This window comes from Lycium ferocissimum, chromosome 2 (assembly GCF_029784015.1).
Source record: "Lycium ferocissimum isolate CSIRO_LF1 chromosome 2, AGI_CSIRO_Lferr_CH_V1, whole genome shotgun sequence".
NCBI lineage: Eukaryota > Viridiplantae > Streptophyta > Magnoliopsida > Solanales > Solanaceae > Lycium > Lycium ferocissimum.
Window position 1 is genome coordinate 44,003,935 of NC_081343.1, and position 70,306 is coordinate 44,074,240.

The 70,306-nt window shown below is 35.0% G+C and overlaps 6 protein-coding genes and 2 long non-coding RNA genes across 18 annotated transcripts in view; 3 read left to right on the top strand and 5 right to left on the bottom strand.

The window, feature by feature from the left end:
* LOC132039089 (uncharacterized) overlaps positions 1-817 on the top strand; it is a 2,250-nt gene extending 1,433 nt beyond the window's left edge. The window contains exons 2-3 of the long non-coding RNA XR_009410346.1: positions 1-161; positions 624-817. The exon at positions 1-161 is cut by the window's left edge and continues 182 nt beyond it. This is a non-coding gene — a long non-coding RNA (uncharacterized LOC132039089). The remainder of the gene's footprint in view (positions 162-623) is intronic.
* A 4,325-nt stretch (positions 818-5,142) lies between these two features.
* On the top strand, positions 5,143-9,156 carry LOC132039093 (sucrose synthase 7-like). The gene is made up of 13 exons (XM_059429639.1): positions 5,143-5,493; positions 5,602-5,756; positions 5,863-6,055; positions 6,163-6,281; positions 6,361-6,577; positions 6,847-6,942; positions 7,024-7,197; positions 7,273-7,389; positions 7,475-7,641; positions 7,781-8,005; positions 8,094-8,660; positions 8,750-8,888; positions 8,990-9,156. The coding sequence occupies exons 1-13, from the start codon at positions 5,260-5,262 to the stop codon at positions 9,128-9,130; spliced, it is 2,544 nt and encodes an 847-aa protein (XP_059285622.1). The 5' UTR covers positions 5,143-5,259; the 3' UTR covers positions 9,131-9,156.
* A 65-nt stretch (positions 9,157-9,221) lies between these two features.
* On the top strand, positions 9,222-9,679 carry LOC132039107 (uncharacterized). Its single transcript, XR_009410347.1, has 2 exons — positions 9,222-9,389; positions 9,494-9,679. It is a non-coding gene; the product is annotated as an uncharacterized LOC132039107 (long non-coding RNA).
* A 766-nt stretch (positions 9,680-10,445) lies between these two features.
* LOC132039100 (DEAD-box ATP-dependent RNA helicase 21) lies at positions 10,446-14,970 on the bottom strand. Of its 2 annotated transcripts, none has more exons than XM_059429646.1 (2): positions 14,682-14,970; positions 10,446-12,651 (listed from the first exon to the last, which is right to left on the bottom strand). In XM_059429646.1, exons 1-2 carry the CDS (start codon positions 14,932-14,934, stop codon positions 10,733-10,735), a joined length of 2,172 nt encoding a protein of 723 aa, XP_059285629.1. In that variant the 5' UTR covers positions 14,935-14,970; the 3' UTR covers positions 10,446-10,732. The 2 variants fall into 2 exon arrangements, with proteins under 2 accessions (XP_059285629.1, XP_059285626.1); XM_059429643.1 differs by having other exon boundaries at positions 10,446-12,625; positions 14,677-14,970.
* A 6,812-nt stretch (positions 14,971-21,782) lies between these two features.
* Positions 21,783-25,908, bottom strand: LOC132039112 (uncharacterized). 2 transcript variants are annotated; one of them, XM_059429656.1, is made up of 11 exons: positions 25,687-25,908; positions 24,072-24,177; positions 23,917-23,930; positions 23,613-23,831; positions 23,310-23,381; positions 23,126-23,212; positions 22,988-23,026; positions 22,792-22,896; positions 22,529-22,694; positions 22,245-22,354; positions 21,783-22,009 (listed from the first exon to the last, which is right to left on the bottom strand). In XM_059429656.1, the coding sequence occupies exons 1-11, from the start codon at positions 25,906-25,908 to the stop codon at positions 21,923-21,925; spliced, it is 1,227 nt and encodes a 408-aa protein (XP_059285639.1). In that variant the 3' UTR covers positions 21,783-21,922. The 2 variants fall into 2 exon arrangements, with proteins under 2 accessions (XP_059285639.1, XP_059285642.1); XM_059429659.1 differs by lacking the exon at positions 25,687-25,908 and adding an exon at positions 24,719-25,533.
* Positions 25,909-33,329: 7,421 nt separating this feature from the next.
* Positions 33,330-38,162, bottom strand: LOC132039165 (NAC domain-containing protein 54-like). 2 transcript variants are annotated; one of them, XM_059429716.1, is made up of 7 exons: positions 37,978-38,162; positions 36,560-36,837; positions 35,577-35,927; positions 34,830-35,237; positions 34,602-34,677; positions 34,116-34,193; positions 33,330-34,085 (listed from the first exon to the last, which is right to left on the bottom strand). In XM_059429716.1, exons 1-7 carry the CDS (start codon positions 38,132-38,134, stop codon positions 33,499-33,501), a joined length of 1,935 nt encoding a protein of 644 aa, XP_059285699.1. In that variant the 5' UTR covers positions 38,135-38,162; the 3' UTR covers positions 33,330-33,498. The 2 variants fall into 2 exon arrangements, with proteins under 2 accessions (XP_059285699.1, XP_059285693.1); XM_059429710.1 differs by having other exon boundaries at positions 33,330-34,193.
* Positions 38,163-43,415: 5,253 nt separating this feature from the next.
* On the bottom strand, positions 43,416-49,684 carry LOC132039147 (pentatricopeptide repeat-containing protein At1g06710, mitochondrial). 4 transcript variants are annotated; one of them, XM_059429697.1, is made up of 7 exons: positions 46,297-49,684; positions 45,526-45,768; positions 45,245-45,426; positions 45,034-45,165; positions 44,825-44,923; positions 43,757-44,005; positions 43,416-43,609 (listed from the first exon to the last, which is right to left on the bottom strand). In XM_059429697.1, exon 1 carries the CDS (start codon positions 49,577-49,579, stop codon positions 46,601-46,603), a length of 2,979 nt encoding a protein of 992 aa, XP_059285680.1. In that variant the 5' UTR covers positions 49,580-49,684; the 3' UTR covers positions 43,416-43,609; positions 43,757-44,005; positions 44,825-44,923; positions 45,034-45,165; positions 45,245-45,426; positions 45,526-45,768; positions 46,297-46,600. The 4 variants fall into 4 exon arrangements, with proteins under 4 accessions (XP_059285680.1, XP_059285675.1, XP_059285688.1 ...); XM_059429692.1 differs by having other exon boundaries at positions 43,757-44,075; XM_059429705.1 differs by lacking the exons at positions 44,825-44,923; positions 45,034-45,165.
* Positions 49,685-52,022: 2,338 nt separating this feature from the next.
* LOC132039122 (PH, RCC1 and FYVE domains-containing protein 1) lies at positions 52,023-61,706 on the bottom strand. Of its 5 annotated transcripts, XM_059429666.1 has the most exons (9): positions 61,396-61,702; positions 60,043-60,129; positions 58,752-58,841; positions 58,570-58,644; positions 58,246-58,440; positions 55,401-57,482; positions 53,509-53,655; positions 52,981-53,363; positions 52,023-52,332 (listed from the first exon to the last, which is right to left on the bottom strand). In XM_059429666.1, the coding sequence occupies exons 1-9, from the start codon at positions 61,444-61,446 to the stop codon at positions 52,212-52,214; spliced, it is 3,231 nt and encodes a 1,076-aa protein (XP_059285649.1). In that variant the 5' UTR covers positions 61,447-61,702; the 3' UTR covers positions 52,023-52,211. The 5 variants fall into 5 exon arrangements, with proteins under 5 accessions (XP_059285649.1, XP_059285659.1, XP_059285655.1 ...); XM_059429676.1 differs by lacking the exon at positions 61,396-61,702 and having other exon boundaries at positions 58,745-58,841; positions 60,043-60,060; XM_059429672.1 differs by lacking the exons at positions 60,043-60,129; positions 61,396-61,702 and adding an exon at positions 59,696-59,993.
* Positions 61,707-70,306: the final 8,600 nt, after the last annotated feature.

Sequence of the window (70,306 nt, forward strand, 5' to 3'; positions counted from 1 at the left end):
CCATGGCATACAGCTGCGGAATCTTATAAAGGAGCTGATCATGGCCAAGCTGGGCAAATAACATCAAAAGTTGAATGGGTGGAACAGTATCAGCTCGGTGTCTACGTTACATTGACAGTGCTGCCAAGTGGAAAGAATGAACTCAAGCGAGTCTCGTTAAGGTATATTTCCTTTCTTAAGTTGTATGATACAGATTTTTTTTTGGTTTGAACTAAGATCATAGCTAACAAAAGGAAGGGCTCCCTCAAGATAATGCAGTTAGAATATTACCTGTTATGATATCCTTTTCCTTATTGTTCATATTATAGTAATTGAAATTGAACTCCAAACTCCGAGCATTCGTTAATCTGATTTAATTGGGTTTTGCAAGTTGAGGGAACAAATACTTACGCAAGCTTGATCCAATAGTATTTTGGTGGTGAGTGCAGCTGCTCCTACTGTCCTAAGCTTGAACTATATGCATATAATATATATGTGGTTATTATACACCTTTGCTTGTGCAATGGAAATCTATTGAGTCAATTCTTGATCCACCTCTGCTTATGCTATAATTATGCCATTGATCAGCATCATTTGTTAATACGTAAACTGCTTACCAAATGCCTTTTGGTTGAATTTCGCAGTACCAAAAAGTTTACTGAGAAGGAAGCAGAGAAGTGGTGGGAAGAAAACCGGCCTTTTGTCTACATGGTTTATGATATTGAAGAATATGACAATCTGAAGAAGTAGCAGTTTCCTTTGTCTTTCCAATGTGAACATGATTACACTATTGGTTCATGTTAATCATGTTAGAGAAGGTATTTAATCACTCAATATTGCGAAATTTTCGGTACATTATTTTATGGGAATTTTACAACGTATGCCAATTAGGGCAAAATATTTACTGTTTTAGCCCGTCTTTTTTTAAATTTTCGCCATAGCCATTTTTTTCCTCTTCGATTTTTTTACTGTCTTATACATTATAATACGGCACACTTTTATACGAAGTTTCATTTATGCTAGATGTATAAAGTTATATATTGTTGTATAATATTGTATCTTGATCTTATATATTATTATCTGTTGTTATCACGAAGGTGAATTATTATGTATTGTGCTACGATGGGTGTATAAAATTGTATTGTTGTATAGAGGTGAATATTCAAGTTGTGCCATGAAATGTTGGCTGTAGGTTTGTAATTTAAAATATGGGCTATGAATATGTAATTTTGACCCATAAATTGTTTATGACTGAAATTTTCCTATTGCCAATGGAATATGAAAGAACTATCTTAGATAATTATTACATTCATTTTATATAAGGTTATTGTCATTGGACAAGTCAAACGGTTATTTTTCCTAAATTATGATTTGTGTCAAACAATTTCTAAAATATTTCAATTCAAATTCTTCTGATTTAAACTATTTTTGTATCATTTTTAAATATGCCAAAATTAAGAAATTGATGGCCAATTTAAGAAAATTAGATGTTTTGATTCTTGTGCTCCGAACTTGCTTCTTTTTCCCGGTGTCATGGAATGATTAGTGTTCTAAATAATTCTATTTCTTGTTTTATTTTCATATGTTAATAGGAAATCTCTTGATAAAATGACAGATATTATCATATTGTTATAATGGACTTAGGCATTAAGGTTTTGGACTGAATGCTCGAATTTCTTTTATATGGCATTAGAGTCATACTCTTATAATTATTTATTCTATTGCTTTGGTTTTTTCTTCTCTCAATTCATTGTCTTGAGTGAGGTTTAAGGTTTACATTCGCAACTTAGGCTATTGAGCCACTAACCGATTCGCTCCATACCAGCTCCTTAGCCAGTCGAGCATAATTTCTCCATTTAATTTCTCAAGGCCCATTCTTCAATTTGTTGAGCATATTCTCTCCGTCACTCTCTCTCACATATGTCCGTGCACATGCGTGGGGCTAAGGGTTGCACCGTTGGTAAATTGGCTCAATTGAATCAACTTCATCAAATAATTATAAGGTGCAAATTTTGGCTATAAAAGAATATTCTAGAATCCTCTTGAATTACATTCGTTGACCCATCCCTACTAGACTCGTCTTGATCTTTTACTTACTGTGGTGCGCGTAACGAAGTATTTAATCTACGAATAGAAACATGGGTTCGTCTGCTTTGCCCAGGACAAAGTTTGTGCCATAGTGGGCTGAACTCCAGGAGTCTGCTCCTAATTGAGATTTGGGCGGCTCTCACTTTCTGCATAAATGGACACCCTGAGGTTTATATCAAGTGAAATTTGAGCTCCCCAAGTTTGTAATGTAGAAGATACCCTTAAGTTCTATAAATTGATAATTATACCCCTCTTTGACAAACGTCAAGACTCGAGAGGAATAGGTGGAGAAATTTTGTGTTATATCTGATAATCCTTTATAATATTCAAATTGAACATGAGGGTTATGTAATAAATATGTACAATTAGGGAGCTTCAAGTTAGCACAAACGTGTGATGCCAGGGTGAGGGTTGTTCACGGATAATTGAAGAATCGAATCAAATCATGAAATCAAATTTTAAAAAATCAATATGTAGTTGGTTTAGCTTAATTTAATATTGAACGAGAAAAATAGAACCAAACTTACATAAAAGTATTTTCATTTTTATAACACATTTTTTATATAAAAAATAGTTTAAATATACATGATTCTTGCTTGGGATGTTACATTCTACTACATGAAATAACAATATAATTCGAATGTTGAATTAGGATTGACTAGGACAAAAATAAAGGGTCGAACTCTTCTTGATTCAAGATAATAGCTATGAATAGTCACTGTTTTTCGGAGATAGAGCAGTAAAATAGGTCCTATTAGAAGATACACAATATAGAGTAGAAAATAGTAGAGGTGAATATTCGGTTCTTGGGTTCGGTTTTTTTAATTTCGGTTCGGTTCTTCGATTTTCAGTGAAGGGAAAGTGTGTCGGTTCGGTTCGTTTTTTTTTCAAGTTCGATTTGGTTCGGTTTTTCTAATGCATTTTTTTTTATGGGCCTAATTAATGGGCTATTTTTCTGCTTATAAAATGAGCTACTTTTTAATTAAAAATGAGCTATTTTATGGTTTTTTAATTCAAATGGGCTGTTTTAAGGTTCAGAGCTCTAAGTTTGGTGTTCCAAACTAAACTGTTCTTGAAGTTTTGAGAAGGATTCACCATAACAATGGTCTAATCTCACGGAGGAAAAGCCAAAAGTAGTTCATTCCTTTGACATACCCCTTCTACCTTACGTCCCTACTAAAAAGAGGCACTTGGCCTGACCTGCTAGATTGGCCTCTGGAGACAACAGATCCATAATTTTCATTGGAATTCAATCACTCGAAGGATTCACAATTCATAATACACATTACACCATACAGTCATGAGAACCAGCAGTAGCCAACAACAATGTGCAGGCGTGTCATTAGAAACACTCATTGAGTGGCAGTGGCTGTCTGAGTATTTTATATATATATATATTTTTTTTAACTCATGTATACAAGTTCGATTCTTCGGTTAACCGAAGAATCGGGATTTCATTACCGAAAACAGAACCGAACACCGACTTTTTGAAGAAAATAAAACCGTAACCGAAATGAAAAATCGAAACCGAAGTACCGAATTAATTCGGTTAGGTCCGATTTTTTGGTTTTCGATATTTATGCCCACCCCTAGAAAATAAACCTATTATGCTAGAGATATATGATCATTACAATTCAACCACAACCACCATAGAGGATCTTTGTTTGTTTATTTAAATGTTGAATTTTAACGTGTAAGGTCATATTAAGTGTTGCGTAAACAATTAGGTTATTTCATTTTCTCAAGCTAGGGATATTTATTAAGCTCATATATATATTTGTTAGATATGAAATATTGTTTTATCAAAAATTCGTAAAACTAACTGAGATAAATCATTGTTTGGGCTTCATATTGAATTTTGCCGTCTTCAAAAACTTTTAGTAGCCATCTCTTCATTATTTCCAGTTACGTATTAAAATCTCGTTAAGCATAAAAGTAACTGTGGATATAAGAACACTAGCACACTACGAGTTCAAGCCGAAAAATAACGAATTGATTCTTGCTGGCACCATTAAGTTTAAGGAAAAGGTCCACAATTTCCCATATAGTATTTGGTTCATCATATATAATCAGTAATCACCGTTAATAAATCATCTCATATAAGTTGTCGTCATCAATGGAGCCCCTGTAAAATGGGTAAACTCCACATGTCAAAAGGATTTCGATAAAAAAAAAAAAATTAAATTTATCCCTCAAGTTTTGACTATAATTTAGATTACCGCTCAAATTAGAGATCCATCAGGGATCAAAGGTAAAAACGACACTTTTCCCTAGTGAAGGGGCAAGATTATACCAAAAGCTAACAAAGTGCAAAATTACTCAATTTCAGGTAATATCGGGCAAATTTAACCCCTTTCCCCTTAAATATAAGTTAATAATACTCAATACAAGAAGCTTTGCTTCGTACTTGAAACAAATTGTACTAGGATTGTCTAATATTTGACAAGTGACATTTCTGAGACCCAAAATCTCCTAGCCAGGAGAAAAATCTTTTAAAAAGCACGTAGACTCTAATGTAGAAGGTGTCATGGTCAATCTCAAAATACTCATAAAAATTTAGGCCCTTTAAAGCACTCACTGCATACCTGAGGGTCGATTCAGAATGAACAAGACGTCCTAATTATAGTAACTTCATGGTTATTGATGTCTAGTTGGACTAGTAGTTTTTAGGCTGACGATGCAAAATATTTTTACAATCAGGTTACATAAAAAACAGTTATAGGTAACCCTTTATAATTATATTGAGTGGTTACTTCGAAAAAAAGTAAGTTGCCTGCTATAACAAGTTAAGCAAAAACTTTAAACGGGGATATAAAGCTTCTTGCCAGTCCTGATAAGCTATTTCTCTGTTCTTTTTGGTTTCCTCATAGTCTTTCTCATTTGGCAAAGTTTCTTGTTTTGTCGTGAAATAGTGAATATTCTTATGGCTTGATCATCAATCTGACAGAAAGAAAAGAATGATACCTATACCTCGACCATTCACCCAAATGACAAGAATTCCTTTCTTTTCTTATTCTTTAGTAGAAAGTTTTGTTCTTTCTCCTCCTTTCATTCCTTTTCTCCTTGTACCATTTCATCTTTGGCTCTTTCTATAACCTATAAATTCCAAAATATCTCAACAAGAATCCCAAGTCAATAAAAACCAATCCTTCGTGTAAATATCAATACCTTAAGCTTTTAGAACTTGCCAAAATGGCTGCTGCACCAGCCTTGAAGAGATCAGAGTCCATAGCTGATAGCATGCCAGAAGCCTTAAGGCAAAGCCAGTACCACATGAAGAAATGTTTTGCTAAATATATAGAACAAGGCAAGAGGATGATGAAACTTCATAACTTGATGGATGAATTAGAGAAAGTAATTGATGATCCTGCTGAAAGGAACCATGTTTTGGAAGGCTTACTTGGCTACATATTATGTACTACAATGGTATAGCAAGAACCATATGCACTTATAATAATAGTGTTATTATATTGTTTCCAGATTTTGCAGGATGTAACATTAGCTCTTATAACTTTCTGTGATCAAATTTTGCAGGAGGCTGCAGTTGTCCCTCCCTACCTTGCCTTCGCCACGAGACAGAACCCTGGATTCTGGGAATATGTGAAAGTGAATGCTAATGATCTTTCTGTTGAGGGTATTACACCTTCAGAGTACTTGAAATTCAAGGAGATGATAGTTGATGAAAACTGGTATAAGATTGCTTTGCAGTTTATTTATCATGCCTACTATGGTTTTAACACCTTCAATCAAAGAAGACTCACCAAATGTTACCTTTGTGTGAACATCAAAATGCAGGGCAAAAGATGAATATGCACTGGAAATTGATTTTGGAGCTGTAGACTTCTCAACACCTCGACTGACCCTATCTTCTTCAATCGGAAATGGTCTCAGTTATGTTTCCAAGTTTCTAACTTCAAAGCTAAATGCTAGCTCCGTGAGTGCGCAGTGTCTAGTGGACTACTTGCTAACTTTGAATCACCAAGGAGATGTATGTCAACCAAAATCAAAAACCATAAATGAACTTGTTAACTCTTAAGAGGAATAAAAAAATATGAAAAGAACATTGATGTAACAAATTTTCTTTTTCAACTGCAGAAATTGATGATCAATGAGACACTCAGCACTGTCTCAAATCTTCAGGCTGCATTGGTTGTAGCAGAAGCATCTATTTCTTCCTTACCAACTGATACACCATACCAGAGCTTTGAGCTAAGGTAAATTTGTTTTTGAACTTCGATTTCCTCCCAAATTTGGCATGGTACAGAGTAATAAGTGGCTCCAATTATTGCACAGATTCAAACAGTGGGGTTTCGAGAAAGGATGGGGTGATACAGCAGAAAGAGTCCGAGACACCATGAGAACACTTTCAGAGGTGCTTCAGGCACCAGATCCATTGAACATTGAGAAGTTCTTTGGAAGGGTTCCAACTGTTTTTAATATTGTATTGTTCTCTGTCCATGGATACTTTGGCCAAGCTGATGTTCTTGGCTTGCCAGACACCGGCGGTCAGGTAAGCATCTAATAGCTAGTTTAACTTCTATATATTGACGAAATTTTAAACTATCACATGATTCGCATCACCTAAAAGATAATCATAACTAACCTCATAGAAATCCGGAGTAAATACCTGCAAATTAAAAGCAGGTTACTTGCTACAATAGGTTTAAATACTATACTAGTCTTCACACTATCATAGCATATAAGTTAAATCATTGCTTTTTGTGTCAAATATGACGACGCTTCTCAGCAACTTTAACCATTTCTGCTCCTCATCAACAGGTGGTTTATGTTTTGGATCAAGTTGTAGCTTTTGAAGAAGAAATGCTACAAAGAATTAAACAGCAGGGGCTCAATATTAAGCCTCAAATTCTTGTGGTGAGTTCCTAGAAAATCGACATGGCTATGCAATTAAGTAAGGTTGTTTAGAAAAGTTAATATCATATCTTGATTGCACAGTTAACCCGACTGATCCCGGATGCAAAAGGAACAAAGTGCAACCAGGAACTAGAACCAATCCAGAATACAAAGCATTCCCACATCCTCAGAGTACCATTTAGGACAGAAAAAGGAGTGCTTAATCAATGGGTTTCTCGATTCGATGTCTATCCGTATCTGGAGAGATATACTCAGGTGTGTATTCTTATATCAACCTTGCTCATCCAAAGAGGAGTTTTCCCTAAATTACATTTTTTGCCTCGACTAAAGGATGCCGCTGACAAAATCATCGAGCTAATGGAAGGCAAGCCTGATCTGATAATTGGTAACTACACTGATGGGAATTTAGTGGCATCACTAATGGCTAGAAAACTCGGGATAACTCTGGTAACTTTTCCTAATCATATTTGATAATGTTTCTTCCCCAAGTTAGTGTCTTAATGTCCACTAACCTAGACCATCTCTGTAAAAGGGAACAATTGCTCATGCTCTGGAGAAGACCAAATATGAAGATTCCGATATCAAATTAAAGGAACTTGATCCAAAGTACCACTTCTCTTGCCAATTCACAGCTGATTTGATTGCAATGAATTCAGCAGATTTCATTATCACAAGCACATATCAAGAAATAGCTGGAAGGTAAGAACTAGACCTAGGGAAGCAATACATTCATATAAATTTAGCATTGCTTTTTCAAAACACATCACAAATCAAGTAATGTATACACTCGAATTTTTGAAACTTCATGGATCTCATTCTTATGTGCTAACATTTGCAGCAAAGACAGGCCAGGGCAGTATGAAAGCCATAGTGCATTTACCCTTCCAGGGCTTTATAGAGTTGTTTCAGGCATCAATGTCTTTGATCCTAAATTTAACATTGCTGCTCCTGGGGCAGACCAGTCAGTGTATTTCCCTTGCACAGAAAAGCAGAAGCGTTTGACTGGTTTCCGCCCTGCCATTGAGGAACTTCTTTTTAGTAGAGTGGATAATGACGAGCACATGTAAGTCTTAGTGCTCAAACTTCAGCTTAGTGCCAATAGGGACATCCCACAGTTCTATGGATTAATGCTTTACTTGTTTCAAGCACAGTGGATATTTAGAAGACAGAAAGAAACCTATCGTCTTCACCATGGCAAGGCTGGACACAGTGAAGAACACAACTGGACTAGTTGAATGGTATGGCAAGAACAAAAGGCTCAGAAGCTTAGTTAACCTTGTTGTGGTTGGCGGTTTCTTTGATTCGACAAAATCCAAGGATAGAGAAGAAGAAGCTGAAATTAAAAAGATGCACGTGCTGATAGAGAAATACCAGCTTAAGGGTCAGATTAGATGGATAGCAGCTCAGACTGACAGATACAGAAATAGCGAACTCTACCGCACAATAGCAGATTCAAAAGGAGCTTTTGTGCAGCCTGCTTTGTATGAAGCTTTTGGTCTTACAGTCATTGAAGCAATGAACTGCGGATTACCAACTTTTGCTACCAACCAAGGTGGCCCTGCTGAGATTATTGTTGATGGGGTCTCAGGCTTCCATATTGATCCAAATAATGGAGATGAATCAAGCAACAAAATTGCCAACTTTTTCCAGAAATGCAGGGAGGATCCTGAGCATTGGAACAGGATTTCAGCCCAGGGTCTTAAGCGTATATATGAATGGTAACACACAAATAAGCCATTGTTCAAATTGCAGAGAGGCATATACCTTGTTGAAATTTTCATAATCCTTTTATCCTGATGTCTTGCAGTTACACATGGAATATCTATGCAAACAAGGTATTGAATATGGGGTCCATCTATACTTTCTGGAGGACATTGTATAAAGATCAGAAACAGGCAAAGCAAAGATACATCGACACTTTCTACAATCTCGAGTTTAGGAACTTGGTATATTGCTGCATGCCTGCATCACATTGACATTATACCCCAAACATCCTTATGGGATTTTTTTTTTTCTTATTTTGCTTCCTAAATGACACTTACTGCAGGTAAAAGATGTGCCTATCAGAACGGATGAAACACCAAAGGAGGAAACACCACGAGGACCAAAGGAGAGGGTGAAAGTTAAGCCACAGCTATCACAAAGGCATGCTCTAAAACTTTTGCCCACAGTTTTTCAAGGGACCTAATATATTCTAGTACTAAATTAGAATTACACAGCAAGCAGCTTAATTCTTCTATTCACCTTTGTAAAAAGCCAGTAATGTCAGTAAAGTAGACAAAGTCAACAAACTGTGTTTTTTCTTTCCTATGCTTGATTGTTAATACTCCTACATTGTTTATGGGGTAGTCTTCCTTCATTTTTTCCCCTGTACTTCTTTCCCTACAACTGTACTGATGTATCCATTTTCTCTATGGTACCAGGCGCTCACAATCAAGGTTGCAGAAGTAAGATTGGATACAATTGCTACTGCATGAATCACGGATGATCTATTTCTTTTTCCCCTCCCCTTTTGAGGAGGTAACTAACAATTTGAAGTGTTAACCTGCAGATTGTTTGGAGCTTGAAGGGTCCAAGATAAGAAGGAACAGCCAGACATGATACTTGTTCCACTATTGTCAACAGAAACACACGAATAAAGAGAAAGTGTAATTTTTTCAAGTGTGATTTGTAACTCAATTTCAAGACAGAAAATAAATGAAAACCAGCAGTGCTGGTGTTCTTGTTTGCTTCCAAATTCCAGTTTGATTGCTCAAATCTTTCTTTTGAATATTGAAAGTTTAGCATTTACTTGCACAAAGATGGATATCCACAGCAAGTAAATCCCTCTTATCACAAAGTATAAATTACAACTTCAAGCACTATGAAACACAGACAAATTATAGAAGATATTCAGATCACGATGACTTCTTCTCAAATTGTAAGTTGGAAAAAAGATATGAGAATCAAAATCTTAAACAGAAATAACGCCACATTACAAACTTGGGTGTAATGTCTACCCCAAATTTTTTACGAAAGGAGGTCAATATGGTGGTGAATAACTTGATGATAGATTACTAAGATTTCATTCTTTCCCCTGCCAGTAAACAACACTACTTTTTATTTTCCCTCACTTTCATATTTATCTCTAATTCATTTTATGGATTTTCACATGGTTAAGTAGTTGAATAAGCAAGAGATCTTCGTATTTGGGTGAGAGCTGCTGGATATTAAGAAAGTTTTTTTTTTTGTCTTTGAGGTAAAGGTAACTACACAATTTAAGAAAGTTATGTTCCAGGCTGGATGGAGTTGAAGCAAATGAGAAAATAACAGTAATAACATAAAACAATTACAACACAAATTGTTTTTCGGGCAAAAGGAAGTTGGGTCATTTCTACTAGAATATGGATTGGTTTAAGGAATAATTCATAGGGACGTTGTCCGTGGAATTTGCTAACTAATGCCCATGAATTTCATACTTCGGCATGTCATCAAACCAAGGTACTTAAGTTCCTGAGACTGTCTTAAGATAAAGTAATGTATAACAGAAATACAAGAAACGAGACAAGAGTTTACAGGACAAAACCAAATCAGATAAGAAAGCAAATCACTTCAGCAAAATTAACAACACATTACTTGTTAGTAACAGAATGAAACTCATTTATAAGCGTGTTTACCACTTCACTTCCATTATGTTGGAATCCTCCACTATATCTACCAACTCCATCATTCCTCCACCTAGCTCCATGTTTCAGCAGATCCAAACTCTCAATACTTGGCCAGTGTGATAGCATATGTAGCAATTCCAACTTTAATGAACAAATACAGTATCATTCCGCCTAGGTGGTCTGTCAGGAATACTTCCAGGCTTGAATTTCGAAGCCTCGTGCCTGGCAAGTTCGGGGGGAACAGGACTGTTGCTTTGTGTGAGCATTTGCTTAAGATCATAAAAGACTTCGGTATCGTGCATGGTCAAGAATGTTGTGGCTATACCTGTCTTTCCTGCACGACCTGTACGTCCGATACGATGGGTGTATGCTTCAATGTTGTTTGGCATGTCATAGTTTATCACATGGGCCACATCAGGTATATCAATACCACGACCAGCAACATCAGTAGCAACTAACACATTATACCTCTTGGTCCTAAATCCTTCAAGGCTGATTTCTCTCGCCTCCTGTGACTTTCCACCGTGCAGTGTGGTTACCCTGTAGCCATTTTTATCTAGATTCTTGGAAACACTATCAGCCTGCTTCTTAGTGTTGATGAACACAATAGCCGTCTTATCACCAAGCTCATCAAGCAACTTCTGCAGCTTATACATTTTCTCCCCTTCCTTCACCATGAACACGTGCTGAGTGATGAGGTCAGTAGTCTTTCCAGCAGTGCCAATAGTCACAACAACAGGATTTCTCAAGTATTTTCTAGCCAGCCGCTCTACGGCAGGTGGCATGGTAGCACTAAACATATAAGTGGTTCGATAAATCCTCTTCTCATCAAGCTCTTCATCCTCATTCTCCGGTTTCATATTACTCGAAGGCATAGCATCCAGTACACCAACAACTTGAGGTTCAAAACCCATGTCAATCATTCGGTCAGCCTCATCAAGAACAATGTAATTACACTGGTTCAGAACACAATAACGTCTCTCCAAGCAATCAAGAAGTCGCCCAGGGGTCGCAATCACAACTTCACAACCTTGCCTAATCCTAAAACCTTGCTCCTCTATGGACTGCCCACCAACAATAGAAACAACTTTAATACCCAAATAGTGCGCAAACTTAACAGTCTCATCCTCAATCTGTTGAGCCAATTCTCGCGTAGGCGCCATCACAACCGCATACGGCCCCTCAGCCTCATTCTCCTCACTCAACGGAGGAAGCCTAGTAATATACGTCAACATAGGAAGCACAAAAGCAGCAGTTTTACCCGAACCAGTCTCCGCAACACCAATCACATCGCGCTGCTGAAGTCCAAGCGGAATAGCAGCCATCTGTATCGGAGAAGGCTTCGTATATCCAGCCCTCTCAACAGCCTTAAGCAACTCATTCGTCAACTTACTCTCAACCCAATTCCTCATAGGACGTGGTATCCTCGAACCCTTATACGATATATTATGATCCTCCCTGAATATTCTCCAATCTCTCTCCGTCATTTCCTCTAACTTCTTATCAGACCAATGTCTATCAACTCTCATATCGAACGTATCGTACAAATCAGCATCCTTTTCCTTCTTCTTCAACGCAGCTGCTTCAACCGCACTCTCCTCAACACCGTCTTTCTTCCTTATCTCTTCCCTTAACTCCCTCTCGTTTTTCGCAGCGAGTTTCTTCTGCTCCCTTCTATCCATTCCAGCACGAAAACCCCGACCAAAGAGTAATCGCGCTTCATGAGGGTTTTGATACAACGCGTTCATGTCGCGCGACGTGTCCTCAGTGTTCTCCCAATCGAATGAAAACCGGAACTTCTCACTAGGTTTAATGACCCGTTTCTTAGGTTTTTTAGACCCGAGATACTGCTCTTTAATAGCGTCGAGTTCTTTTTCGCGTTCTCGTTCCGCTAATTTCTCTAATCTTGCTCGTTCTCGTTCTTTTAACTCTTCATCGCGCTCTCTTTCTCGTTTACGACGCTCGGAGTCTCGTTCTCTTTCTCTTTCGCGGTCTCGGTCGCGGCGGTGGTGGTCCCCACGATCTCTGTCACGGTGGTGGTCGTCGGAAGAGGAAGGGCGGTGTTGTTGTTGTTGTTGGAGTTGTTGTTCGGAGCGGCGTTTTTGTTCGGCGATTTCGTCGTGGCGGCGTTTAAGGGCGAGTTCTTCACGTTGGGCTTTAGTGAGGAAGACGGGTTTCTTTGATGGATCGGGTTTCACGGTGATTCCGAGGTCGTCTACTGATCGGCTCATCTTTGTCCGGCTGATGCAGATAGGGTTTAGTGTTGATGATTGGGGAAAGTTGTGAGATTGATTGTTTTTTTCTGATTCGACGACTCTGTTTTTCCTGTAGGATAATATATAACAGTCTCTTATATGCATCAGGGTGTTTAAGGAAAACTGAAAAATCCAATCTAATCCAAACCAAATCAATAGAAAGAAAAATCAATTATTTAGGTTTTGATTTTGGTTTGAATTAAAAAAATAACCAAAAGGATCGCATCAAATCGACTATTTTAAAAGTATAATTACAAACGCATTTATTATTGTATAATAATTCACTTGAGTTATGCAGGGCTAAAGTTAAGAGCCGCCAATATGGGCTAAGGTTCGTGAAATAACCAACTCAGCCCGTGATTTGATAGGACTTGGCTTGAATTTTTGAAGCCCATTTAAGAATAAGGCTTTTTAGTCCGGCCCAAGTAAGCCTGTTGGCACGTGGGCTTGAGCGTGCGTGGGTTGGGCTGGCCCATGGGCCTTATAAAAAATATAAAGAAAGTGAAAATGTTAAAACAATCTTGTCACAAACAGATTCATATGTGCTTGATGAAGATGATGTCTTTGATGTTGGATACGTCGTTAATGTCATGGAAGTTTCTTTGAGAAGTTTATTTTTACTTTAAATGGATAGAATATTGTCATTTTCTTTTGCGCTTTAATGAGATCAATTGGAACAACACTAGGTTAATATCCCTATTTAGCTAGTTGTATTGCTACTCATTAACCATTTAGTTTGCTATTAATTTCTCTATTTGATTCAAGTGATATCAATTATTAGTAATATGTTAAGTGTTAACAATGTCAAAAGTTATTCAGTTTCACTGAAGGTTTCACCTGCAAGATCGTATTCTTGTTTAGTTGTATCCAAAATATTCGCATAGAATGGTAGAGATTTCATACTGAAGCCATACAATCAAATCTTTACTTGAAACCAAACTTAATTAGCATTATTAGAATCATTTTATTTATGGATTTGAGACTTGGTTAGCAAGTAGTAACACCATATAATATTATCTTGTAAATATTTATGTTAGCATTTTAAATTAGAATTTAAATTAAAGAATTATGAATAATTTTTTTTTAGCCAGGCTCGCAGCCCACATAGTAATGGGTTGGGCTTGCTGTTTTAAGGCCCATCAAAATGGTGGGCCAGCCCGGCCTGGCCGGTCAAATTTCAAAGCCGGCGTGGGCTAGCTCCGATGGGCTAGGCCAACCCGTTTTGACAGCTCTAGCTTTAGTCCATAAAGTCTCTTATACATGCATCACACTTTTAATAAGTGAAAGGGCCAAAATTGTTTTTGAACTAGTAAAAATAGAGCAACTATGCACTTTATTTATTTTTGAAAAATGGGTCAAATTTACCCCTCTATTTTAGATTACTAATCATATTCATCCTCTTTTATATTATGCAGTCACATTCATCCCGCCGTTATCAAAGTTTTCAAAATTATCCTCAAACCTAACAGATTCCCCACTTCTCAATTAAAATTACTCGATTTTACTTCATTAACCCATAACCCATTTAACCCAATTCTCATTTAATTTACTCGATTTCACTTTATTAACCCATAAACTCATAACTGGGGGTGTACATGGACCGGGTTGGTTCGAATTTTTTAAATACCAAATCAAACCAATTGCGTCGGGTTTTTAAATTTATAAATCAAACCACACCAATAAAATTCAGGTTTTTCAACCTCGAGTTTTCTCGAGTTTTTGTAACGACCAGCTTGGTCGTTACACAATTGACGGGTGTGAGTATGAAGCGGCAACACTCGTGAATTTCAACACTTGACAGCTGTGAGTATGAAGCGGTGACACCCGTGGATTTCAACTCTTTCGCGGTCTCGGTCGCGGCGGTGGTGGTCCCCACGATCTCTGTCATGGTGGTGGTCGTGGTTGTTGTCGGAAGAGGAAGGGCGGTGTTGTTGTTGGAGTTGTTGTTCGGAGCGGCGTTTTTGTTCGGCGATTTCGTCGTGGCGGCGTTTAAGGGCGAGTTCTTCACGTTGGGCTTTAGTGAGGAAGACGAGTTTCTTTGATGGATCGGGTTTCACGGTGATTCCGAGGTCGTCTACTGCTCGGCTCATCTTTGTCCGGCTGATGTAGATAGGGTTTAGTGTTGATAGGGGAAAGTTGTGAGATTGATTGTTTTTTTCTGATTCGACGACTCTTTTTTCCTGGAGGGAACGATAATATATACTTTGAGTCCATAAAGTCTCTTATATGCATCAGGGTGTTTAAGGAAAACTGAAAAATCCAATCTAATCCAAACCAAATCAATAGAAAGAAAAATCAATTATTTAGGTTTTGATTTTGGTTTGAATTAAAAAAATGACCAAAAGGATCGCATCAAATCGACTATTTTAAAATTATAATTACAAACGCATTTATTATAATAATTCACTTGAGTTATGCAGGGTTAAAGTTAGAGCCGTCAATATGGGCTAAGGCCCATGGGCCAACCCAACTCAGCTCATGATTTGATATGGCTTGGCTTGAATTTTTGGAGCCCATTTGAGAACGAGGCTTTTTAGTTCGGCCCAAGTAAGCCCGTTGGCACGTGGGCTTGAGCGCACGTGGGTTGGGTCGGTCCGTGGGCCTAATAAAAAAATTAATAAAAAATATGAAGAAAGTGAATATGTTAAGACAACCTTATCACAAGTAGATTCATATGTGGTTGATGAAATGATGTGCTAGTGTTGGATACATCGTACGTGTCATGAAAGTTTCTTTGAGAAGTTTATTTTTACTTTAAATGGATGGAATATTGTCATTTTCTTTTGCGTTTTATTGAGATCAATTGGAACAACGCTAGGTTAATATTCCTATCTAGCTAGTTGTATTGCTACTCATTAACCGTTTAGTTTGCTATTAATATCTCTATTTGATTCGAGTAATATCAGTTATTAGTAATATGTTAAGTGTTAACAATGTCAAAAGTTATTAAGTTTCACTGAAGGTTTGGCCTACAAGATTGTTTTCGTATCCAAAATATTCGCATAGAATGGTAGAGATTTCATACTGAAGCCATACAATCAAATCTTTACTTGAAACCAAACTTAATAAGCATTATTATAATCATTTTATTTGTGGATTTGAGACTTGGTTAGCAAGTAGCAACACCATATAATATTGTCTTGCAAATATTTATGTTAGCATTTTAAAATTATAATTTAAATTATAGAATTATGAACAATTATTTTTCTTAAAAAGGTCCGCTGGCCCGACCAGGCTCGCAGCTCACATAGTAATGGGTTGGGCTTGCTGTTTTAAGGCCCATCAAAATGGTAGGCTAGCCCGGCCTGACCCGTCAAATTTCAAAGTCTGCGTGGGCTAGCCTGGATGGACTGGGCTGTCACGCCCCAAACCATGGCCTGGGTGAAACACGGCACTCGATGCCTTACTTCATGTGACCGAGCGAACCACATGGCTTGCTGAATCATCATGAGGCATAACATGAGCGGAGTATAACGTGAATGCATGATGAGCCTTTATAAAACGTAATAAGTCATAATGCTTAATAAAAATACTTGTTTAAACATGAGTGCGGAAATAACACGAATGAGCCAAAATGGCTATACCACTCCGAATGTCTGACATAACATAACTGACTTGTCTAGTCTATGAAACCTCTATCATGAGTCTGACGGGAAAACATACTTGCTGGGACAAGGCCCCCAACATACCTTAGATGCATAACTAATTATAAAAAAAACAAAGAGTTGACTAAACCCCGAATGAGATGGGGCTCACCAATAAGCTGATACGAATGTTGTCCTACTGAGCAGATGTGTCGTCCTATAAATCAGTACATGCATCGTGAAATGCAGGCCCCCGGGCAATAGAAAGGGGACGTCAACACATTGAATGTACTGGTATGTAAAACAACTGAAAGAAATAACATGGGACATGAAATAACATGATAAGAAGTGAAACTGAAAACCTGGACATGAACATAAGCATGAATACATATAAGTAAAGTCTGAAAACAGTAAATCAATGAAAATACATGTATATATAACTGTTTGTAACATGGGGAGTGCTATAGTATAACCGACAACATGATCTGGTACTTGCATCCTACCAACAGAACACTCATATCTTGCCAGGAATATGAGATTTAAGTAATAATAAGCAAGTAAGGATCAAGCGCATAATGAAGGTGTTGCCTCCTTCGACAACCCTTATCCTACCGTGGCTACGTAGTTTTAGGCTATACGAGCCTTAGGTTAACTAAGCAAATCCCAAAAACATGAACATGTAAAATAAGTGGCACTTGCTGCCCATGGTTTTCATGAATATAACTTACTTGTACATGGATATCATGAATTATAGCTTGCTTGCATGAACTTGTAAAACATGTATAGTATTTTCTTGAAAATAACATGATATATCATAAACTAGCATGCATGAACCCATGGAATGAGATATATGGGTTTTTCATGAATTCTTGTGATTCTTAATAATCATAAAGAAATATTAAGAACTCAATGATGGAATTATAACAATTCATACATAATATAATCATGAACATGGACCTAGGGTTATTATGAGCATGGTATAGAAACCCTAGTTTTCGTAAAGAATCATAATTTATGGAATATGAGGTGGGGGGAAGAACAATGATATTCCCACACGTAGATAGTAACTTTACATACCTTAATCGCTCCAAAACTTGAATTAAAAACTTGAACTTTGAAGAAGAACTCCAAAAGCTAGAATCTTGATCTTTATGTGGGTTTTCTTGAAAACCCTAGGTTAGGAATGATGAATTCTTGATTAGTAATCATGGGTACATGTTAGAATTAACTTGGAATGACTTAGAATGGCTTACCTTAGAGTATCTTGAGTTTGGGAGAGAAGAATTTCGTCCTTAGGGTTTGGGAGAATGAAAAAGGGGAACAAAATAAGACCATACCCATTTTAAACGAGTTTTCTGCCAAAAAAGGCAATGTACGTTCTAGGATGTACGGCCCGTACTTGAAAGTACGTCCAACACTCCTTGGGCGTAATTGGGTGAAATTTCCAGTGAAAATTTAGCTCTGCCACCCTTCAGTAAAATGACCATAACTCTTTGTATGAATGTCCCTTTGACCTCTGTAATATACCGTTGGAAAGTTCTTTCAAAGATCTACAACTTTCAAGAAGGATTTTTCCCAAATTCCTAACGAAAGTTCTCGAAAACTGGCCATGAATGAAGATTCAGCTCTGGCACCTTTAGTAAAATGTCCATAACTCTTTGTACGGATGTCCGGTTGACCTATATAATATACCGTTGGAAAGGTCTTTCAAAGATCTACTACAACTTTCAAGAAGGAAGTTTTCCCAAATTCCTAACGCAAGTACCCGAAAACTGGCCATAAGTATAGACTGTCTTAGACTTAGACGAATTTAGAAAGCCTCAAGAACTTCACTTTTTGATTTGACTTCAAAACGACTGTTTATCACCCGAGTTCATCCCAAATGGATTCGTATGGCTAAAATATCACCTTTAGACTAAATTTATACATTCACACCTAATTCAGATTTACGGGATGTTACATGGGCCAACCCGTTTTGACAGCTCTAGCTAAAGTCCATAAAGTCTCTTATACATGCATCACACTTTTAATAAGTGAAAGGGCAAAAATTGTTTTTGAACTAGTAAAAAGAGAGCAATTATGCCCTTTATTTATTTTTGAAAAATGGGTCAAATTTACCCCTCTACTTTAGGTTACTAATCATATTCATCCTCTTTTATATTATGCAGCCACATTTATACCGCCGTTATCAAAGTTTTCAAAATTATCCTCAAACCTAACAGATTCCCCACTTCTCAATTAAAATTACTCGATTTTACTTTATTAATCCATAACCCATTTAACCCAATTCTCATTTAATTTACTCGATTTCACTTTATTAACCCTTAAACTCGTAATTGGGGTGTACATGAACAGGGTTGGTTCAGATTTTTTAAATACCAAACCAAACCAATTGTGTCGGGTTTTTAAATTTATAAATCAAACCACACCAATAAAATTCAAGTTTTTCAATCTCGGGTTTTCTCGGATTTTTCTCCGGAAAAGTCTTCACACAAAACATATAATTTTTACTTCAAATATTTCTTTAGTTATAGTAAGATACAACTATATAATTAAGGTTTTTCTTAAGAAAATAACACAAAATGTGAGATGAGTGAATTGTATTAAAGTATTCAACAAAAAAGATAATAAAGTCGGTCAAAATAAATATTGCTAATTAATAAGCCATAAAGAAAACGACCATAATCTAAAAATACTAAGTCATGCTTAAATAAGTATGGTTAATAAGTATTAATTACAAGACAAAAAAAAAGTTAGTATTAATTACAAGACAAAGAAAAAAAAATTAAGTTATGCATTTTCACTGTAAACCAATTATGCAAAACTAAAGAATAGATATCCAACATTATTTTCATTCCTTGTGGTGTAATTGAATTTCTTTTGTTAGCGTTAGTGTTGAGTTGGTTTTGGTTTGGACTTTATTGAGTTACTAACATCCATGGGATATAAACCTTATTGACATTCAAAATTCTAAGTTCAAGCTTGAAATAATATAATAAAAACTAAAAACTACGAAAAAATGTAAGAAATATTTATAAATTACATCACAAGTAAATATTTTTATGTATAAAATATTTTAACAATTGAATACATGTAATGTCGGGTTGGTTTGATTTGGTTTGAACTTTTTTTTAGCTAAAATCAGACCAAACCAATTATGATTAGGTTTTTTTTTTCAACACCAAACCAAGTTAAACCAAACCACTGGTTGGGTTTTTTTCTCAGTTTGACTCGGTTTATCGGTTTGGTATGGTTTATGATTTTCTCTGTACACCCCTACTCGTAACCCATGAAACTCAATTCTCAATTTAATTATACGATTTCACTTCACTAAACCTTTAATTTCTTCTCGACTGTGTGGACAAATTCACTTTAAGAAATTATTTTTATCTCCTCAAAGTAGATGTGCGCTATGCAACACAAACATGTCAAGATGTGAAGTCGATCACATTACGTGGGGTGTCTCTGATTATCTAGTTTGAAGCAGGGGGTCAGAATTTTAAACGGGGTACTTGCTGGTAAAGCTCCGGCAAATCAATAACTGAAGTTGATAGCTACATGATTTAATAAATTATAGGCAAAATACTTAAAAACTGCTGAACATAACGTGTTTAATTCAAATCTCCCTTAAAGTATGTCTGATCCTAATAACTCCTTATACTTGACTTTTTTTTATAATCTTTACCCCCAAACAGTAACCGGTCCTAATTACCCCCATGTGTTTGCCTTTTTTATAATCAAAGTGATTTCAAATCATGTTTGGCGCGTGAGAGTCTAAAGTAACTGACAAGTCATATTAATTTGATGTGTAAAAAATCTAAGATACCATTTGCCTTTATGTTTAGCAATTCCAACAGCTATTTCCTTACCTCTTTTCATATATTTTCTATTCCTCCATTAAAATACAACTACCAATTTTTTCTTCTTTTACCATTTTTCTTTTGAGGAGGTAACGATTATAGAAAAGTGAAGTATAGGGGGTAACTAGGACTAGTTATTGTTTGAGAGTTAACTATTATAAAAGAAAACAGAAAAGGCTCAAATATGTCATCGAACAATCGGAAATGACTCATTTATACCACTCATCAATAGTTTGACTCATTTATGTCATCGAACTATTGGAAATGGTTCATTTATGTCACTCATCAATACTTTGGCTCATTTATACTATCGTCCGATACCAAAATGACTCATCCATGTCATTTTTCATTAACGTCGATTTTATAATACCAGATATGACACGTGGCCTCCAATTAGAGGTCTACATCATTTAATTAAACCATCCCAATTTTAAATCCCAAATTAATAAAAAATCCGACCCATACACCCTACCCACCCACAATCATAATTTAGTTGGAGACCACGTGTCATATCTGGTATTGTAAAATCGGCGTTAATGAAAACGGCATGGATGAGTCATTTTGGTAATGAGCAATGTCATAAATGAGCCAAACTATTGATGAGTGACATAAATGAGCCATTTCCCATAGTTCGATGGCATAAATGAGCCAAACTATTGATTAGTGGCATAAATGAGTTATTTCCGATAGTTCGATGACATATTTGAGCCTTTTCCGTAAAAAAAAGCAAAGTAGAGTAGTAACTAAGACCAAGTATAGTTTAAAGAATTTGAATAAAACGTGCCAAGTTTAGAAGGTCTTTAGTATTCTGCCTAAAGTATATTCGTCTTAGTGTTTCCCTCTTTCTTACATTTTTGTTATGTGCCTTTGCAGTAAGAAATGAGCTAGTACCTATGGTTTAACAATGTATTAATCATGCAGAATATTTGCTTGTGACTATGCAAGACTCTTCACAGGATTACCCCATTGACTTTGACTTTACTAACTACTAAATTGGCTTTGTTCGAATCTATATCGTAACTAAAATTTGCTGCTGCAGAGCAGACCAATTTCAATATGGGATAATATGCTCCGGGGCAAGAGTTTTACTATTGTAAGTGTTTCCTCATAGGAACGTAGATGAATTTCAATGATCATATTGGATGCACCCAATTTACGTTCTTCTCTACGGTGATTGCATTTTGTATATGTTGGTTTCGAGTTGTTATTGTTATTATACGGTACATAACCAAGAAAATGTTGTCGATTGTCAAGTGGCATACATGCTTCTTGTTGTCGCTTCATTCTCTGGTTGTCATGTTTTTAGATGCATCTGTTTGTGAAGCGACAATCTTAATAAAATATGCACACACACGGATAGCAATGTAGTATATACTTGCGATGAACTGTTTCTATAATTGATCAGAGGAGGACTGAGCAGAACTATGCTGGTAATCTAGTACCATATTTTGGTTTGTAAGTGAAGGCGGTATATCATATTCTGAATAACCACAATGATAATGGGCAATGGCTTCAACTTTTTCTTTCTGTAGCTGATGAAGAATATCTAGTACTGAAACTTACAATAAATTTGAAGAATTAAAAGAACAAAATGAGAAAAAAAGAACCGAAAAATCATGACAAAGAATATATAGCTACTGGCAAGCTACAACTGTTGGTTCCATTGGGATGGAGCTATCTCTTTCACACATTTCAGGACCAATGCTTATGATCCCTTCTCCCTGCAATAGTTAACATGTCAAAATGTTAGAGTGGATTTGAGTCCCTTCTTTGACATGTTGTAACGCATAATGTCTCTTCTTTTTTTAGGCTATTAACCCCATTTTTGATGGACGATCACACATAGTTTTTATTTAGGTTTAGGTGACATGATCGTGTGAAAATTCTTTTATATTATTACTATATAGAAGTTAAGTAAAGCTGTAACTGTAAGTAATACACCAGTGTTGTACATACCTTCGCGATATTTCTGAAATATGTAGTGTTATAATTTCCTGTAGGATATAAAGCTTCAATAATATCTGCTAGGACCAGTTGCGGTTGAGCGACAGCTCCATCATACCAGTCTTCAACAAGCAAAAGGCAAACACTATCAGTCCCAGAAATAATAGAAAACAAGGTTCTCTAGTAATTTCGTAATTAAATTAATTATGCATTCAACTCAGAAAAATCTTGATAAAAAAGCTTTGATGTTGCACTCTTTTAGGTAAAAATATGCACAAACAAGAAGAGAAACCTACCAAGCACTGTAGAATTTTGCACTCTTTTATCATATCTCCACATGCTTTGATTTGAGAGAAAAGCAAAGCAAGATTGATCTTCCAAATTGATGTTTCCAAGAAATGTGGAGACATTATAAGCCTCTGGATCTGAGGTATATGTTTCATCAATCACTACATCCACAGTCTAAATAACAGATAATACAAATCAGCAAAAGGATCGATATGACAAATTGATATTTTAATGATCAGAAGCAAAAATCATGGTGACAAAATTAACATACACACAGAATGGCATGAAACACTTCCAAATCATCAGGAAGAGACATATTGTATGTGACCTTGTTGATGGAATCATCAATATTGACTCCACTAGCATCCTCTACAAACTGCACCATTTATCAAATTAATATAGCTATACTCAAGAAAATAACCATAAAAGTGTTGAATGCCTAAAACTAAAAGTGAGAAAGATCTCACCTTTAATTTGTATGGCTCCCTTGTAAATGACCACACTCCCTATACAAGAAAATAGGTGTATGTTAAGGATCAAATGTAAGCCAAATTTAAAAAAAAAAAAAAAAAAAAAGGGTTGGGTTCAAGAGTCAGTGTACACACATCTTTATACTCCATCCAAGAGACTGTGGGTTTAAATGAATTCCTACTAGTTGCAGCTTTGCTCAAGCACAAATAGTTCTCCTTAATCTGTCCACAAAAGAAAAAAATCCTTAACAAAAACAAGAAATTCTTCTCAATATTATCATTATAATGAAAGTTAAAGATGTCTCAGTTCTTCACTTACCGCATCATAGACTTGGTTTGCCCTGTTCTCCATATTTGCGAAAACTCCTAAGTATTTTATCCACTCTGCGCGCTGTTAAAGTAATACAAATTACGTGTAGCCATATCCAACCGGAGGTCAAAGCACAGCTCAACAGAACAGAAAGAAGCTTTGGCTCATGAGTTTAACTTCTATATACAGACTGTGTAAATAATCTGGAAAATACGACAGTCTACCTGCTACAACTACTTAAACTACACTAATAATGTAAAATTTATGTGCATTGTCAGTATATGTAAGTTAAATCTTTACGTCATTATGTACCTGGAGAGGTGCATCTTCACCAATAGGGACAAATGAGGCGAAGTTGCAGGACTGAGCTTCATCGGTGTTGGCAATGAAGTGAGCTGCATACTGTGCAAGTTGTTGAGGGTCATTCTTGTTAATGCTCTCTACTTGTCCATCCTGGTATAGTTTTAGGACGCATTGAGAGGCCACATATGTTGATGTTATGCCTTTCAAATTTCCCAATAGGCCTAGTAGCTGCAATATTTCATGCAAAATTTATCAAATTTGTCAATCTAGTAATACAGCTATTAGAATAGTTACTAAAGCTTTGCATTCTTACCTCGAAAAAGGAAACTGTGAATTGAAGGAAAAAGAAAAGAAAAAAGAAAAACAGTCAGTGCACGAGTTATTAACAAGTACCAAAAAAGACATGGAAAGCTTATAATATGATGTTATAAAGGGGAAAGGACAACGAGGATGGTTAAAATGGTGTACCTGGAAAAAAGTAGTCAGTCTCGATAGAGTAATTTGCTAGTGGGATAACGAAAGACTTTATTCTTGAGGTGCAATATTTTGTTCTACTGGCCATTCTCGTGTTGTTCTGCACACATTTACATACTAGTAAATCAAAAAAGAGAATTGTCTTGATGGAATCATGTTCTTAAATGAAAAAAAGAACTGAGAACTTGCAACTAGCTGGAATTCACCAGAAACCAGCTCTAGTTTCCTATAATAACGTGGGCAGTGAGGAAGACAAGATTTTCACCTAGGGGGTTCAACATTTACTATATGCACATATTCCGGCAATGAACCCCCTTCAACCCCTGAAAGTGGGTAAGTTATATATATATATATTGAAATAATTTTAAATAAATTTTTTATGTAAGCCTGGAACATTATCACAAAAAGAGTAGTGGATCATGTAGCATCCTGACTCTACAATATTGTGTTCTGCCAAAGGTATCCTTTTATTCATGCTGTAAAATCCTCTTGTTTCTCTTTACAAAAATGAAAGGAAAGAAAACAAGAACAAATTCACGATGGCAGTGGTGGAGCCAGGAATTCAAATAAGAGGAGTAAAAACAAAAATCGGATTCAACAACTAATACATATTAAAGAGCGTTCATTTTTGCCCTATTTACATAGTACAGTTTTTTCAAGTTGCACCCCTCTGCCTCCGCCCACTGCATGATGAAGGCGAAATTATTGTTATTGTCAGGCTGGAAAATGGTCTCAGCAATACTCTTAGAGAAGCAATGGCATTGGCACTTCATCAATTAACATCTTGGTTTGTATTGATCAATGGGATAATGTAGCAGGTAGTGACACTTTTACTTTTTCCCATATTGTAACCTAACCCCATGAGGACTTAGTCAAGAAAATGACACCAAAGAAAAAAGCTCTTCAGAGCTCAAAACAAAGGTCACAAAGGACTTGTGCCATGGAATTCAGCAACCAAAAAGAACTTGTGAGTTCTTGAATTGCCCATTACAGAGGATCAAATGAAAAAAGTGTAACTCTTTTTCTTTTTTTAAATATTCTTGACAACTCTTTTTTTTTTTTTTTTAAATATTCTTGACCCTACTACCTCCACGGTCCAAGTTTTGTGGTCCAGCAACCCTTATCATCTTCTTTTTTTCTCAAGTAATCCTAGCCTTGAAATCACTTCACATTTTTATACATTTAACATCTTCCACTTGAGCAGGCAGCTCCTTTTCTAGTTTAATTAGCTGTTAAACAAGACTGACTTTTTTCTAAGTTTAAGTTCTATGCACTGACCATCAGGTTATTTATTAGGTAATTATTGGTGATCTCGATGAAAAACATTAATTGGTAACCTGATAAAATGGGTAACAAACCTCCAATAATAAGTTAAGTTATATTAATATAACAAATTTTCTAACCGTCCGTGTATATAACTTAAATCCTTTTTCTTGCCATTTCTTAATTAGAACTAGAGCCTGTTCTAGCAATGGACTAAACAAATACAGTTACATAATCTCCTTTATTAAGGAAAGGATCAACATTGACTCTGATAAGAATAGCAGAGATGATGTGCCATTTTTCATGGCTTAAGCAAGCTAGTCACAAATGAACTAAGAGTACGTACCTGGATAAGAAGATAACTCTTGCCATCAAGGGTGTTCTTAATAACCTTGAAGGTTTGTCCGTAGTATATCCGAAAATATGAAGCATCTTCCACTTTTGATATATTCCCAACTTTCACTTTTGGAGTTGCTGCACTTGCATACTCTAAACTGTGGATGCACCACAACAAAACCAACAAAATTTGCACACACAAACTAAAAGAAAAATGTGAGAGTAAATACATTATGGTACATATAATGACAAAATTAATTCAATTTCAACACCCTTCAGCTGCATAAAACTATAAGCGAAGGGATTGTGAAGGGGTGAAAGAAATGCTAGGAATCTAAGGTATATATGATTGTGAAGGTGTGAAAGAAATGCTAGGAATCTAAGGTATATATATATATACACTTTAGAATATTTTTGTCAGATTATCAGTGCAATTTAATCGGTCATAGCAGGTTATCATATCAAGCTTGTTATAAGTGATAGTGCTGAAAAATTCAAATATTAAAGTGGCTAGTGGATGTGGGGACACACTTCACAGGAACAGGTGAATTTGGGGTATGAATTATTTGAGTTCAGTAGTGTTGGCATGTGAAAAAAGGACTATTCCTTTTTACTGGTTATTTCCAATTTCTGACCCGTGAAGTAGGCTTGTTTTTGTCATCTTGTTTCCATCTGTTTTCTGTTTGTTCTAAGTGCTCAATTTTTTTCTACTGTTTTAGCATCCACCATGTGCTGTCCATTACCATCTTGACACCTCCTTCCTCTTTTAATCTTTTAAACATTTATGTACCTTCACTTTCCTATCATTTCTGACTTTATCACTCAATCTTAGTCTACCCATCTTTGTGTGTTACATATATTTTGCATTCTCCATATATATATATATATATATATATATATATATATATATATATTTTAATTACAGGGGATAAAGGGAAATGGGGAGGGGATACTCTCTACTCTTTTGAGATACGAGTAATGATATTTCAAACAAAAGATGTTCGTTTATATTTCTTTCATCTTACCTAAGGAATCAAGGTCATACTGATTAACTATTTGGTAAAGGCAAATTCAACATTTGAAGTTGTAGGTTCTACGGCTATTTCATGTAATCATTTAGACTTTATTGGGAGAACAAACAACAATCAATGGAAGCATATTGTGCATGATAGTGAAAAAAGAATATAAACAAGAAAAATTTAAAGAGACAGACAAAAGAATAAAGAATTGAATGAACAAGTACAATATTGGACAGGCACTTTTAGGTAAACAAGAGATAAATGAGGACAAAAAGAAACCAAAACACATGAGCATGTTGGTTGGAGTTTGATGAAATTCTACCTTTAAAATCTTATCTTTGCTGCATTTTCACAGGCTCAACAGTTCTAAGCGTGACCATTTAACTTTTTACTTGCAAAATTCCATGGTCTTCAATGAATAGCACATCTCATTTCTTTTAAGTTCAATCATTTAGAAGATTTGGGAATTCAATATTTAACCTGACTAATTCGAATTTACGCCTTCACTAAAGGAAATAAAAAACTTGGCTCCTTAATTATTGAAAGGTTGTCTATTCCTAAAGTTTAAACCGAAGATCTCTCATTCAGGATGGAGAGAATCAAACCAATCGGTGAACACTTATCATTATCATTGTTGTTCTAATTATTAAGTATTTTCTTTTTCTCTAGATTTTCTAAGAAGGCCGTCAATTTACCTAACTGTTGAATATTGAATAATGAACAAGAACTATAAGAAAATAGAGGAAGAATATAATGAACAATAGAGAGGAAGTAGTTGGTAGTAACGATCACATTAAAGAGAGAGAAATACAATGCTTGACTTTAAAATGAGTAAGGGCATTCCTTTTTATAGTTGTGACTTTAACTAACATAGCTAACTCTAGTGTAATGACTAAACTATCCTTCTATTTATTTATTCTCGATACTCCTCCTTTCTTCCATACTCCTCCTCAAGCTGGATGCCATGAATATATTCAGCAACCCAAGCTTGGACAATAAGTATTCATGTTGAATTCTGGTTAAACCTTTTGTTAGGACATCTGCAGGCTGTTCATCTGTTCTCATGTATTCTGTCTTGATCAAACCGTGTTGAATTTTCTCCCTTATGAAATGGCAATCAATCTCTATATGCTTGGTCCTCTCATGAATACTGAGTTAGCAGTAATTTGTAATGTTGTTTTACTGTCACTGTAAAGAAGTACTGGCAACTGAAGTTGAACACCTAGATCCCTGATCAAACCTGTTAACCAGGTTAACTCAGACATTGTTATGGCAATGCTTCTATATTCAGCTTCTGCTGAACTCTTAGACACAGTAGATTGCTTCTTTGATTTCCAAGAAACTAGGAAATCTCCTAGCTTGATTAAGAAGCCTGTTATAGACTTTCTTGAAAATGAATAGGATGCCTAGTCAGCATCACAATAAGCTACCACTTCATTCTTGTTGTTGTTGGACAGTAGAACAACTAATCTTGGTTGGTTCTTAATATATCTTACCACCCTCAATGTTGTATCCATATGTGATTGTTTGGGATGTTGTAAAAACTGACTTAAGTTCTGAACTGTATAAGCTATGTCTGGTCGTGTTACTGTGAGATATAAAAGCTTCCCAATCAGTCTTTGATAGATACTTCGATCCTCTAGTAACTTGTCTTGTGTTCCCTCATGCTTGATCCCTTTTTCCTTGTTTAGCTTCTTCCCAACTTCATCATATTCTATTGTAGTGAGCTTGCAGTTTGCTTTCATAGGAGTAATTTCAAGTTTGGAAGCACTTAAGCCTGATTCTGACACCAATTCTAATGCATACTTTCTTTGATGCATTAGAATCCCCTTTTCTGATCTAGCAAACTCTATCCCAAGGAAATATTTAAGTTCTCCCAAATCCTTCATCTTGAATGCTTCTTGTAAGGAAGTCTTAGTTTATGCTATCAGTTCCAAACTTTCACTTGTGAGTAGCATATCATCAACATAGATCAAAATAGCTATGAATCCCTTATCTGTCTTCTTAGTGTATAGAGAGCGATCATAGTGACTTTGTACAAACTGAAACTTAACAAGAGCTTCTGCAAGTTTGGCATTCCATTGTCTTGGAGCCTGTTTTAAACCATACAGGGATTTTGTGAGTCTACAAACTTGTCTAGTGCCCCCTTGACTCTGAAATCCCTGAAGAAGATCCATATATATCTCATCATGCAAGTCTCCCTGTAGGAAGGCATTATACACATCCATTTGATGTATATGCCATTTCCTAGATGCAGCAAGTGTAAGCACAGTTCTGACAATTACCATTTTTACCACTGGACTGAAAGTCTCTTAGTAATCTATCCCTTCTTGACTATATCCCTTTGCAACCAACCTTTTTGTATCTTTCTATCTCCCCATTTGCTTTGTACTTTATCTTGAATATCCATTTGCATCCAATGGGTGTTTTTCCTTCTGGTAAGTCCACTACTTGCCAAGTCTTATTTTGTTCAAGTGAATCCACTTTTGCCTTCATTGCCTCAATCCACTTAGGATCCTTAATTACTGCTGCATATGTTGTAGGTTCAGAGACAGCAGACATAGCATATGTGAATTCTTGATATTTAGAAGATAGTTGCTCATAACTCAAATAATTAGATAGAGTATAAGGAGTGTTATTATAAGCATTAAGAGATTCAAACTCCTTCATCCAACATGGTGGATGCTTTTGTCTAGTAGATTGTCTGCTTGCTTGACTTCTTGGATGTACCACTTGTTGTTGTTATTGCTGAAGTTGTTGTTGTGATTGAGACTCCACTGAATGTTGCTGTTGGTGTTGTCCCCCAACATTGTTTCCTTGTGTTGTTGGATTCAATGGAATCTCTGCATTGTCATGACTAGTTGTAGAATGAGGGACAATCTCCTACATATTTACATTAGTGTGTACTCTTTGCTTGTTGTGATTGAGACTCCACTGAATGTTCTTTGTTGGTGTTGTTCCCCAGCATTGTTTCCTTGTGTTGTTGGATTCAATGGAATCTCTGCATTGTCATGACTAGCTGTAGAATGAGGGACAATCTCCTGCATATTTACATTAGTGTGTACTCTTTGCCCTGCACCATCAGAGTTGTTAGTAGATACATGTATAGCTGAGATGCAACTATCATTCATACTATTTGGAGAGGGAAACAAAGTTGAAGTTTCATTTTGAAGAGTGATAAAAGGAAATACATTCTCCTTAAATATCACATCTCTATGCACAAAGAAACACCTACTAATAAGATCATATAGTATGTAGCCTTTCTGAGTTTCTGAATATCCCATGAGAATTGCTCCTCTAGTTCTGGATTTCAATTTGTCAGGCTGAGGAATAATCTTAGCAAAGGACAAACATCCTATAACTCTGAGATGAATCAGAGATGGTTTCCTACCATTCAACTTTTCGCAGGGAGATAAACTTTTAAGTACTCCCAAAGGTAACCTGTTGATAATATATGTAGCAGTTTGGACATAATGAACCCAAAATTTAATGGGAATTTGAGCTTAAAACCTTATAGCTCTAGTTATCTCAAGTATATGTCTATGTTTTCTTTCAACTACACCATTCTGTTGAGGTGTATAAGGACAGGATTTTTGATGTACAATACCCAAACTAGTAAATAGTTCAGTAAATAAAGAATTCACAAATTTTGTGCCATTGTCAGTTCTTACAGTTCTTATGTTGAGTTAAACTGATTCTTGACAAAAGTTGAGAAATTTTTAACATGCTCAAATACATAAGATTTCATTCTTAACATGAATATCCAAGTGAATCTGGAAAAATCATCCACAATAGTCAAGAAAGACTTAAAACCATCAACAATAGCAACTTTATAAGGTCCCCAAACATCCATATGTACAAGCTCAAAAGGTCTAGTAGTGATAGTAGTACTTCTAGGAAAAGGCAATATAGTTTGCCTTGCACATGGACATAGTGTGCAATTATTGATTAAGCAATTCACAGAACTAGATTTAGTAGGAAACAGTCTAAGTAAAATGCTAGCAGGACTATGACCCATTCTTTTGTGCCATAGATTGAGATCAGCATCAGACACAACATCATTAGAAGTGTGTATAAACTAGTAATTTGTTCTTTGGTGAGGACAATTTGAGACCTTAGCAGATAGTATAGACCACCAACTTCTTTACCAATCTCCTTCACCTTGCCAATGAAGAGATCCTGAAACACCACAAATTCAGGAAAGAATTTGACTGAGCATTTAAGTTGCCTAGTCAATTTAGAAACTGACAACAAATTGAATTTAAATGCAGGTATATGAAATACATCTTACTGTTATGAGATATATTGTGCCAGTATGTTCTACGTAAGTAACTCCTCCATCAGGTAAAACTACTTTCTTTTCCATTTCAGGTTTAACTATAGAGTTCTTATTCAATAAGTCAAGGTTTGAGGTCATATGATTACTTGCTCCAGAGTCTATGATCCATTCTGGTATATTAGTAGTTACATTAAGAGCAGTAAATATACCTAACATGTTTGCAGCATGCACATTTGTTTGTTGATTAGCAGATGCGCTTGTAATACTAGTTCCTTGATTTTATTCCATCAACTTGCATATTTCACTATACTGAGAAGGTGTAAACTGTACATTCTCTGTTCTTTGAAACTGAGCTATTTGTTCCTGATTCAGATAAGTAGGATGAGGTGCTTGATTGTACCCCTGATTAAACCCCTGATTGAAACCATGTGATCTATATCCTTGGTGCATACCACCCTGCATCTGAGGCCTAGTCAGCATGCTTGTTTGATCCAGCTTTGGTAGATCACATACTGTAGCACTGTGTGCATTATAGGTAGTATTACCTCCTCATCTTCCAGCTTTCTTAAACCTTTCCTGCTAGTAATAGCTATTGTCGTGTTGGTTTTGAAAGTTTTGATTGGCTTTGGGATGATCTGGAGGATAGCCTACCAGTCGATAACAATCACGACTTTTGTGGTGCCCGTTGAACTTACAGTGATCACAGAAGGCATTTGGGTTGTAGTTAGGATTATAGTATTTCCTTTTCTTATCAAACCTCTGACTTCCACCACCAGCTTTAGAATACATAGCAATAGCCTCAGCTTCACTTGTGCCATACACTTTCCCTGACACAGAACCAAGTAAGCCAGTAGAACTTGTATTACTTGAAATGGCTCTCTGATTTTCATCACTTACAATCATGGAATAAGCTTGGTTCACACTATAGGTAAAGGAATTAAGAGTAAGATATGACTTCTCACTTGATTGTAGGACTCATTAAGCCCCATTAGGAATTGATACAGTTTTTGTCTCTGTACATACATTACAAAATCCTTTGATTTTTCACAATTGCATCCTAGTACAGGAACCATAGATTCAAACTCATTCCACAGTTCTTTTGGTTTTGAATAATATATGGAAACAGATTAAGTTCCTTGCACAAACAAAGAGATTTTTTGATGTATGTTAAACGACCTAGAATCATCTACTTTCTCAAACCTTTCTTTCAAATCATCCCAAAGTGCTTGAGCAACAGTGGCATATACAAATCCTCCAATCAAATTTAAATCTACATCATTCATTATCCAAGATTGCATTGACACGCTCCCGTTGATCCCATAAATTTTCAGAATAATTCTCTTTCTTGCATTTTCCATTTACGAACCCTAACTTGTTCCTTCCTAATAACGCTAATTTCATTGATTTATTCCATATTATGTAATTTTCATTACCTCTCAACTGGAACGATATTATAGCAACTCCACTTATATCCGTGGATTGTAAAAATAATGGATGATTGTAATCCAATACCTGTGTAGTCGTCTTGAAGTTGTATCATTAGCATTGTTAATTTCTTCAATTGCCATTGAATTTGTGCCCTAATTTTGAAATTTCACTCGAATTTGTTCGAATTTCAGAGCTTCGATCACTCAACAATGACCGATTGAAATTGATACTGATTAACCCTAATTTACCAGGTCTACCCGCTCTAATACCATGTTGAATATTGAATAATGAACAAGAACTATAAGAAAATAGAGGAAGAAGATGATGAACAATAGAGAGGAAGTAGTTGGTATTAACGGTCACATTAAAGAGAGAGAAATACAATGCTTGACTTTAAAATGAGTAAGGGCATTCCTATTTATATTTGTGACTTTAACTAACATAGCAAACTCTACTAGTGTAATGACTAAACTACCCTTCTATTTATTTATTCTCTATACTCCTCCTTTCTTCTATACCAACAGTACTGTATATAATTTGGTGTTTTCATTAGTCAAACTTAGCTTCATTAATATTGGTGAAATGTTGTGTAAAAACACTTTACATTATTATTGTAATTTAACCTATATTTTAGTTGGTTGCCTATTTTATTTTTTAAATTACTAATTATATTCCAAATGTTATGGGCAAATTATCTATAGTTACTTTTTATGTAAGATAATGATATAAAACATACTTTATATTGTCAATATGTAGTATTTAAACTCGTGAAATATTATTTTGGCCAAGTGAAGGAAGACAATGTATAGTTTCAAAAGTCCAAAACCTTTTACATTTATTTGATGATAAATACAGGGAATGTAACAAGTAGATGAACATTTTTCAGCTAAAAAACACTAAACCAGGGCTCAGTCACAAAATAAGAACTCATTCGTATAACTTGATACTTGATATGGAAAATTAAAAAGAAGATACATTTAGATGTTTGGTATCTAATTCAAGGGGGGGCTCTTAAATTAGGCCTTCCCTGGCAACAGTAATGGTTAGAAGCAACACAACAAAATGTTCAAATGTGAAGGAAAAGAAAAGAAAAAGGTCAAAATGAAGGGACAATTATATGGTGCAACCAAATGCTAGAAAGAGCTACTACAAGTGTGAGATAATTAGGCCATTTCTTTTCCACACCCACATTGCAATATTTCCCTTCTTCTTTGTCACCAATTGGGAATTCATTTTGCTTATGAAAATCCCATTTAAAATCTTGAACTTTCTTCTTCTCCTCCTTTTCTACTAAGCAATACTCTTCATAGACACCCTTCTTGTCTTCTAATTTGAAACCTTTTTCCTCCGATTCCAAGCATTCACCAATGTAGACCCAAAAAGTTTGTAAAATTGCAACCATACCCACCAAAGTTCTCATAGTTGTTGTCCATGGTCTTGTGACAAAATTATCAAGAAATGTTTTATCTTTAGTAATAGTACTTTTTGAATCTGATTTTTCTATATTATATATAGGAAAATCATGGACTGTTACTAGGTTTCTATGAATCCTAAGTGTCCTAGAAGGTGCCACGTGATGATAGAATGTCTTGGTTGCTTGCCTGGTAGCTATAAAAAACCCATGATTCACTTCAATTTTTTCATACACTTCAAAGCTTGGGGAATTCGAAAAACCATCAGTGTCTCCGTCATATAACGAGTTGTCATTTGCACTGTTGTCAAATCCTATAGAGAAGTTGTTTGTTGCAGTTTCATTGAATCCATTGAAGCTGTTGTGACCACTGTTTTCACCTGCCATTTAAATGGATTAGCAAAGAAACTTAACAATAAAAAGGCGAAAAGGAGAAAAAGGTATGTTTTGGGCCGTTTTATTTTATATGGCGGTATTTGGCTGGTCATGAAATTTGAAAAATAAACAAAGACTATTTTACATACTAGATTTACTCATAGGACTTATGTTGGTTTTAAACATACCATGATATTCAGAGGCAATACATGTTCGTTCAAACTCAATAGTTTTATATTTTTGGTATGAAAGACCTATAATATTAAAGATGCATTGAATTAAGTACTAAAACCTTAAGGGCATACTCTTCAAATTTTAAATTCTAGCTCTGCCTCTAATGATATTTCTATGGCTATCATAAGGTGCCATTAAAAATAAAATAAGAAGTTCAAAATTAAATAGTTTTCAAATACCTTGAAGCTCATATTCTTCTTTCTGGACAGCTGAAACATTTTCTATTGGAACAGTTTTATAACCCTCCAGAAATGTCTGTCCAAGTACAAAGAAAAGTAAATTCATAAAATAAAATAAAATATTAAATATATAAACGTTTTAGATTTTAGGGATTAATTATGAGTCCTAGAATAAGGTCTAAAAATGGGAAACAAAGTATATTATTACTTGTTAGATTAATAAATTACCTTCTCAAGATCCCTGTCTGACATTCCTATCCATCTCAAATTTTCCACCATTCTAGCAGATTTGAAGTCCTCGTGATCAAAATCTCCAATATCAATGGACCTAATTACATTCTGATCTTCCTTCAATTGTTCCATGAAATTGAGTGAATCCAAGTCATGAGGGATTTGGTTATTATTAGGAGGAATCAGAAAAGAGAAGTCATCAACGGGACCACTTGAATTTCCACCCCATGAGTCTTGATTGATTAGATTTTGTGAAGCTAATTGGGTTTGGTTTGAGGTTTGATGGATAAAATTTGATTGAGGAATCTTAGCATCAACATAGCCAACTTGAGGGAAGTCTTGAATCTCCAATGGAGGTAATGTGAACCTATGCTGCAACCTTGCACACTCTAATGCTATATCAACCTGAACAAGTATATATAAATGAGTTTTAACGTTTACACACTAACTGTTTAAAAGAAATTTTACACTATCAAATCATCTGAGTAATGATCCATAAACTAAATAGCGAGACAAATAACATATAAAATGATAAGGCATGTTACCTGCTACACACTAACCTTTTAAAAAGAAATTTTACACTATTAGATTACTCAAATAGCTGTCCACAAATAGCATGATTAATATGGAAAACATGTCAAGTTACCAGCTACAACAGATTATTGTAATACCACAGTATTGGGAAAATATGTCATGATAATACTATTATAAACTAGTACAATAGAATCAACATGTTGACATTACCTTGGGTGGGGGAAATGGCAAAGTTCCGTAACTTGGAATGGGCTGACTACTGTTGTTGTAACTAAAAGCTTCATTCGACAAATATTGCATCCATTTATCATCACTTGAAGCAGAACCAATATTATTCATATTCATAGGAGAGCCATGTACAGCCATGGATGTAGCTGGCGATGATGATGGCATTAATCCATACTCATGATGAGAGCTCTCCATATCGTGATGATCATATCTTCCCTCAGAATAAACATGATCAATGCTAGAGGATCTATCACTTGTTGCCCTACCATAATGGTCCCCAATTTTCGGACCGTTCAAACTCTTCTTGATTATACGGCAAAGTGCATAAGCATCCTGCAAATTATGCCAGGCAAAATTAATAATAAATTAAATAAAAGATGATTATATTAAAGGTTTAAGTTAAACTCCAATAATAATGTAACCTTTGCATATAATGTACGAGTGCATTTGATATTATGGAAGTTATTTTTAGAAAATATTTTTTCAGAGTATGACTTATTTTTTGGAAGAAATTTTTCAATGTCACGTTGGGTGCAGAGGCGAATTCAGGATTTGAACTTTCGGGGTTCGAAATCTAAATTCTACCACAATTCATTTGATTTACTGAGTTCAGAATCTATTATTTATACTTTTTTAGTGATTTTTTTAACAGATATACATAACTTATACCCAAGTATGCTCTACATCCGTCCCTAGTTGGATCGATGGTGGAAATTTTTATTCATAACAGTATGATTTTTTATTTTTATTTTTTTAAATAAAAGATCGATAATAGTATCTAAGTGTTGATCATAGCAGCGTTGTGAAGTTAAACATTCAGATGATTGTGAAGGAAAATAACCTCAGCCCAAAAGTTAGCAAAATCATTTTTCCCTTTTGATGAAATATATTTTCCCTAATGACCAGAAAATAACTTATTATAATTTGAAAAATAAAATATTTTCCATCTATATATATATATGTACCTGCAAGCCATTTGCAACTTCACATTCTCGTTCGTCTAATCGATATTCATGCATAACCCAATCAGTTCGAGCTCCATGAGGTGCTCTCCCCTTATAATACACCAATGTTTTCTTCATCCCCACTGGCCTCATCTGTGAATTTACTTTCCTGTCCTTTCCGGTGGCCTTCCAATATCCAGCTTTCGTTGCCCTATTGGTCCTTGATCCGTTTGGATATTTACGGTCACGGGGACTGAAGAAATACCATTCAAGATCTTTGCTAGGCAATAGGGACTTCCCTATATTCAATGAAAGGAAAAAAAAAAAATTAACTTTGTATATACAATATAATTTTCGGAAGAAAGAGATTCAAATGACTTATTGCGCTCCTAGCGCGGCCATGGAGTATCGAGTATGTGAAGAATTTTGACACAAAATGAAAACTGAAAAGGACGTGAAAGAGATTCTTGAAACATGGTAATCATCAAAAGGACTCACCCTTGCTCTAAAAAGAAAGTGGATTAAAATAAATTTTTTGATAAAGGAAAAAAAAAAAGAGGCGGGGGAGGGGGTTCCAACTCATGGAATAGGAATTGCAATCATGTCATTTTGTTTTTCCACACTTACTTTTGACTACAATAAATCATCATCGAAGTAGCAAGTACAGTCTTCAAGATTCAATAGAAGATCAAAAGATGTAGGGACCAATTACTTCCTTTATAGCTTTATATATAGGAATATGAGATAGGAGGAATATATAAGATGGTATATATTTTTGTACAAAAGCATATTATGATTTTTGACTGTTAAAGTGTGATGCAAAGTGTCCATAATCAGAATATATTAGTCAGCACGCGTATGAAAACACTATATGGGTTTAAACTAAATCTGATTTAATTATCTTGCGGGTATTTTAAGTTTTATTTTCACGTACTAGGGTTTTGATAGAAAAAAGATCCCTTGATTTCCAACTTATTTTCTTCACTTTGCGCGATCATTTTCTATTTAGATTTACATAATTTATAAAATTAAAGAATGGTCTGACTGTAAATCATTAATTAATGAACACATGGTTAAGGAAATAGTGGCTGGTAAATATCTTTGCTATACCTTTCTTAAACATCACTTTGAGATAAATCTTTTAGGCTAATTAAAGGAGTCATTTCGTTTCTCTAAAACCTTCAAAATGAATGGTAGTTTAATTTATTTATCTTTCAAGTTTGAACAGCCGTTTCCTCTTCATTATAATTGACAAATAGTAGAACCCTAATATTACACTTAGAAAGTTAGAATTAAGCTAGAACGTGCATGTTGCACATCATAGTTTCTTTTCCTTTCATATAGTACGTACTTGATTTATACATTAATTATGTGAACTAGATTATTAAACATCTTATTTCTTCGTGGGAAAAATAATTAAAAGAATTATATATATGTACCTGGTAAATCCCATGGCTCACATTTGTAAAGATCAACATCACGAATGATCTCAAGTTCAATTTTCTTGGCATTGATTTTTCTTTTCAAATAATAAACCACAAGTTCTTCATCAGTGGGATGAAACCTAAAACCTGGGGGCAATGAAACAGGTGCCATAAATAAAGCACTCCTAATTTGGAACTTCTATCTTTAGCGATATAGAATAAGATATTGAAGAAGAAGATCCAAATTAAGAAGAAGAAGAAGAGGTTCTAATTGGGAACTCAACAGTTAGGGAAGAAGGCTGAGGAAGTAGAAGGATATTGGATGGGGGGGTTTTATGATAAGAGAAGACAAAAAGAGGTCGAAGAAGTCCAAAAAGCAAATAGGGGTGGCTGCCACCCCCACCTATAGCTACTTTTCCCTTTAAATTTGTTTTTTCACATCAAATGATAGCTTTACTAATCTTTCTTCTCAAGCTCAAACAACAATAACTCCCCTCTCTCTCCGAAAATTAAATAATGGCCAAGATTAACTCAAAAGGTATGTAGCTCATAAGATGAGAATTGTTTAAGTCACTGAGGGGTCGTTTGGTGTGAAGGATAAGCAAAAATAGTCTCGGGATAAAATTTTAGTGCCTCCTTATCCCATGTTTGGTTGGAATAAAAATCCGGAATAACTAATCCCGGAATTAGTTATCCCGGGATTCTAGCCTTATTTTATCCTACCTTGAGGGTGGAATAACTAATCCCGGGATAACTTATCCCGAAAGTAGTTACCCGGGATAAGTTGTTTCCCAACCAAACGAGCCGTGAGACCTTATAAGAAGATTAAATTCTGATCTCACCATGTAGCAAACTCAAAACACCCTCTACTCATCCATACCCGCCAAATGGAGTGTTAAAAACATAATATAGGGGGCTAATATCGGTGAAATTAAGTGAGCGTTTGGACATAAAAATTGTGAAATCTGAAAGAAAAAAAAAGTAATAATATGTATTTGTTTTCAAGTTGAAAATGTTATTTGGAAATTTGAGTTGTGCTTGGACATGAATACAAACTGGAGTTGTTTTGATTCTCCCTCGGAAACAAGAAATTCTGGTCCGGGAGGGATAACATCAACCACTTGACGTCATCAACCACTTGACGTCCCTCCGACACATCCATTATGTTAATTTTTGTGAGTGATTTGGAGCGAAAATTGTGAAAATAACTTTTTGGAGATTTTGGAATTCCGGAAAACTTCAGATTAAACTTCAATTGTAACAATTATATGTTCAAACAGTTTGCTAGAATAATATTCTGGAATAAAGTGAAAATATTCATGGCCAAACGGGCACTAAGAATTGGAATGAGTCTGACTCTAATGTCATGATAAGAAATGATTAGACCTAATTCAACTAGAAAAACTAGTTCATGATGTGAAGATTATCGAAGACCACGTAAGGAGACAAAACCTCATTCCATAACTAATGTAAAACAAACTCAACACTCTTTCTCACAGACTATCTAAATCTTTCTCACATGCAATGCACATAAAATTGTTGGTTGTGCGAACAAAGTACCACATTGGTAGCTGAAAATAAAAAAGAGCTACTTATAAGGAGTTTGATACTCTTAATGATGTGAGGCCTTTTGGGGAAAACCGTGCGGGCTTGGCCCAAAGCGGACAATATCACATCATGTTAAGAGTATCTTTGGACCGTTTTAGCCCAACAAAAATCATTAGATGAATACATATATTCTTAGACGAAATTAAGATGTAGAGTCAGTAATCTCAAAATATATAATTTGATATGTAGGTATATGCATGCATATTATCTACATATAGTCTACGTTAAACTATGTATAAATTAAAACAATACAAACTTTTTTTTTTTGCTTGAACTTCAAATTTTTAGTTGAGTGTCGACCAAACCATCGTCGAGCACCTGCTAAGTCTAGGTGTGACGTTGTTGGCTTGTCGTCTAAATCCATCGTATGCCACAAGTAGCGTATTTTTGTACATCTTAATTAGCGATATTCTATGCTTCAAGTTAGCGTATTTTTTACCAACATATAGGGATTAGGGGTAGTAGCCTAGGGGGTATTTGTGTAATAGCAAGAAAGACAATTCTTCTTTTGTTTGCTAGAAGAAGAAAAAGAACTGTCAAAGAGAAACTAAACTGTCCGTATGTATTGGCGGCTTTCGTAACTGTCAATCTGCTAGGAATGTTCCTTTCACATGCGTATTCCCACTCCCTCCTCGCCGATCTACCGACAATTCATCGCCTACGAACTCTCCTAATTAGTGTTGTACCTTAATATATATATACTCCTATAACTTCTCTATATATTTGGCTAAAACATATATTACTCTATTTTCAATATTCCAAATCGAATAAAATGTCGAAAGTTTTCTAAAGTTTCAGATGTCACCATACTATATTTTCCCTGTCCAAATTTATATGAGATTTTTTTGTTTTTAGTGAGTCCCAAAAAGAATGACTTCTTTCTACATTTATGTTTAGTAATAATTCAAATTGAAATTTATCTTTTTTACGAAATGATTTTTAGCCGTACAAATTTTTATGAATTGTTTTATACCACAAGTTTCAAAAGTGTTTCTTTATTTCTTAAATATTAAAAATACGGTCAATTTTAATATCAAACACTTACTCCTTTCGATTTATTACTTTTATTGCCTATTATATACTAAAAATACATTTTTATTTTTACTTGTCAATTTTAACATATCAAAAGAAAAACATATTATTTTCATATTTTATCCTTTATGTTAGTTACTTATTCCCCAAATTATTTCTCAAGATCTAAGACCAAGCATCAATTAATATGAATATTATGGTAAAATAGGCATACCAACGATTATTTCTTAGAGGATTTGCAAAATCCAAACTGTAGGATAAAAATGAACAGAGTGAGTATTTTATTAACTTTTGACAATGGAGCGAATACGGCCATGACACAGCTTATGCCCGACTGTGCTAGAAATTAAATCGGCGAGGAAAAATAAAGGTAGCATAGGGTGACGTGATGGGGCCTACTTTTGCCACGTGAATGAAAAGTTCCAACGTGGCAAGGGGTGGGGTGGGGGCAAGGATCACTTGTTGCAGTCTATTGTCGTTGTCACCAAAATTCCCTCTTCCATATATAATATTAATAAATCTCTTTGCTTTTCCTTTTCATCAATCTATCTTTTGGTGCTTTTCCTCTTTTTTGAGGTTTCATGTTCTTTCTTCATCTTCATTATTATTATATATATAAATATTTATTTCTACCTTCTCTACTACTGTTCTTCTCTTTAGTTTTCTTGTTATTGACAGTAGCGATGCGAGAATATATCGTTCTTGCATGGATCCCTAGGCTTCAAAGATATGGTATAATTAGATTCACTATATCATACATCAAATAATTTTCTTTTCTTTTGTTCATATTTTTGGGATGGTTTAACTTATGAATAGTGGAGGAGAACAAATTAGCAAAGAGGAAGGAGTTTTTAGTGAGATAGAAGCTACATTTAAGTGAAGCGAAGTTGCACTACAATTCTTTATTTCAAGTAAAGACGTTTAATTTCATAGAGAGATAAATAAATAGTTTAGACGGATTAATATCATTGTGATTACACCTATAATCTAATACATGTCATTCTTAACTCTTACGGAGTGCGCAGAAATAACCTTAAATCACAAATAATATAGTCGGGAGATAAGAGCAGTAAATATGTCCACTAATCGGTTTACCATCCCGGTAAAATGCATGTTTAGCTCTTTATATCAAACAAGTTGGCTATACTTTAAAAAGTAATTAATGTAAGTACAATTTGTTGTACATACATACGATAAAAAATCGGGTAATCAATTCAACGAAATAGAGCATATTATTAATATTTTATGTAAATTAGTCTGAATGCAATATAACATTGTTTAAAACTTTCCCGCTCATGCACTCAAACCTCATTCTATTATGTCAAAAAAGAGAAAAAACATATAGTTTTCTTTTTTTTTTATTTTTATTTTACGTACGTCTCACTGTTCACACTAATACTTTTATACTGTCTGCCCAAATTATGTAATCCAATCATAATCATTGGATGGAATGTCGAAGCAATTGAACTTTGTCATATTGGAAACTCCATAGAAAAAGAGGGACATAAAAGGGTTCTAACTTGGAATGAGGAAAGCAGTTTGAACATGTATTCAAAGTGACGTAATCAAAAAATTAATCAACGATATTAAACTACATAAAAAAATTACATCAAAGAAGAAAACACTTGCCGAAAGGATGTCTCATAATGCACAAAACGGACGTCACATGAATCGACAGCCCAAAAGAAGGAAAAGAAAAAATAAATTAAATATATGTTGGGATTATTATTATTATTATCAAAAGGCACAAAAGCATTCAGTTGTTTCCTTCTAATTATCAAAGTATTTCGTGCTCTTTTCATAGGCCGTATTATTGTTAATTAACTAACTTAATCTCCATAACAAAGACGTGTTAAGAATTAAGAAGCTTTATTTCCAAATCTTCCCCTGCATTAAAGCTTGTATATTACTGTATCCAACTCATCCTAAGATCTTCCATCATTAGCAACAGAATTTTATTGACTGATAATAATCATGCTGATAAAGTGAAAGCCCCAAAATTTTGATAACAATATTGGATAAGGTTTTTCAAAAAGAGAAAAAAAACGTCGAAGTTTGACTAGATTTGCATTGGAACATGAAAAAGAGGAAAAGAAAATTTTGAGTTACATCCTTTATAGGATTAATTTTACATAAAAAGTATAACCGTTGAATAAACTAATTTTGACGTTTTCCAAATCAAGAACTACAATTGTGTCGGAGTTGAAATGCTCCCAAATCTGCCTTTTTCTTTTCTCTAATTAGGAGTTACCAGACAACTCTCGTATTATTGCAGTTTGATCAATTTTGATCCTTAGAACCGGATCATAATACAGGTACTCAGCATTCTGCTTTATTCTTATTCTTTTTTCTGGTCTTCATAATTTGGAAAAACTAATTATAAATATCCAGACTTTGCTTTGAACACATAAAAGAAGAAAATAAACTGTCTTAGACCCTTGAAAAGAAGAAAATCCAAATCTGTATTGTCTTCTAAAGTTATTTCTTAACAAATGAAAGTGGAGCAAAGAGCAGGAAGTTAGAGTTTTGTTGGGTTCATACCGGACGTCCCATTACTTATGAGGAAATTTGTTTGAAAAGTAACAATTGTTAATAATAAAAGTGGCATTATCCTTAAACTTTACCAACACACAAGAAATCATGTAACACAATCGATTACGTGTCAAGTAATTCATTTATCTTAGAAAAACGTTTGCAATTGAAATCAAACATGAATTGTCGTTTTTGGCACCTAATGGTGCTCACTTCACGATACTTACTAGCACATACCAGAACAATTTCTTAAACTTTATGTGAACTCGAAATGCTTTGCGTACCCGAACATGTAGACAGACCTTTTATTCAATAACTTAGAACTCCAATAGTACAGAATCAAAGCAAGAATTTATCCTTATACATCAATTCCAATTACAAGGCATCTCAATGGTGGTCACTGGGATTACTAATTTACTACCACTAGATGATCATGCATCCATGGGTGAAACGGTCCGCTAGCTGCATCACTGGGCTGCAAAAAGAGAGAGAACGAAAGCTGTTAAGATATTTCAAATGTTGGCATACAAATTGTAAGATTGTTGATATAGTTCTTTCACAAGTGTAGAACAAAACTAAACAAGCATCATAGTCTAAAAAATTAAAAATCTTTAGTGTTTACCTTTGTAGGAGGAGAAGTAAAGATCCCAGCAAATTGTTCAGGTATTGTCCCTTCATTATCATTTATGCTTTGAGAGTGTTCTACAATTGTTTGTACTTCTCTTGGCATTGTGAAGAAAATACAACACCACTACTTGAAGAGATTCTAGTACCACCAACACGGAGATTTGTCTGTTTAAAAGTATTACTAGGAGCAGCTCTTAATCCCAAACATCTTACTCATCCAGGAAGCTCTTTCCCTAGCACTTAACTAATGGCATCATATGGAGAAAATTTCAGACTCATCGATAGTAGTTTGACTCAATGTGCTGAAGTTTTTCCTAAACACATACAACAATCCAGAAAATCTTTATCATGAATCAACATTTTGCCCACATGAGAATAATTAACTAATAGGCAGCATATTTTTTTTTTATGACACTAATAGGCAGCATATATTAAAGAGAAAGAAGAGTTTTCAATAGAAGAAAGACAAATTTAGCATTTACTACATAGATTTAGAAGGTTGCCAGCTTTCCATGTTGTGAATACTAGGAAATAAAAAAAAAGATATTAACATCAAAGAAACAAGTTTTGCAAGTAAAATTGGAGGTGGGTCAAAACATTGACAGTGATACCCATACTTTGGCTTGTAAGAAGCACATTTGACTTAGCCACCAGACTCAGTTTTGGGAGAAAAGTTATAGGACTGGAAATTTAAGTACCAAATGAAACTTACACCATACAACAGAAATTTTATCCTTTTAATCATTCCTATTTATGAGCTACATAACCATAACAGTTGCACAAGCAGCTACATCAGGTCTCCTCTTTCTTTTCTTTTTCCTTGCTTTGATTTTGGCTCAAACACAAAGTCCTGCATTTCTGGAGCATATAGTGGAGCATCACAGACTACAAAAGTTTGTTCAGAGGCACAGAACAAACTTGAATTTAGTTCTACAAAGTGTAGCAAGAGCTCCTCAAGTAACGGACCTATGATCCACGTTGTTACCAACATTACGAACTCATACCAAGATGCAATTAATGATTCTATTGCTAGAAGAGATAAAGAGCAAAAAGAGCAACTTACACATATTCTCTTGCCTCCTCACTCACATATGATCCATTGTTTCTTATGCGTGGCAAGATAAAGTTTTACTTGTCAGGGCTTTATCCCCGTGGCAGCGATCTATTTATGAAAAAGTTAAGTAGGAATAACTTAGCTAAAGTAGAAGGAAATAGTTACATGATTGGCAAGTTTAATCAGTAAAGTAAAATAAATAAGGTAACATCTTTCACCATTTCAGCCCTTCTCTAGAGTTAGGTTTAGACTTTGGAGCCACCGGTGTGTGGAACTGTTTGCTTCTTCCGATTTTTCAGCGTGGAGCTGTTTGCTTCTTCCGTTTTTTCAGCATTTCTTTTACACATATTCTAACAAGATACCTCAAAGTCAAATATACAAGTGAACACACATAAATACGCATCTGGATTTAAGTATCTAGATAAATACCTGAGTTTCTTCTTTGGCACGGTAGTTCACAAAGAAGTCCATTGATCCCGAGCAATACCTATTGGAACATTATCCATAATCTTATCTTTGCTTCTAAGTGGGTCATTGAACTTGTTCCACAACATCTTCCTACTTGCAGCCCACTTCTTTCCAATAGAGTGTGTCATAAAACAAGAACGGGGCTTCAAAATTAAAAATTGGTTAGTTTATCTTTTACATGCAAACAGAAAACCCAAACGCATTAAAATAAAGATACAATTTTAAAAACATAAAGCTTATACCTTCATGATATTATCAAAGCAGTGGTTGAAGTAGGACTTAGGTAGATCAGGCCATTTGTCAAAGCTAATTGGAAACATGGAACAATCAGCTGCTTAAAGACTAGATAAGCCTGTGAGAAGGCCTTGTGCTTCACCAATCGGTTGCTCTAGGTAATCAAATAGAGCGTCGATAGATTCTCCCCGAGATAAACTTTAACACTTCTCTAGTCCTCAGTTTGAGCCTTTTGTGATCTCCTTGTGAATCTTTCATTTGGAAAACAAATTAGAACAATTGTTGAAAGAAGCAGAAATAATATCTATTGTTCAATAAGCAGAAAAAAAGCAGCTGGCATCTCTCTCTGTCTCATATCTTTCTCTCTCTGTCTCATATCTTTACTTTGTTTATCATTTAATCAGAAAGGAAAAAAAGTTCCCTATCAGTAGAAAATAATCTTCAGACCAGCGGGCCCTTGAACAGAATCAACAGAGCTACTTCAGATGCCACAATTTCAATTACCACAACAACAAGAACTACTACAAGAAAAGGCAAGTGATCGTCCAAGAAAAGGAGTGTCACATACTGAACCAGCTTTAAAACACAACTAAAGGTTTTTTTACTGTATGTATGGATACAAAACAAACACAAACCCCATCAACTACCAAAAAAAAAAAAAACATAGTGCTCTGATTTCTTATTCATTCTCTGATCTATATTCCGACACGAGATGGTGCCAGATTACCTAATTCAAAACAACAAAGGCAGAAAATGTAAACGAGAGGAAGGCGTATTACCTATTGCATCTACACTCCAATGATGCAGACTCATGTTATGGAGCTTATGGGATGGTGCCACCTGTGAAGTAACCTGAACGGAAGAAGTCGCTTCAGTTGTGGCCTGCAATGAATTGAGTCGGTTGTGCTGTGGCCTGAAATGACCGAGCCAACTGTGATTCCCGCAACATCGTGCAATTTGCGGAGGTTACCAGTACCCTCCTCAAAAAAAACCTCCGCAATTTGCCCCCTTTTTTTGGTAATGTGCCATAGTTTGCGAGAGCATCAGCTAATGCGATAGTCTCAATGTATCATTTCTTGACTTCTAAAGGAGCTGAATGGTGGTGGATTTCGATGCATGTAACATGTAATACAAACTCTCAGAGAGTTCAAGTGCATTCTCCCATTTATTCACACTTATTAAACCCTTAATGAGGTTAACAAAGTCCGTCAGCTCCGGAACTGCACCTTTCTTTATCATGTCCACGTATAATTCAAATGCCAGATCAAGTTTGTTTGAAGCAGAAAGGCACTCAATCAAAGAAGAGTACATTTTCTTATCAAGATGTGGAAATGGTGAAGATGATGATATCTTTTTAAGTAGCTCAACGGCAAATTCAAGTCTTCCAGCTTTTTGATAGCTATCAATTAGAAGCCTATAAACTGAAACAATTGGAACGAAATTGCTATTGCTCATGTCCTCTAATAGACCCAGACTGATTAAGTAGTCTCGTCTGAAGCCTTCAATAACCTTAAGATGGCTGGCAATGTGTTTTGGCCAACTTATTTGTTTCATTTCCTCTAGGAGTTGAAGAGCGTCATCCAAAAGTCCTGCAGCACAACAATGCTTTATTGCAACTGAATAGGTTATGTAATTTGGCGCACAAGCCCTATTACCCATCCTCTCGATGAGTTCAAGACATTTATCCACTTTTCCAGCTTTGCCAAATCCATCCATCATTGCAGTATAGGTCACAACATTTGGATGACAGCCCTTTTCTTCCATCATCAACATAAGTTTATAAGCTTCATCTATTTTACCAACTTTACAAAGGCCATCTACCATCTCTGTGTATATAACAACATTTGGGGGGCAAGAACTCTCAAGCATTTTAGACAAGACTTTTACAGCAAGATCCAAACGTTTATCCTTAAACAGCCTATCAATGAGAGAGCTGTAGGTGTAAACGCTCGGACTATATCCACATTCTGACATTTTAGCAAATATCTCCTGTGCATCATCTAGCTTACCAACCTTGCAGAGCCCATCGATTAATGCATCATAAACAATATGATTTGGCTCGCATCCTTCCGCTAACATGACATCCAAAAGATTGCGAGCTTCTTTCACCTTGTGCGCTTTGCACAAACCATCAACCATAGCTCCATATGTAACAACACTTGGCTCCTTATTACCATCATCAAGATCAACCTTGAAGTACAAATCTACTTCAGGGGTATCTAAACTCCCCTTCATTCTTGCATAGATCTGGCAAGCCTTCTCTATGTGTCCAGATTTACAGTATCCATCAATCAAAGCAGTGAAAGTGACAATATTTGGGATGCATCCTTGCATTAACATTGATTCAAAGAGCTTATTTGCATCTGAAATTTTCCTTTGCTTGAGGTAAGCATGGATAATAGCTGTATAAGTCACTACATTAGGAGTACAACCCTTTTCAATCATTTCATTGAACCAATTACGAGCCTGTTGAATAAGGCCAGATTTACAAAAGCTATCAATCAAAATTGTGTAAGTATAAACATCTGGAACAATTCCATTTTTCTTCATTTCTTGGAACAACAGGAATGCCTTGTCCACTTTGGAGGCATTACAAAGAAAACAAATCACCTTCGAATATGTACTGGCATCAGGTACAAAACCTTTGCTCATCATTTCCTTAATAACACTAAAAGCGTCCTCATATTTTCCACATGCACAGAGGCATCGAGCAAAATTGACCACGTTGACTTTATTCAGTACTACTCCTGCAGTCAGCATTTCGCTATACACATTTTCAGCCAATTCTAGTACATCCTTGCTTGCTAACTCCTCATTGCCACAAATTCCACCAATCAATATGTTGTAAACTACGTATCCTGGCTGACAGCCACAGACATCCATTTTTTTGAGCAATTTATAGGCATACCAGTAATCTCCTGATATGCAATATGCATGTACAAGAGAATTAAATATTTTCTGACCTGGATAACAACCTTCTGAAATCATAAGATTCAGAACCCTCTTGACGCGACCAAGTTTTTTCCGGTTTAATAATGCACAAAGCAAAACTTGATATGTTACACGATTAGGAATACACGAATTAGTCCGCATTAAGTTGAGAAAATTCATTGCTTCTTCAAAGAAGGAACCTTCACATAATCCTGAAATCATATTAGTATAAATAACTGTATCAGGGACAAACTCTTCCTTGTCAATTAAATCAAGGGCTTCTCTCCATTTACCCACTTTGCACAACGATCGTGTAAAGCTATTAATCGTTTGCTTATCCATCTTAAAATTCAATGCTGACATCTCCTTGTATATTAAAGATGCAGTCTCCAAGTTATTTACTTGTAGAAACACCTGAAGCAATGCATTATAAGTCGCCCCCGAGGGCTTGTAACCGGAACCCTTGAGACTCTCTAGCTCCTGCAGTGCCAAATTCCACAACCCATTCTTGCAACACTTCCTTATCAACACATTAAGCAACTTTTCAAGCACTTCCCTGTCATCTTTTCCTATATCATGAACAAAATGTTCTGGTAGACCATTGTTTGCATCACATCCTATTGCATCCAATAAAGCATCATAAACAGATACATTATGCACATAACCAATTTGTCTACCAGCCCACTTAAAAAACTTAACACCTAATTCAGGGTTATGTATATTTCTCAAAACATCAACTACTAAACCAGGGTTGAGTTTTTCTCTAAACTGCCTAAGAGCTTTCTCAGTTCTATCTCCAAACCCATCATTACAGTTCCTAACAGCATTTATAACCAATAAAGCATCATTATCTGGAAACTTACCAGTCTCAGTTTTGGAGCTAACTGAACCCAAGATTGAATCTTGCAAGAAACCCAATTCTTGAACTGAAAAAGATGATTCTTTTAACTTCTTTTCTTCTTCTTGTGGAAAATATTGGTCATTTTCTTGGAATTTCAACTGTGGGTCTACCAATTTATCAAGGGTATTCTTGTTGCATATGAATCTTGAAGATATTTTCAATGGATGAAAAAGAAAACAAGTGGAAAGTGAGTGAGGAAAAGCATACTTGAAGAAGAGCTTTATGGTCATTCTACGGCTGCCAAGGGGTTTAAGGAGGCGCCCGACGACAGCCGTGGTTTAAATGACAAGTGAAAGGGCATTGGTATTCTCTTTACTAGGCCCGGGAATACAAAAAATACCACAAGTCAAGTATAATACTCATATTTCAGTCCATTTTAGTTGTTGTGCTTACTAAGTAATTGGTTTAAAATAGTACTATTTTCGTGCCATAATAAGTATCATTTTAGCTAAAAACACGCATATTGATAAATTAATAATGCAATGTGAAGTTTACCAAATTACTCTTATATAATAAAAATAAATTACTTTTACCTTTTGATTAAAGCATGCGCAAGAAGTAAACAATGTCAAATTATTATGTGGCTTTTTCAATCATCATTTAGATGTTACTTTATTGTCTAAGGGTAGAATTGGAAAAACTAGTCAATTTATGTCTTGATTTCTTAAGGGGACACTTATTATGAGATAAAAGAATTTAGCTAAGATGACACTTATTATGGGACAGAGGGAGTAATTACTTTAGTTAATTACTTAATTTTTATTTTTCCCTTACTCAATAAATGTGGAGAGCGATTTATATAGCGACAAAGCGAGTAGTATTAAATTTAGATTAAAGAATAAACAAGAATAATTTAATCACACCTATTTAATTAATGTCTTTTTAAGGAGCGTGCAAAAGAAAAACATGACAAGTAAAATAAATTACGTGGAGTATAAAGCAGTACATTAATTTTGTAGTTTCTTTTTTCATTCTATGATCTCCAATATTGTCTAAGGAAAAAAAAAATCATAAAATCACTCTTAAAATGTCTTGATTTGGGACCTAAGCATGGTTGGTACTAGCCTCCTCTTTTGCCGCCCCTGCTTCCCTAATCCAACAATTTTTATATAATCAAAAAGCATTTTTACCCTATGAACCGTATAATTTTTTGATGAAGTGGATTCAATCAAATCCATTTATCTATAGTTCCACGCCTGGACAAGTACATGAGAGAGAGAGTGATTGATAGAGAATATGCTCAACAAGCTAAAGAGTGTGTCTTGAGTAATTAAATAGAGAGAGTATGCTCAGCATCCTAAGAAGCTGGCATGGAGCGAACTGTTTAGTGGCTCAATAGTGTTGCGTCTCGATAGAGTAAATTGAGAAAGAAAAGCCTAAAAAATATATATATATATATATATTTTTTTTTTAAATAGAAGAATTTGACTCTGGTATCACATGAAAGAATTTGAGCATTTAACCCAGAACTATAAGCCTACGAGTAAAGTAGCCTAAGTTCATTGTAACATTATGATAATATCTGTCAATTTATCAATTATTTCTTATTAGCATATGAAATATGACCTAAAAAAATTATTTGAACACTTATCACTCCATGAATCCCAAAAATAAAATGATCAAGTTCGGAACACAAGCATCAAAACTTTTAATTTTCTTATATTGACCATCAATTTATTAATTGTTGGAATAAAATTTACATATTTAGAAATTATACAAAATAGTCTAAGTCGCAAGAATTTAAATTAAAACATTTTAGAAAATGTTTGCATAAAAATCATAATTTAATAAAATGAACCGTTTGACTTCTCAAATAATAAATGGGGAAATTTCATAAATATACAATTTGCTCACTTACATTACAAAAAAATAGCTCACAACTTACATTGCAAAGCTTTAACCCATATACACACATATATAATATTATAACCCATATATCCATATACACTCATATACAATATTATAACCCATATACACCCATATACCCATGTACAATTTCATAAAATATTATAGATACACTCATATACACCCATATACAATATTATACACTATTATACAATAAGAATACTATAACGATGGTCGTCGGAGTTTGCTGTTTGTCGGAGAAAATCTGGTAAAGACACGAACATAGCAAACGTTGGCGAGGAAGGGGGAGGGATTAAGCAGCGGCGTTGTGGTGGTGTGGCGTCACTGGTGGTTGTGATTTCGCCGTCGCTGGTGGCATTGTGGTGTTGTTATGGTGTTGGGGGTTGTGGTTCATCATGGGTTTTGTGCTGCTACTCCGATTCACGGGGGCTAGAAACTCCTCGCCGGAGCAGCGAAAGGGACAAAGGGGGGTGGTGTTGTTGCGGCGTGAAGGAGGTGAGAACGGAGGGCGGCGATGTGGTTGTTGATTGGAGGTGTAGTTTATTGTGGCGGCTTCCGTCCCGAGAACAACTCTGGCGGCGGCAAACAACGAAAAACAGAGAGGGGGTTGCTGGTTTGGAGCGTCGCCGGAGCTCCAGTGAGCGTCGGCGGCAAGCTCGGACAAAGAGGATCGAGAGAGAGAGAGAGAGAGAGAGAGAGGGGACGCTCGGAGCAGTGAGGTCGTGGGTCATTTTTTGAAAGATTTAGCAAAATGGGTCAATTTTGGTAGCATTGCCACCCTAATTGACATAGGGTGTAATTATCTCATAATAAATAGCAACCTTATATGGAATGAATGTAGTAATTATCTATGATAGTCCTTCCATATTCCATTGGCAACACAAAATTGCACTTTCCCCTCACATGTTAAGCACATTAAGTGATTAAACACCTTCTCTAACATTGAACCACTATTGTAATCATGTTCAATTTACATTGGGAAGAAAAAGGAAACTGCTACTTCTTCAGCGAACCATGGTTCAGATTTTCATATCCTTCAACATCATACTTCTTGTAGACAGAAAGCTGGTTTTCTTCCCACCACTTCTTCGCTTCCTTCTCAGTAAACTTCTTCCTACTGCAAAATTCAACCAAAATGCATTTGGTAAGCAGTTTAACATATTAACAAAGGATGCTGATCATTGACATAATTATGACACAAGGAAGGTGGATCAAGAATTAATTAAGTCAATAGATCTCCTTTGGTCAAGAGGTGACTTTAAAGTGATAGAGGTTTTAACCAGAAGACTTAATAAGAGCTAGCAGGGGTGAAAAGAAAGTCGGGATAAAGCAAAAACATCTTTATTGGATTGAATGCGCTTTTGTGATCAATGGCAGAAAAGAGTTAATGTGGATGCAGAGTGTGTGTGTATAGAGTTCAAGCTTAGGACAGTAGGTGTATCCGCACTCGCTGCTAAAATACTGTATTTGCCCTTGCACAAGCGTTAGTTCCCTCAACTAGCAAAACACAATTAAACCAGAGAAACGAATGCTCGGAGTTTTGAGTTCAATTTCAATTATTATGGTATTATTTACAATGAGAAGGAAAAGGAGATCATAACTGGTAATATTCTTACAGCATTATGATTAGCTTAACTTTCATGTCTAACATTTAAAATCATGAGGGAACCCTTCCTTCCAATGTGTTAGCCAATATCTTTGTTCAAACCAGAAATGCAGTAAAGGTGGAAAATTTTCATCATAAAACTTAAGAAAGGAAATATACCTGAACCTGACTCGCTTGAGTCCCTTCTTTCCACTTGGCAGCACTGTCAATGTAATGAAGACACCATGCTGATAGACTTCCACCCACTCAACTTTTGATGTTCTGAGCCCAGCTTCCCCATGATCAGCAGATTCTTCTGCTGATCTGGACTGCACATTGTTTTCTTTGTTATAGAAGGATCTTAAAGTACTGGAGAATACAATCGGAGAACCACATAGGCTATACATGTTTCTCTCTTCTGCGTTTGCAATAGGCGCACACGCAGGCTCAACAATTTGGTGGTTTTGGCTATCTGAATATGTTGATGTAGAGTGCAGTACATTTGCAAAAGCTTGAACATTAGTTTCTGTTCCAGCAAAAAAGCTTTCTGACATTGCCTGAAGCTGCAATTAGCATTAACAAGTTTCAGAAAAAAGATGAGGCATCCCACCGATGAATTGCTGTCAGAATCACTTCTTTTTTTTAAAGTTTTGTGTCACTGGGTAATAGACTGATGCATATTATGGAATAGACTCACAGAATAGTTACCCTTGATGTCAAAGCTTTTATAACGTCTTTGGCTGCTTTACTCTTGGAAGCTTCCTCTTTAGCCACTGCCCAGGCTTCTTCAACTTTTTGTTCACTCTCTTGAATTTTCTCTTTTCTTGTTTCACATAATCTTTTAAGACTTTCAACCTACAGTAATCAAACATTATATGAAAAGAGAAACATCATATTTCCATCTAATTAGCTTGACAGGAGAAGCAATCTTCTGCTTATCTAAAGTTCTTAGGGGTCGTTTGGTACGAAGGATAAACATAAATAGTCCTGGGATAAGAATTTAACAATTCCTTATCCCTTGTTTGGTTAGTAATCATGGGAATTGTTATCCCAGGAGTAAAAAGGAGTAAAAATAGTGCTGGGATAACTTATACCTGCCACAGGGTGGAATAAGTTATCCCAGGATAAGTTATCCCGGGATAAGGAAGAAACCTCTTCTTTTTAGAAATTATCCAATGTATAATACTTTTAGTCCAACATACCAAACAGTCAATAAAAAATAACTCCAGAATAACTAATCCCAGCATAACTTATGCTAGCGTAATTTATTTTTGAACCAAACGACCCCTTATAGTAGAATGCTAACACACTTAATGACACAAAAAATGCAGTGTCCGTGGAAAAAGAAACATACATGCGAAAAGCATACATATTGAGAAAAGATATAAAAGAATTTGCCTTTTCATCAATTTTCTTCCCCTCTCATAATTTCCCTTCAGCGTATCATCGACTTAAATCATGTAAAAACTAAAAACATGCTGTGGCAGCACGTATGCACCATAATTTAGTGCACTATTTCTTCTTGGAAGTTATGGTCTTGAGAAGAGAAACTCTACTCCACACACAAAATGTATTAATACTTCCTCAGATAGAACTTTGCTTCGAGGAATGAATGCTAGTAGAAGATAACATAGTTCTTTGCTAAAAATAGAGCTGAAACAACTGTAGCACCGCTCGAATATACAGTTTAGCAAACTGCTGACTACAAAGTGTGGCTCTGCAATTTGCTAATTAATCAAGAATGAGGTTCTTTTAGAGACCAATGATTTTCTTGATAAACTATAGCCTATGATCATCCTTCCTATATCCGTTGCTACATATTGACTCAATGTATTCATCTATTACACAAGCGGGAGCATCAGTTGACTAAACACAAGAATTGCACTATATGAGTTTCTTACGAGTGCTCAAGTGGAATAACAACATTAAAAAAGGAACACTTTTTACTCTCCTATTGGCGTGTTCTGGTATATGGAAATCAAGAACGTAGACAATTGGCAAAAGCTTGTCTATTCAAAGATCTATACCTACTAAAGAATGATACACTGCGGAAGCTAATTGACCAACAAACAGCTATTTTTCTAGTATCTATGAGATTGTAATTGTGTGGAGAAACAAATTTTTTTGGGGGAAAAACACAGACAAAATATTATCAGCCAAGTGTTACAAACTAACACGTTAAGTAAAAGCTTATTGCATCGAACTTAGCCAACACTGACACATCAAGGTTATTTGGATATACTCCATAATCTTTTGGCCAAGATTTTGCTTACGTATGATCTTTATGGCCTTACTTTAGGGATCAATGATTAAGCAAAAACTACCTGATTTTTTTCTGACAATGTTTGATAAAAGCCATTTGCAAATCAGGATTTCTCACACAGCATAATGTAAGAGATAATCACGAAGCAAAATATCCGAGCAAATTGAGAAAATTGGCAGGGTAAGAACCTCTGTTAAACGTGAATCTCGCAAACTATGTGAAATAAACATATTGGCAAAGAAACATTTATGAACGGAGAGAGAGACGTGCATCAACACTTAACAGTAATTATAAGCAATTGAATCATGATGTAAAAAAACTGGATATTAGAAATTACCTGAGTTCTTAGCTTGCAAACTTCATCACGCAGGATCTTGTCTGATTCTAACGAGTCTTCCTCCTTAGTTAGACCTGTAGAGGGGACAATTTTTGATTCTACGGGAATCTGCCGCAAATAAATTGGAGAAGCTGAAGCCAGCGAATTCCTCGCATGAGGATTTTGGGTTTTCATATGTCCTCCATAGTCTCTTCTAAAGATTTCAGGACAAGGAACTTGGCCCCATCTTGGAAAACCATCCAGCAAGGACGTAACAGGATCAGAGAACTGTCTACTTCCCCCTAGACTGTTGACAGCCCTCCTGTCAAAGCATTGATTGTTCTCACTTAGATACTTTTTTGTTGACATCATTCGACTTGATGTAGTATTTGCCTCTTCACGCTCTACTTTCTCGCGAGTAAATGCCTTTTGGGTAATCGGTAAGGGTCTTGGACTATGATTTTCAAGCTTGGATGGCCTGCTTGACCGAGCAATCCTCTGAAGTAGGTAAAAACATGGATCACATACCCGAAAAGCTTTAGTCTTGTCAGGGGCCAGAGAGGCGTTTGTGATTTTCTTGCTGCAGCATGTGCGGCAGAAGAGAAGGCCACAATTGTAACAGTTTTGCTTCTTCTTTGTAATTCCAAAAGACATGCTACATCCTTTGCAAGCTGATTGATCAGTACTAGATGCAGATTTGTGCAAACATATTGCTGCTGTATTACTTGACCCACAAGCAATATGTTCCACCTGCCTGTCTCTCAGTGCCTCAACTAAAGTTGGCCAATTTCTATCTTTTGTATCACCTAATCCTAACTGTCCATTTGCACCTTTCCCCCATGTGTAAACACTTCCCCTTGATGTTAGCACAGCCACATGATACGATCCCGAGGATATCTCTGTAATAAACTCCTCTCTCAGTTTTCCTTGCACAAGCACTAATGATTTGTCTTTGGCTTCTGGACTGCCTAGTTGTCCATGCATTGCACTTCCCATCGTATAAACTTTTCCGGTGCTAGACAGCGCAATGGTTAGGGTGCTTGCACAGGAAACTTGAACGAAATCATGATCAACAAGTTTTGCCACACAGGTCGGCAAAAGCGTTCTCTCCTCACCAGGATGACCAAGCATTCCTTTATCTCCGTCACCCCATGTAAACAGCTTCCCACCTGGATTGTTAAATTTAAGACGATCAACAATGATTTCCACTACAGCAGCTGTATGCCATGGCCCACATGCAACACATTTGACCCACAAACCTCTAAGCGACTCAACTTCTTTGGGCTTAGCAACACTTTGGAGATTTCCATGACCAAGAACCCCAAAAGTTCCATCTCCATAAGTAAATAATTTTCCAGATGTTGATACAATCGCTGTGTGCCATTCTGCACAAGCAACATAAGATATTTTTACACCATCCAAAGAACCACATATTCTGTTTGGTAGCCAATGGCTTCTCTTCTTTTCTTCGCCTGCTGACTCAGCACCAAAAGAGTTGTCACCCCATGTGTACAATTCACCAGATAAGGTTAGGGCACATGTTTGATATTCCCCACAAGTGACAGATTTTACGCGAACCCCGTTAAGGGAGTCAACCAGTTTCGGTCGTGCAGTGTCCATATCGAGTTTATGCCCTAGCCGTCCATTCTTTCCTTCACCCCAGCAAAAAACTTCGCCCTGTTTGGTGACTAAGGAAGCATGACTTCTACCAATGGATATTGCTTGTACATCAAGCATCACAGTGGACTCGAGAAGTTTGGGTGACAAAGCATCCAACTTTACTTCCCCATCCCCTAAGGACCCCCCTTCTGCTCCTTCTCCCCAGATAAAAACATCCCTCAGTACATTTTTTCCAAATGGTCTTGACTCATAACTGGATGGCAAATGTGGAACAGTTTGGATTTCAGTCCCAGCACAAGATGCTCTCTCCTGGCTTAAGTCATCTGGTTCAAAATATGACGAACATGATGTAACATTATCGATTACATGGTGCACACTTGATAGACTAGATTCCGAGAAGAAGCTTTCAGAAGAACATGATAAGCCATCAGTGAAACACCTTTCTGAAAATGACTGAGTGGGACTCCCCGCTGAGCTGCGAACCTTGATGAAATAAGTATATAACATTTTTAGATTAATGGAAAATTAAGGATGTATTTTTTTATAATTTTCTCTCAGATAGGAAAGAATGTATTTATTACATTTCTTACAATACATAGTCACAGAAGGACAGAAAATATAAGAAAGACAGTTCTAGAGAAATGAAAGATCGAAATGCAAGTTTCTTTTTTAGATCGCCGAACTCGCAAAAGAAAAGTAACTGATATCAAAGTACAGGAACAACAGCAACATTTAAACACAATGTAGAATATGACACCGAACCACATTACGGAGAAGCACAAATGAGTAGTGATTAAAGATTTCATACGGATTATGAAAGATTTTACTTAATCAATTACATACTACAATTCTCGAGATTGACCATTGTCTATAAAAAAAATCTTTCTTTCTCTCTTATTATTTCAGCCATTTAATATCCCCAGCAATGTATATTTTTCTGTTTGTCCTTCACAGGTTTTCGAACAGACTTGTTAGTTGTTACAAATTCAGCGCAAAGTCCACCATTTCACTCAAGGAACATCTTCTAGATTGTGCACTGGAACTAATGGAATCGAAATCCATTCACGTAAGCCAAGCGATAAAGCTACTAAAGCAATATCAATCCTAGTTTCCAGACAAGATCAAAATTGTAGGACATTCTGAAGGTTGACGAAAATTGCACGCAGGAAAAAACAACGGTTACTTAATCAGTTAATCACCAGGTTAAGCATTGAGAACTTAATAAAACAAAGACAGATTCAAGAACCTGAGAAGGTCTGATTGTCTTTGATGAAAGTCCAAGATTCTGTTTCCTCCGCATATAACCAGCTGGACTACTGATGCAACTGTGTGCGCCTCTTTTGCTTTTCAGGGGGTCCACCATTCTATGATGGTGAGTCCTGGATATTACAGCTCTCAAGCCTACAAACCAAGTCTCAGCCTGCATTTTGTCCTTGCAGATCTGAAAATGAAATATAAAAAGAAAAGAAGCAACAAATTTTAGCAAAAGGATAAACAGCACTACAAATCACGCATGCTTGTACTGTTGTACAACATCCTTCAATTAAACTAGAAGTAATGGACAATTTACCAGATCAAGAGTACGCTCGCCATTTCCATATATAAGTGATATACACTGACTTTCCATTTCAGGTTGAAGAATTACCTTAATAGAAAACAAAAAATTCACGTCAAATAAAAGGAAATTTCACAGTTTAAGAAATTTGAGACAATGTCATGTATATTCATATGTAAGGTAGCCTCACTGCTTACAGTACTTTGGCCGCGGATGATATTTGTGATTGAACTTAACTTCAGTTGGTTTTCCTTCTCACCGGAGTACCAAATCAAAAACTTTTCATCCTGGAACAAAGAAAAAACCATATACTTATACCAACAATAATTGAAACATCAAATGGAAATGGTTCGGCCTGAGATGTGGTGATACAGGTCTAACCTGCTTTAGATGAAAATAAGAGTTCAGAAGGACAAACACACATTTGATTTCCTCGGCGGTCCATCTCAAATTGGACATAGAGACACAGCTTAGTCTTTGGAAGAACATATTAACCTTTATTTAAGATCAAGCACCAAGGGTTTACATTTTCATACTTTTCAACCTCTCCATGAAATGCAGATGCCTAGACTACAAAGCAGAAGAGGTTTAAGAGAGAAGAACTTGGTATTGACTCCATTTGTTAATTATAAAACCCTTACTTGTTTGATGGAAAGCAACAATCATCAACACTATATCAAGCTAAGAATGCAACCCATAACATTAATTTCAACACTATTTATGCTAAAACATCCACAGTGATATGTTTTGGCTTTTGACTACAAAATAGTTCCACGTTTCTCCACATATCCCAAATAAATCTTTGCTTTTTTATCCGAAGAACAGACATAGACAAGAGAAAGACGATATGTAATAAAAGAGGTAAAATTTGTTCGGCTACATGCGAAGGACAGAGATTGAAAGTTTGGGATACAAGAGAGAGAATATATCATCTTGCATGTCTGATTAATAATTAGGAGCTTGAATCATAGTTTAGTGCACAATTTCTATCCAAGAGGCAGTTTCACATGCAGATAATAACACTTCCAGTAAGGAGGGCCTTTGCCAGTCTCATTTTAATTCAACGTCAAAACAATTTGAGTATTAATAGTTTATGCCAAAAAGAAGAATTAATAGAGGTCTATATAGAATTCAAATATACAAGGGTTTACGGTCTTTGTAGTTCTCTAGTTGGAGAAGATCATCAATTCTTCACAATCAAGATCAAAGTAATAGGAGATTCAGCAGAAGGTATAATTTGGTTCAGCTCTTACTTAAACTTATCACAAGAATAGGACTCTCAATTGGGCTGTGCACAAGTGAATGCAAAGCCATACGTTACAGCGAAAACTAGAGTAATCAATTGTTTCTCCTTTTCTGACAATGACAATAATAGGTTATTCAGTAATGTCAGCCAACATAAAATTCCAGTCATTATATTACTCCATATTTGTTATGACAATTTTACTTGGTTAAAAGGCAATGAGATATGTTTGGTTAAAACTTTACCGCAGATAACCTCAGAGGGTAGAATTTGGGCTTTCCTCTTCTGCCATACTTCAAAAGATGTGCCCCCTTCTTCAATGAAACTATTGCCTGAAAAAGGGTAAAAAATGTTAGTAGAATAAAAATTTCTACTACTTGAAAAATCGTACCAATAGCAACATGACCCTAGAGAGACAACAAATGAAGGGGTGACATCAGAAAAAACATATGAAGGGGTGACATCAGAAAAAACATAGTTTCTTGCTATACAATTACCAAGAGATTAACAAAAAAAATGTTAAACCTGCAATTTAATCATATGCTGATAGAAGACTCATGAGACAATAACAACAACAAGAACAACTATGCCTAAGTCCCAAACAAATTGGGGTCAGTTATATGAGACAATCATCAAGGAAGATAATATTGGTGAGCTAACTTAAGCTAGAAGAAGATTAAGGGTGTAGGTGAATGACCAAATTAGAGGATATAAATTTTTTTCAAGAAACTAAAATTAAAACTTTTGACCAACTGTAAAGTGAGGGCACATGTTGTGCTTCAAAATCCCGGAGTTTGGACATTGCTACTGCTTTTCCAAAATGTCATAGAATTTTCTTTTGATCAGATCATTAAGCTTTCTATTTGTCTCAAGCCAACAAGAACATATGCATACTTGATACTTCCATCAAAGTTTTCACCATAACTCTCTGCAAGTTCTGTTATACTATGGTATGTATCAGCCCTCTAGACCTATATTATGCTTTCTCTTTTTTTATTTTTTTTATTTCCACTGTGTGGGTGTCATACCTACATTGGATCGATTTAATCGGATTCACGTGCGTAGGCAAATTTAAGGAAAGCGGCGCACTGCTCAAGGATTTTTCCATACCCATGATTTGGACCCAAGACCTTTGATTAAGCAGCCCCATCCGCTGGACCACATCCTTTGGTGTGGTATATTATGCTATAAAATCGTGAAAAGAAGTCTAAGGCAATCAACTTAAGGCCTGATGTACTAAAGACCAGAAAAGATTCTAGGAGGAACAGATACTTTAAAACAAATAGTAGATAATACAAATAAAAGAATGACACAGACACATTATTGCTTCCTCATGGAACAATATAACAGCTCTGAGTACCTTGATCACACAAGTGAGCTTATAAAAAATATGACCCTTTTTCCCTTGTTAGTTAACATTACTAAAACTAAATTGCCCAGATAATCATTTGCTAAGGCCAACAAAAAGAATAAAAGAAGGGAATACAGCAAATATCAAGAACCAGGCCCGAAAAAAAAAAGTTACTACTTGACAGAAGAATTAAAACTGAAGAAATCAAAGCAAGAAAAGAAGGAAAAAGATTCAAAACTGAAATAACCTGTTCAATAGCTCGATCAAAAGGAACAATGGTCAAGTGTTCTTCACCCATTATCCCCAAGAATCACATGTAAGTAAAAAAAAAAAAACACAAGAATGTGAAACAACTGACAGATGAAGCAGCGGAAGTGGACTTTAGTTTAGTGTCCTCAGTACAAAACCTTAAAGAACATAAATGTATTTAGGACTAAGAATTCTGGGAAGACCCAAACAATCCTAAGTAAATTTCTAGTGGAAAGAATTTAAAAGGCTTAAGTAGTAGTTGAAACAAGTGTGCCAAATTGATATGAAATGAACAAGACTAAGAGAGAGAGAGAGAGAGAGGAATGAAAATGACTTTTCTTTAGACTCATTGATGTGATACTACAATGAAGGATCAAAGTCATCAACCAACTTCTTTTTTTTATTGTTTTTGGGGTTTCTTTATGTTTATTTTTATTTAATATTCACTGTTAAGTGATTCTATTCTTCCATGATGACTCTTCCTTCTCTTGGGGCTTCGTGCATATACACAGAGGGAAATAAAAATAAGAAATGGTTTCTGAACTAATCAAGTTGCACGTGTGTAAAGTACGGACCTTATAAATTCCATAAATAAATGCACTTTTAGTCGATGATTAAGTTCTTTTTCTTCTTTTCCTGTGACATTTTGCGATTGGAGACCCAAACAAGTTGTTTAGAAGGTACAAATGTCAGCAGTTGATATATATTTACTACAGTAATAAAAAATGGACATTAACAATAATTTTTTTATAAAACAAGTGCATATAGAGTTCAAAAATATTTATCAACCCTTGATGATGTTTACACGAAATTAAATAATTTAATACATAGCGTCAAAAATTTAAAGATACAGTTAATTTGATCATAGCTATATAATAATTACATAGAAAAACATATACGTATCTTGTATGAATCAAAGATTTGTCTACCTTTCATATCATGCAAAATTTTTAATTTTATTATAATTACTCCAAAAACTGCACTCTCATTATTTTGCTTTTTTTCCCCTCCTTTTTTTAAGACATAATAAAAGAACCTAATTAACTCTTTGGTTTCGTAGGAAATATTTTGTTCCTATATTTGGTTTCCTTCAACAATATGAAAGCACGTATGCCTTTAATGAATGTTGAAGAAATTAGACTTTTGACAATACTTAAAGCAATTTATATGTCCATGATTGGATATTTCTAACTAAGGTTCAGTTGATTTGTTTTTTTCCTTCTGGAAAACCGTAAAGTATGGCCTAATTTTAGTTATTGCTTGTAAATAGGGGTTGATATCTCTTCACATAAGCATTTTTATTGCTTTCAAGTTCTCTTTTTTCTCCTTTTCTTGGAAGGAAAAAAAAAAAATCAATTTTCTTATTTTTAATTTGACTAACACGTTGGCAATTCGTTTTGATGAAAACTTAGCAAGTGAAATTACGAAGGGGAGAAAGAAAGATTCCGATGTTCATACGTACAATGTTTTCTTTCTTCTGTTTTGATGAAAAAGAAAATAGCAGAAAGGATGGGTATCTTTTTCTGCATAAGTATGAAAGCGAATAGACTTTTAGCTTAAAAAAACAAAGAAACGAAGAGCACGGAATGGTGGAGGTTTAAATCTTTTAAAAGGTGTTTGTTGTTATGGAATCAAAGAAACAAGAGAGAAAACCGAAGAGAGAATGAATAAAATTTTAAAAAAAAATGCTATTTTCTTTGTAGATACTAAATTAAAAGGAAACTAATTATTTTTATAATTAATGTAGATACAAGACTTAAAAGGAAACTAATATTCTAGAATATTCCTAAACTAAAAAAAAAGAAGTAAATATTCTACCATTAATAATAAAGTAAAAGGAAAGTAAATTTTAATATTTGTTTCATCTTCTTAATTAAGCATTGATGAGCTATAGTTGATATCTCTATTGATAGGAGAATACATGTACCTAGAGCCTGTTTGGATTAGCTGAAAAAAAGTGATTTTTAAGCATGAGTGTTTAAAGTACTTTTTAAGTGTTGAAAGTTATTTATAAATAGGCAGTTACGTGTTTGGATAAAAGTGTTTAAAGGATTTTTAGAAGGGTAATATTAGAATTAATAGAAAATATAAGGGATAAAAGGGTAAAGTTGTTGGTCAAACCAAAATGACTTTTAAGCTAAAAAAAAATAAGTTGGATTGAGCAACTTCTTTATTTTGGCTTATTTTAAGCACTTTTTAACCTAATTTAAGCTGTTTTCTATTTTTGCTAAACACCTAAATAAGTTTAAAATGACTTATAAGCTGATTTGACCATTATATAAGCCAATCCAAACGGGCTCCTAATGAAAGTGTTGAAATAATAAAAACTGCCTTAAAAACCAGCAATTACAACAATGATTGGCTCCTTGTTAGACTTGATGCAAGCAGGCTTTTGTGCTAGATTTCAATCTTTCCCGAAAGAGCCTCACATGAAAAATGTGAAGAGGCTATTAAGGTATCTCAAAGGTACACATGACCTGGTTCTTTGATATCCAATTGGAGGTTCCTTTGAATTAATAGGATATGTTGATGTTGATTATGTTTGATATCTGATAGATAAGAAGAGCAAAGCTGAAATGACTCATTTTCTAGCATCATGTTTGATCTTTTAGGCAATAAAAACACAAAATTTTATGACATTGTCTATTGCAAAATTGATCCAACGCGTGAATACAATTCAATGAAATCTTGATTATGAGGATCCATTCTAAAATGATAGTAATATTTTATATCCACTGTCAATCTATTGCAACTCTCCTTCTTTATTCGATCTCTATTGAAACAAACATACGGAATGGGACTAGAATTTGTTGCTGGATTGTCGGATACTTGTCAGCTGGAAGAACAGAGTTAACGACCAAATCCTTCTACCATATTTTATGTATCAAATGCTTACAAAATCAGTTTCATTAAAATAAAATAAAATAAAATAAAAACGAAAAAAAGTAGAAGATTTCAAGTATGCAGCAGATTTTAATTGCCACTCTGGGTGGGACCCTTTATTCAACTTGATTAATTCTCTGTTTCTCAATAGTTTCTTTTCATAATTTGATCTCTTTGGTTCCTACTTTATAGTGATACTCCTAAGTTGATTCGATCTTAAGTTCAAGATCTTATAATTCAAACTTTATACCATAACGAATTTTTGCTGCTCTAGTCCCCTTAATAATATATTATTGTTCTCTCATTAAAAATACATGGGCAAAAGTATAAATATACTCCTCAACTTTGCGATTTAGAGCAAATATACCCTTTATTAAAAAAAGTAATGTATATATACCCCTACCGTTACAAAATGGTGTAAATATACCTTTTTCGCTGACGGATTTTTTTTTAAAAAAAAATCATTTAGCTTATTTTTTAATTAAAAATGTCACGTGGCTTTAAAAAAAAAAATCTACCCCTTTTTTGAGTAGACATATTTTTCTAAAGCCACATGGTAATTTTTTTCTAGTGTATCGGCTCTGGTTCGTTTAAAAAAACATCTCTGTGACTTTAAAAAAAAAAAAAAAGTCTATCCATTTTCTTAAATGAACCAGTCCCAACCCATCAGGAAAAAAAATTACCATATGGCTTCAGAAAAATATGTCTACTCAAAAAAATGAGTAGAGTTTTTCTAAAAGCCACGTGGCATTTTTTTTAATTAAAAAATAAGCTAAATGATTTTTACAAAAACTTCCGTCAGCAAAAAGGGTATATTTGTACCATTTTGTAATGGTAGGGGTATATATACACCACCTTTTTAATGAGGAATATATCTGCTCTAACTCGCAAAGTTGAGGGGTATATTTGCACCTTTTTCCAAAATACATTAGCCAGCATGCTCAACAGCGGCTCTATAAGACTCCCAATTCCCTCTAGTGTAGGGGTGTCAAAAAAATATGAAAAACCGACCGAATCTAACCATACCGAACCGATTTATAGTGTTTTTTCAATAAAACCGTGGATTTTTATTTAAGCTTATAACCGTTCCGAATAATTAGGGTGGTCTTTTTAATTCATACAAAAAATCAAAAAATTCCCGACCCGAACCGAATAGCCTTATATGTATGAAATATATTTTATATATTACAAATATGTTAAATTGAATATATAAAATATATTTTATAAGTTTTATTTCAAATATAAAAAAGAATTTGGCCACTAAATTTTAGGCCTTTAGTTGATTGGATTTAGTTTCAAAAGGATACCTCATATACATAGTCATACGGTCATAGATTTAAATGATTTAAGTAGGCATTTTTGGTTATAGTTAGCACTAACAGAAGTTTACCTCTATCTTGGTCTCCTCTATTATGTTGCTTGATGTATATGTATCAAATTCAAGCTATGGTTTCTGTGGCCTACAAGCTAATGTTTGTTTTGGTTCAATTCAACATTGTTGTCTTCGGCAAGTTATTCTTCTCCCTGGTCAATCAGTGAGGATTCACGTTGCGATGATACCATCGTTGTTGTCTTGCTACTTGATATAACACATTTCATTTTAATTACATTGTGTAGTTTTTTAATAGCTTTTACATAAATATTTCATAAGAAACAAATAGAAGCTTTATTTGATGGTGTACTACAAATAGGTTTGTGTCGGTCTGTGTCGTTACATTTTAATGGTGGTGTATTTTTAGGTGACACTTTAAAACTACAATAACCGAAAATTAACCGAACCGTACCGATACCAAAGAAAAACAGAGATGATGGGACGGTCTCGAAAAGTCTAATTTTAGTTATACAAAATAAAATAACCGAAAAATTGGGATGGTATAATTTTTTTAAAATAACCGACCGAACCGTCTCATTGACACCTCTACTCTAGTGTAGTAGAGTTATTTAAAACTAAAATTACTCAACTAATATCTCATTAGCTATGCCTAACCGTGCCAAAAAAAAAACTAATACACAAGTGCATTGCACCTCGAACCAACATACTAATTTGTTGGTTACTAACATCGAAATCACAAACACGAATTTGTTTCTTTTCTTTTGCATGATTCTTGCTAGCTTCTAACATGAATATTACTTCTTCCATTCTCAAATATTACATTAGTCGCTTTAATAACTTATTGGAGTATGCGTTTCAAATTATTCGACTTTTAATAAAAGAAAAGGAAGTGATCATTTGTTTTTTCTTTAAAATCTGACCTTACTGCTACAATTAGTGGTGTGTTAATTGAGACGTTAACGATATTTTATTGAGATACTTTTATAATCAAGACTAATTAATTATAAGGGAAATTAACACTATAGTCCTCACAAATATCGACAAATTCTGATTTTGGTCTTTGTGATTTAATTTTTGGTTAAGCACATTTAACAATCAATTAATTCATATAGGCACTTTTGATCCATCTAACCATAAATCTTCACAAATTTAACGAATTATTAAGTGTTAAACTCATCCAATTATCGATGTATTACGTTAAATTTGTATCGATACTCCATACTTAAGGATAATATAGTTCTAAGAAATAATCTAAATATCACATATTTTCTATATAAATGGACCAAAAACACACGTTCTTATTGATTCAAACTTAAATGTGTTTATTCAAATTTTGAAAGATCACAACCAGAATTCATAAATAACTTAAGGACTGAGAGTGTAATTATCCCTAAATATAAAAATATGTAAAAACTTTGAAAATAGCTTATATCGATTCCAAACACCATGTGTGTTGTGGTTGGTACTTGTTGTCAATATTTACGGCCATTATATTTATTAATTGAATTAATACTACTAACTAAATGATGTTACTCTTATACTTTATCCATGGAATCTCTAAACTAATCGTACTTCTAATAATCTTTTAAGTTAACAATGGCGCAGAACTAGATGAACCCTTTGGAACTCGCATTAAAAATTAATGACTTTGTGGGCTATAATATAAGCTTTTGCTCTACCTAAATATAGAGTAGGAGGTCAAGCAAATAACTAAATAGGGGTCTATCATGATATCATCCATGTTGGAACTTAGGTATAGTAGAGTATGATTATTTGGATATTCCTACTGGAATTTGTGCAGCTAGATGTTGTGCATGCATGTGCACCCCAATATCATAAAAAAGAACTATACTTTATCTCGGTTATTTATGTAGGCATATAAAAATGAAAAATATGATTTGCCCTCCATAAAATTAAAAGAAAAATTTCTTGTTAATTAATTCCTTTGGTTCAATAATTGTCCTTCTTCTTTGACAAATGTACCAACAATTAAGAATTAAAACTAAGACAAGGAGGTGTAGAGTTGAATATTCTGAACACAAAGATTTGAAGCGATCTACAATTTACCAAGAACAAGATCGATCATTGGAAAAAAATATTAAATAGTAGGGAGTAAAATGCATTTTATTGCGAGAGACATACGATAAGTGTTAATTTCTTGTGGGACAGTGGAAAACTTAGATGATAGTACTCATTAATTAAGTAATTATTTTATTTCTTATAGGACAAAATTGAATTAACCTATGGTGGTCCATTTGAGGACACAACACTGTTATTTTTGACGAACGAGTCTTTGAAGGGACCTATTAAGACATTAATCACATGATCTTCCCTTTTAAGGAATGTAATACTGTTACTAATATGTGATTAGGACTTGAAAAGTAAAGACAAAACTATCTTTCCGGTGGGATTGAGAGGGTGGGGGTTAGAAAATGACTAACACATTGGTCCAAATATTTTTTATCAATAAAAAGACAATGACCTCAGTACATTTTGGTCCAAAAGTAAGAAAGTGATGACCCATAATTTATTAAAGTAGCCAACAAACAACATCAAGTGGGTTCAATCACACCGGATAGAAACTAGAAAGAAAGAAATATGAGTGATTTGGTCACCCTTCTAGAGATGATAGAATATGACATACCTGCTGGATGAGTAATTATGTGTTTGGTTGAAGGAATAGAGTAAAGTTGGATCTTTTTGTTTGGTTTAATTGAACTTTCTTGTTCTAAGAAATGGACGCAAAGAATTTATTGTTCCCCTGTGGACCATTAATCTACTTTATAGAAAAAAGAAGAGAAAATTCCTATTTTGTTTTTTTCCCAACCCACAGGTTTTAATTTTTCTCTCTTTCATTAGTCTTTACTTATTTTAATTTTTCTTACAAGGGATTAATAATATATAATAGCTCAAAACGGGGGAGATTAATGTTATAAAGGTAAACATAAAGGGAGGTTGCTGAAATTATAGTCTTCCTTCAAACATTTTCTATTTTTGTATGTCATGTTTGAGATCCTTGTTGATTGGTTACTTTCTCAACAGTTGGCTGAGCTGATTTACCCGAAAAGAAAAAAGATATTTTTATAACTAAAATAAATAAGTAAACTTTACTCGACTCGATAACGTAGTTAATTATGGAAAGTTTAAATTAATGTTGTGTTTTGAACATGTGAACATTTACCTTTTCCTTTTCATGGAAAATATTTGATTCGGGTGTTCTAAGATTCCCTTTTCTAAATAATAAAACATCACTTGTCACGCCGAAGCAATGCTCATGATACCCTAATTAGTTTAAACTTCTTCCAAGTATTTCTTATAAAAATTTGTTCTAAACTCTATGAGTTCATTCTTAGCATTAAAATTTTAAACTTATTTTATATATAAATTTATGCTCCGAATTAGAAAATACCGGGCGAACCCATCACCGCAACTCTACGTTCTCCCGGGGTTGGAGAATCACATTTTATGAAGGATGTGGTGGTGGGGAAGGAAAATATATGGTAGAAAATAGTTCATGAATATCAAACAAAAGTATAGTCTAGTATGGGGTATCTGACAATAGCCATGATATGAGTTAATCTACATATTTATTCATACCTTCATCAATCAAAATGACACACAGCCGCCAAGCTGTTTCATAGTCATCTCAGTATGAAACAAACCAAACTGAAATCATGATGAATCCATATACACCTATTTTATACGGATAAGTTTTTTTTTTTTTCCGCATGCACCGACTTTAACCTGAAGAAATGAAGTATTTTCTTGCTGGCATTACATATAGAAAGGAATAAAGAAATAAGAGAAACAAATATGGGAGTTGCAACTTTGAATTTAACTGAGAATTAATACTGTGCTACATTATTTCTTTTTAATGGATTATATTGCAATTTCGACATGTTACGTACCAATGAGTACACGATTTTGACATTATCCTAATGGACAACGACATAATAGAAAGAAAAGGAAAAAAAAAAAACCGATTGATTTCCTTCTCTTTTTCCCGTTTAATAACAGTTTGACAATTTTGTTATCGGCTATTATAGAGCTCCCTTTAGTTTGAAACAATAATAAACCCTAAGGAAACAATTTGTTGCTACGGGTTCGAACCCCCGCTTAGTCAAAAATTTTTGGTCTAGTTGGGTTTCTACTGGCCGCCTTAAGACATAAGTTAGACTATGCCTTGCAGTTTTTTTTTTTTTTTTTTATTGAGCCCGACTCAAACCCAAGACTTTTTGAGGTTAAGCGAAGAGCAAATATTAAAGACCACTAATTTGAGGTACGAAAATTAAAGACCACCCCAAAAGAAGGACAATCTGCGTAAAAAAATGTGGATTCACCCTCACGAAGGCCCATTAAAAGGAGAAACCCTCTATACCAAAAATTTTTCATGTTTAAACTTAAACTTGAGACCTCTGATCAACAATGGATTATATATATAGAATTTTGCTAACATACTTCCTTTGTACCCATATTTTATGTTACACCCCGTACTTCGTACGTTGGAATATTCTAAGTTGGTTGCGACGAGTTATGGACAAGACTTTTAATTTTCGGTTTTGTTGATTTTGTCTCGATACATAAGTCGCATATTCATCTTTTGTGGGTATGAAGTGTTAAGGGTAAACTTGGAATAAGGAATTTGGGGTTAAAAGCGAAATATGAAAAGTTAGACATCTTATGAAAATTTTGG

Excerpts from the sequence above, each read along its gene's own strand:
- LOC132039093 (XM_059429639.1), top strand. The coding sequence starts at position 5,260 with ATGGCTGCTGCACCAGCCTTGAAGAGATCAGAGTCCATAGCTGATAGC. Across the intron at positions 7,642-7,780 it reads TATCAAGAAATAGCTGGAAG|CAAAGACAGGCCAGGGCAGT; the intron begins GTAAGAACTAGA and ends TAACATTTGCAG. Across the intron at positions 8,661-8,749 it reads CTTAAGCGTATATATGAATG|TTACACATGGAATATCTATG; the intron begins GTAACACACAAA and ends GATGTCTTGCAG.
- LOC132039100 (XM_059429646.1), bottom strand. The coding sequence starts at position 14,934 with ATGAGCCGAGCAGTAGACGACCTCGGAATCACCGTGAAACCCGATCCA. Across the intron at positions 12,652-14,681 it reads CGACCGAGACCGCGAAAGAG|ACCGCCCTTCCTCTTCCGAC; the intron begins TTGAAATCCACG and ends AACAACAACAAC.
- LOC132039112 (XM_059429656.1), bottom strand. The coding sequence starts at position 25,908 with ATGTATTTACTCTCACATTTTTCTTTTAGTTTGTGTGTGCAAATTTTG. Across the intron at positions 24,178-25,686 it reads AGAGTTATCTTCTTATCCAG|AACAACACGAGAATGGCCAG; the intron begins GTACGTACTCTT and ends AAATGTGTGCAG. Across the intron at positions 23,213-23,309 it reads CAAACCAAGTCTATGATGCG|ATTAAGGAGAACTATTTGTG; the intron begins GTAAGTGAAGAA and ends TTTTGTGGACAG.
- LOC132039165 (XM_059429710.1), bottom strand. The coding sequence starts at position 38,134 with ATGGCACCTGTTTCATTGCCCCCAGGTTTTAGGTTTCATCCCACTGAT. Across the intron at positions 34,678-34,829 it reads CAGACAGGGATCTTGAGAAG|ACATTTCTGGAGGGTTATAA; the intron begins GTAATTTATTAA and ends GTACTTGGACAG. Across the intron at positions 34,194-34,601 it reads AGAAGAATATGAGCTTCAAG|GTGAAAACAGTGGTCACAAC; the intron begins GTATTTGAAAAC and ends TTTAAATGGCAG.
- LOC132039147 (XM_059429705.1), bottom strand. The coding sequence starts at position 49,579 with ATGACCATAAAGCTCTTCTTCAAGTATGCTTTTCCTCACTCACTTTCC.
- LOC132039122 (XM_059429666.1), bottom strand. The coding sequence starts at position 61,446 with ATGGGTGAAGAACACTTGACCATTGTTCCTTTTGATCGAGCTATTGAA. Across the intron at positions 58,842-60,042 it reads ACCCTCTGAGGTTATCTGCG|GATGAAAAGTTTTTGATTTG; the intron begins GTAAAGTTTTAA and ends TCTTTGTTCCAG. Across the intron at positions 53,364-53,508 it reads TAAAAGCTTTGACATCAAGG|CTTCAGGCAATGTCAGAAAG; the intron begins GTAACTATTCTG and ends TGCTAATTGCAG.